The sequence below is a fragment of the Hakea prostrata genome, chromosome 4 (assembly GCF_041222555.1).
Source record: "Hakea prostrata isolate BN-2017 chromosome 4, UWA_Hpros_2, whole genome shotgun sequence".
Lineage (NCBI taxonomy): Eukaryota > Viridiplantae > Streptophyta > Magnoliopsida > Proteales > Proteaceae > Hakea > Hakea prostrata.
In genome coordinates, this window is record NC_142603.1 from 29698001 (window position 1) to 29770089 (window position 72089).

Here is a 72089-nt window from a genome sequence, read left to right on the forward strand (position 1 = left end):
GCCAAAGATTGGTTTGGGTTGTGTACTCGATGCAACATGGCAAGGTCGTAGCCTATGCTTCTCGGCAATTGAAGGATTATGAGCGGAATTACCCCACTCACGATCTAGAACTTGCCGCCGTTGTCTTTGCTTTGAAGATTTGGAGACATTATCTTTACGGTGAGAAGATTGCCATTTTCACGGATCATAAGAGTTTGAAATACTTCTTTACCCAAAAGGAGTTGAACATGAGGCAAAGGAGATGGTTGGAACTAGTCTCCGATTATGATTGTGATATTCAGATCATCCCTGGGAAAGCAAATGTTGTTGCTTGATGCTCTTAGTAGGAAGAACCGAAGAAGACTTTGGATTTGAATGCTTTGAGTTTACCATTGTGGTCTTCTATTGAGAGTTTTGATTTGGAAATCGTCCCCGAGAATTCTGATTTTATTCTTTTTCGCCATGACGGCAAGATCTGGTCTTAGAGATAAGATTGTTGCTCACAGAGTTCGATCAAGAGCTTTTGATCAAAGTTGAGAAGATTTCTTCGAATCTCGAGTCGGACCCCGACTTTGGTATATCCATGGATGGTGCTTTGTTGTTTAGAGGAAGACCGTGTGTGCCTGCAAATGAAGAAGTTAGGAAAGAAATATTGAAGGAAGCACACCAGTCGGTCTTTACTATACACCCGGGAAGCACCAAGATGTACAAGGACTTGAAGGAACATTTTTGGTGGATTGGTCTCAAGGCGGATGTTGATGATTTTGTTGCCAAGTGTGAGACTTGCCAATGTGTGAAAGCCGTTCGACAACCTCCATCTGGATTACTTCAGCCTCTTCCTATTCCTAGTTGGAAGTGGGAGGATATCTCCATGGACTTTGTGACTAGCTTGCCTCGGACAAGTAAAGGCAATGACACCGTGTGGGTGATTGTTGATAGGTTGACCAAATCAGCCCATTTCATTCCTATGAAGATCACTCATACCTGGATAAGCTAGCAAGGCTTTATGTGGATAATGTGGTTCGCCCTGCATGGTGTGCCATTGAGTATTGTTTCGGATCGTGACCCCAGGTTCACCTCAAGGTTTTGGAATAGTTTGCGGAAGGCCTTGGGAACCCAATTGAACTTGAGTACAGCTCATCATCCACAAGCCGATGGACAATCCGAGCGGACAATTCAGACATTGGAAGACATGCTCAGATCTTGTGTGGTGGATATGGGTGGTAATTGGGATGAACACCTAGCTTTGGTTGAGTTTGCCTATAACAACAGCTTATCAAGCAACAATAGGCATGGCTCCATTCAAGGCTTTGTATGGCAGTACTTGTAGGACACCTTTGTACTGGACTGAGACAGGTGAAAGAAAAGTCTTAGGTCCTGAGATGATTGAAGCTACGAGTGCTATGGTAGATATGATAAGAGAAAGGATTAAGTCTGCCCAGCCAAGACAGAAATCTTATGCTGATAAGAGAAGGACCGATTTGGAATTTCAAGTTGGAGAGAAAGTCTTTCTGAAGGTTTCACCAATGAAGGGTGTGATGAGATTCAATGTTAAGGGAAAGCTTAGCCCTCGTTACATTGGACCTTTCGAGATTTTGGAAAAGGTTGGACCTGTTGCGTATCGATTAGCATTACCTCCGTCTCTTGCTGGTGTTCACAATGTGTTTCATATTTCGAATGTCCGAAAATACATAGAGAATCCGGAACACATTTTGCAGCAAGCACCTGAAGGACTTAGTGCTGATTTGACCTATGATGAAGAACCGGCCGAAATCTTGGATAGGAAGGACAAGCAGCTGCGGAATCGCACCATTCCTTTGGTGAAGATTCGGTGGAAGAACCATACCCCTGAAGAAGCTTCTTGGGAGAAGGAAGAAGATATGAAGGAGAAGTTTCCTTACCTCTTTGGAAGCACAGGTACGCTTTCAATTTCGAGGACGAAATTTCTTTAAGGGGGGGAGAATGTAAAACCGGGGCTAACCCTTCCCCCCACCCTACGAATCCTGATGAAGATCTGATTAGTTGATGGACTTGGAGTGCTCTCTATCTTGGTTTGAAGGCATTTCTACCTATTAGGTAAGTCACTTGACTTGTGTGCAAAACCCCTTTAGGATTGGATTTGATCTGGGCCTTCAATTCCCTGTTTTGGTCTTGCTGTCAGCATTGGTCGACGTGGCGATCGCCACCGACCAATCCACTCGACCAATGAGTGCTGTCTTTGGCAATTAGGTTGTTCTTGCTCTATTTAAGTCCAATCTCGAGTCCACTTCGTATTTGCTGCCTCCAAACTCTCTGGAACGAACCAAAGACCTCTGCAAGTCATCTCCCTTGCATCCTTGGTGTTTTCTTGACGGATCTTCGTCGAAACTCTTCTTTTTGCATCAAAAGGTATGTCTACTCTCTCTTCTTCTCCTCCATCTTTGTTTTTCTTTCCTTTTTGAGTTGAGACAGTAGAAGAGATGCTGCATTCTCTGTTGCAAACATCTCTGAACATGTTCTCATGATCATCCTAAGGACTTGAGGCTAGAACAATGATCTTAACCATGATCATTGCAAGCTTTTGAAGGAATCATGATCAAACCATGATCTAATCTTTGTTAAACTTCTGATTTGAATTCTGATCTCTTTGGATCTTCTATATTGATCATATTAGTAGTTAATTACTATGTTTTCCTTCCATGATCCATAATCTATCAATTCCTAGTTGTTCTCTTCTACCATACTATGTGTTCTTCATGAAGCATGGTAGTTACATATATGGTAGGTTTTATTTCCTTATTTAGATTTATGCTTCTAAGCCTTGTTCCTTGAAGATCTAAGTATGTTTTCATGATACCATTACCTGAAGCAATGATCCATCCTCCTTTTGTTCTTGTCTTTGTTTTCTATTTCAAATTCATCAAGATCCATGGTTGATCTAATTATGGTAACTTTTTGTTTCCTAATTTGGATCTTGATATCTTGATTTGATTGGTGTTTTGAGGTCCCCTATATGTTAGAATACTACTGATGTAGTTTACCCCTTGATTAGTACCCTTTTGAACCACCAAATTCGGATTTCATATCTTAAAACTCTGTTTTTTTAGGCTACTGTCTGCATTGGTCGACTGATTGGTCGACTGGACCAGTCGACCAATCCACTCGACCAATGAGTACAGCAACTCCATAATTGGTCTGTGTTGGATGTTTTGGTATCTTTTCTATTAGGGATCTTTCCTAATATGTTGTATATACTTGTTTAGGACCTTCTTCTCAAGTTTGCCAAGATCTTACTTGATTTCTTAGGATTCCTTTGCGAGTTATAAAAGGTAAGGATGGTTATTTCCTTAATTACATAGATAGCATGAATCTAGTTTCTATATTTGAATATCATAAATATGATTCCTAAATTAGATTCTTACAATGATATACTACTGTTGCATAACTTTGATTACAGTAGCATTACTTATTCATATTGAATTGATTCATGTATGATTTACTTACCAATGTTATACAAGTGATTGTAATTATTGATTTCTTTCCATATATGAAGTTACCATATATGTGATGATATGAATTGATGCATGTGTATGCTTAAGTATGGTTTGGAAAGGAGAGGTGTCCTTTTGACACTTCTGTCCTTGGACTACTACGGGAATATTATGGGATGTTTCCGGAGATGCCCTCTGGACACCTTCCTAAACCTGTTGGATGACATATCTAGGATTGTCTAGTAGTGTTTGGCTAGGATGTCCCTGTTATGTCGGACCCTAATCGGAGGGGTATTGAGACCGAACGACCCGTGGTAGCAATGGGGATTCATGGGCGCTCAAGACCGGTAACCAACCCGTGAGAGGACAGGAATCACATTGTGGGGGCCATTTATTGGTAGGGTTGCATATGGTTAGACTTGGGCTCACGGGCGCTTAAGACCGGTAACCAACCCGTGAGAGGACGTGAGAGCTTCCCGTTTACCATATGTGGATAACCAATAGGGTTGATGAGTCCGTAGTCAGGGACTATGAGGACTCTAGTGTGAAGGATACCTGAAAGGATTGTCAGGGACGAGGAATGGAAGTATCTCGGATCTCGACTTGATGTAACTAAGTAGAAGACTTGCATTTGGCTAGGTTTTACCCCGACATGCGCCAGTACTTATACCAAATGGTTGTGAGAGAGTGTGTTGACTTAACCCCCGCCATGGTTTGTCCCGAGGGATGAAGGACCCATTACCAATCGGCTGCTCAAGACCGGTGAAATGATCCGTGAGAGAATCCAAGATATCTTAAATGGTTGAGGATGTGAGTGGACTTTCCTAAAGAAGTACGGTCTATGACTTAAAGCATGTCTGCCAATAGAGACCAGCATACATAGAGTTAGATTCATTCATTCATTGCTTGTCTCATATCATATTGCATTTATGATTGTTCGGAATCCGCCATTTATGTTATTATGGATTTTAATCTGCCTTACCGAGTTTCTTTGAAACTCATTCCTTTATTGTACAATGTTTGTTAGACTATCCTGCAGGTACTGAGTACTATGACGGTCCCTATGAAGAAGCGCAAGGCGAGGAGACATATATCCAGGAAGGTGATTGCGGTTACCACAATTACTCTGAAGATCCCGCGAGTGGTTATGCTCCGTACGATGCTTAGTCCGACCATCGAGTGGAAGCGTCCTTGTGCCATTTATAAGATTTACACTTATAAGGATGTTGTCTATAAAGTGGAGAACAATTTAGTTACCCAATGTACTAGCTACTGGGATTAGATTTTGTCTAGTTTATTCTTTTAGAGCTACTTTTCCGCTGGTTGTAAAGTGGGATTTTTGCCTCACTTTACTTATCTGTTTGATACTCTGATTATATCTATTATTCTGATTCATTTATGATTCATTCTTTCTTTATTGGATCTATGGTTTATCTTCCGCACTTTTGTTATGATTGTTCATGATTATGTTATTGTTTATGTGGGAGGTTGATCACTCGATACCTGATCTTCGGGCTGTGGATCACACTCTCGGGTATGCCAGATAGGGTACCGGCTGGGAGGGCGTGACAATTGTGCTTCTTCACCATTACGACACTCGCCAGCCATTTGGTCTATTCAATCTGCTCAATAAATTTAGGGCCTGTTTGGTTACATGAATCCAGAGATTTCAAATCTCTGGATTCATGAATCTGAGAAATATACCTGTTTGGTTGTAAAAATCTCTAGATTCATGAAATCTAGAGATTCACATTTTTACACTAAAAACGTGAATCTGTAGATTTATGGGTAAGGGGTGAAATCCAGAGATTTCAAAAAAGCTATACATTTGCACATTTACAAAAATCACGTCGATCAAATAGTTTTTTAGGATGAATCCACAGATTTCATTCCACAACCAAACATCTAATTTTATAAATTATAACTTCACAGATTTGAAATCTATAGATTTGAAATCTCTAGATATTTGAAATCTATAGATTTGAAATCTCTAGATATTTGAAATCTCTAGACTCATGTAACCAAACAGGCCCTTAGATTTTCTGAGCTTTTCTACTTCGACCTTAATCGCATCATGCTTTTTTGATGAGAAAGTCCTTCGTCTTTGCTTTACTAGTTAATGGATTTATCTATCCAGAGACAGTGTTCTGCTACCTCCCTGCTTAAACCTGGCATATCTTGTGCCGACCAGGCAAAGACATCTACGTTTAGTCGAAGGAATTCTTTCAACAGGTCCTTGTCCTGATTGGTCTGATTAGCCCCAATCATGGTTCCCCTGTCTGAATTTTCGAGATCAAAACAATTTTTTTTCAGCTTTTCCACTGGTTCTCCTCTTTGAATTTTTTCTTCATCCCTGTTATCCATGACCTACACAAGAAGAGAAAGACCTTTACCTTGTGATTTTGAATCTTTCAGGAAAGTTGTATAGCTTTGTCTCGAGGTTCTGTGATCAGATTTGCATTCTCCAATACCTCCTTCAGTTGGGAATTTTACATTTAAATGCCTTGTTGAAACCATAGCTCCAATAGCATTCAGAGTTGGCCTTCCCAAAATTATATTGTAAGCTGACAGATTCTTTATCAATAAAAATTTAGTAACCGTAGTTATTGTTTGTGGATGTGTTCCCAATGTAATTGCTAACTCCACAGTTCCTTCCACCGAAGTAGATTCTCCAGAAAACCCAAATAGTCTTGTTCCGCAAGATTTTATTTTGACTGCATCCATCTTCAACCGTTGAAAGGTTTCATAAGACATAATATCCATAGAAGATCCCGTATCAATTAAAACCCTGTGGATATCCCTGTTTGCCACCTCAATGACCACAACAATGGCACATCATGTGGCTCCTATATTCCTTCCATCTCCTCCTCTGTGAAGATTATTTCTTTCATCTTCTAAATTCTTTTAGAAATAATATGAGATTTGACAACATTGACATACCTGACAAGAGCCTTAGACTTCGAAATTGAGTTTAAATCTAAACTCCCCAAGATGGTCATGACAGGAGACAGCTTCTGCTGAACCCACTGGTTTTCTTGATGTTTAGCATTTTCATCTGGAGAACTAGATTGAAAATATCTTTTCGCCTGGTCCTCCCTTATTGGTACCTGGTTATCCCATCTTCTCGGCTGATCAGCAACATTTCTCCGATTACCTCCATTTCTCTTTTGAACATAATGATCTAGTCTCCTTTGAGTGATTAATCATTCAATTTCATTTTTCAGGATTCTACAATCATCAATATCATGACCATGATCTTTGTGATATCTGCAAAATCTATTTGGATTCTGTTCATTTGCCTTTGCTATCATCGGTGCTGGCCATTTTACAAATCCTTGATGTTGAATTCGCATTAGAATTTCTGACCTTCTAGTATTAAGAGGAGTATAGTTTTCCAGGAATGGTCTCGGAATATCCCTTCTAATTTGACGATCAGGACCATTTCTTGGATAATTTCTGTTGTTCCTTCGATCCCTCTTATCAGACCTCATAACTCCATCTTCCCTCTTTTTGCTCCCATCGCCATCAGTCTCTTTCCTCGCCTGAAGGATATCTTTCATGTTAGCATATTGATTACAACGAGTTGTCAATTCTGCTATGTTTGCTAGTTTGTTCATGATCAGAATCTAACAAATGAGTATCTGTCAGACCTCTGAACATAGCATCATATGCTATTGCTTCATTCAAATTCTTTATCTGAATTGATTCTTGATTGAATCTTTTCATATAACTTCAAACTGATTCTCCTGACTTCTAACGGATTGCAGCTAGATTATCCACTGTTTTGCTACTCTTCACACTACTTTGGAATCTCGACAAGAATATTTTTGTCAAATCTCTAAAATCTCTAATGGAATCCGGTAATAAACTGAAGAACCAAGTTGTTGCAAGACCTTTCAACGATGATGGGAAGGATCGACACTTTAAAACATCAGAATTACCTGCCAACATCATAACGGAATTGAATTGAGCCAGGTTTTCCATCGGATCTGTGCTTCCATCGTACATTGTGAACACTGGAAGCTTAAAATTGTGCGGCAATGGTGCTGACATGATATCCTTAGAAAATGGATTTTGATTCATCGCTTCTTCCACTTTTTCTCCGTTATCCTTGTTCGTCAATCGTTGAATTTGATCGTCCAGGATACGAAATCTTTTACTGATTTCAGATCCGTGAACTTTAGATCTGCTACCTTCTGATCTCCTTGTTTCTCTCTCCGATTTCCAAGACTTCTACTCTTTTTACTTTGAATGTAGCTTAATCGATCGTCCTTGGATGATCCTTGATCTTCAGATTCCAGAGGAAAATAATTTGGATCTGCACTTTCTCCTGATCCTTCCCTGAGAATTGATCTTCTTTGACTTTCTCTTGACCTTTGAATATGAGGATTTGGAACAGAAATCGCCTCATCTCGAGAAAGAGTTCAAGATCTTCTAGCTGGTAAGATCAGAACTCTTCCTTCTAGTTGAATTCCGACTTGCTTGATGAATTTTCTCATTAGATTTTGCGTTTCAAGTATTTGATGTTGCATACTTTCAAATCATTCAGTGATTTGATTCAGATCTAGTTCAAATGAGAAGCAGCCAGCGTATCTGCAAGTAGTTTCAAATATCCCATTCTATTCCCACGTCTCGAGCCCCCGTGAGCCCATGTCTAGCTGTCTGCAACCCTACCAATAAATGGCCTCTCATGAGTATCCGCAATGTGATCTATGTCCTCTCATGGGTTGGTTACCGATCTTGAGCACCCACAAATCCACATTGCTACCACGGGTCGTTCGGTCTTAATACCCTTCCGAATTGGGCCTGATACAACAAGGACATCCAAGGCAAACACCACTAGACAAGCCCTATGCATGACATCCAATAATCTAGGAAAGTGCCTAAGGGCACCATCGAAAATATCCCATTCTATTCCCACTGATGTCCAAGGACAGAAATGTCAAAAGGACATTGCCCAATCCCATATCATACTTAATCAATCACATTTTCGATTCAATTGTATCATACTCAAATGATATTTCATCATATAGAAAGATATATAATAACATGATCAATTGCACATGTAATTAACATAATGAATATTTATGAAATCCAGCCCTGACCTTGACCCAGAAACCCTGTTGTTTGTATGTCCAACAACCCGAAGTAAAGGAAGAAGTCAACTATGGGCCATCTTAGTGGAAGACTTGGTTTTTGGTTTAGAATCCATGGAAGTTGATGACAGTGTTCCAATTATGGAAACTTGTTCAGGACTTAAAAGGAAACTGCACCCTGAGGAAGATAGGATTAGTTGATGGACTTGGAGTATTTTCTGATTTGGTTCGAATGCATTTCTACATGCTAGGTAAGCCACATGGTGTGTGTGCAAAATCCCATTAAGTTTGGATTTGATCTGGACCTTCAATTTCCTACCCTGGCCTTGCTGTCCTGATTGGTCGACTACTTGGTTGACTGGGCCAGTCGACCAATCAATCGACCAATGAGATCTGTTTTGCTGAATTAGGTCTTGGCTGCTCTATTTAAGCCCAACTTCGAGTCTAATTCGTCTTTTGTGCCTCCAAACTTTTTGGAAGGAACTAGAGCTCTCCCCAAATCATCTCCATTGCACCTTGGTGGTTTCCTTGTTGGATCTTCATCATTTCTCTTTCTTTTGCATCACAAGGTATATGATCACCCTCTCTTCTCCATTTTTAGTTTTCTTTTGTTTTTCTTTTCTTTCTGACTGAGAACAGTGGGGTTGATGTTGCATCCCTGTTGCAACCATCACTCCATTCATTCCTCTAATTTTCCTAAGGATTTAAGGCTTGATGGATGATCTTAATCAAGATCATCACTTGCTTTTGAAGGAAACCATGTCTTCATCTTCTTTCTTATTTTGATTCAAAGTTCTTCAAGCTTAGATATGTTTTTCTAGAAGTTCTATACATGCTTTCCATGATTTCTTTATTAGATTAGTAATCTTTCATTCTTTAGTTTCCCCTCCATGAATTTGCTATGATTTCTCCAGGAACCCTGACTGTCCTATTTATGGTAAGTTTTATTTCCTAATCTGTGACTTTAGGACTTGATGATTGTTAGGGTCTTGAGTTTCTCTTTAGACCAATACACTGTCATAGCATTCCCTTCTTGTTTGGTAGCAATTCGAATCACAAAATTCGGATTTCGGATCAGAAATCTTTGATTTTGTCTGTCACTGACTCTGTTAGTCGACTGATTGGTCGACTAAGTCAGTAGACCAATCAATCGACCAATGAAGACAGTAGCCTCTGTTTTGGTTTATTTTTAGTTGATTTGATTCCTATCTTCTGGATATCTTTCCTAATAAGGTATGTACATTGTCTAGGATCCCCTTCCAAGTTTAGAAAAGATCTTCCTTGATTCTCGAGATTCTTTGCGAATTATTTAAGGTAAGGAAAGTTTACATAGGTTGCATGATTTAGTTTCCATAATTGAATATTTCTGATTTATTTCCATAAATAGATTTTTATATTGATGTACTACTGATGCAACTACTCTAATTACAGTAGCATTACTTATTTATATTATTTAGTTTACGTATGACTTTGCTTGCCAATTATATATGAGTTGGATCATGTTCTTGATTACTTTCCATATGGGGAGTTACTATACTTGTGATGTGACTGATTGATGATAGTGACTGATTAGGTATGGTTTGGAAAGGAGAGGTGTCCTTTTGACACTTTTGTCCTTGGACATCAACGAGAATATCATGGGATGTTTCCGGAGATGCCCTTTGACACCATCCTGAACTATTGGTTGTCATACTTAGGATTGTCTAGCAGTGTTTGGCTAGGATGTCCCCGTTAGATTAGACCCTAGTCGGAGGGGTATTGTGACCGAACAACCCGTGGTAGCAATGGGGATTCATGGGTGCTCAAGACCGGTAACCAACCCGTGAGAGGACAGGAATCACATTGTGGGGGCCATTCATTGGTAGGGTTGCATATGGATAGACTTGGGCTCATGTGCGCTCAAGACCGGTAACCAACCCGTGAGGGGACTTGAGAACTTCCCGTTTACCATATGTGGATAACCAATAGGGTTGATGAGTCTGTAGTCAAGGACTATGAGGATTCTAGCGTGAAGGATACCGGAAAGGATCGCCAGGGGCGAGGAATGGACGTATCTGGAACTGAGTTGATATAACTAAGTAGAAGACTCACATTTGGCTAGGCTTTAACCTTGACATGCGCCAGTACTTAGACCAACGGTGATGTGAGAGAGCGGTGACCTATACCCCCAGCCATGGATTGTCCCGAGGGATGAAGGCTACCAACCGGCGTTGTGAGATGAGGCCCTCTTAAAGAAGTACGATGCTATGACTTAAAGCATGTCTGCCAATAGAGACCAGCATACATAGATATAGTTAGAATCATAATGCATCATATGTTTCATATCATATTGCATCTTACTTTGCTTTGAAATCTTACTATTTATGTTATTATGGATTAATTGCCTTATTGGGTTTCTTTTGAAACTCACTCCTTTTGTACTATGTCTTGTTAGATTTCTCTACAGGCTCAGAGTATTATGACTGCTCATACGAAGAAGCGTAGGGAGAGGAGGCATATTTCCAAGAAGGTGATTGTAGTTATGACGATTACCTTGAAGATTCCTCGGGTGGTCACGCTGCGTACAATGCTTAGCCCGTCGATAGAATGGAAGCGTCCTTGTGCTATTTTTGAGATTTACAATTATAGAGATGTTCTCTATAAAATTGAAAACGATTTAGTTACTCATTGCACTTCTTTTTGGGATTAGTTGTAATCTCTTTCCTTTCTTTTTGAGCTACTATTTCGCTGTTGAGTAGAGTGAGTTTTCCGCCTCACTTTACTTTATGACTTGACTTTATTATTACCTTTCGCACTCTGATATGATTTAGTTTATTTCCTTCCTTATTTGGATCTCTAATTGGTACTTTATATATTGATTATTTATGTTCTTGATTATGTTATTGCTTATGTGGCAGGATGATTTCCTCGATACTTGATCTTTGGGGTTGTGGATCACACACTCAGGTATGCCAGGTAGGGTACCAGCTGGGTGGATATGACAATATTCATGATCGCAAAAGAATACATAAGTATGGCATTAATGTACTTGAAGTACTTACAGCAGTCATACAATGCTAAGAAATACAATATTGAAGTGAATCTAAGGAGTTCCCAAAATAGAAACAATATTCAAGTAGTCTATGTAATTATGGTAACAACCGTCCTTAACTCGAATCGAAGAAGGTTCGGAGATCAAGGAGAATGGTCCCAAGGTTAGTACTTGAATCCTAGACAATCATCATATGTGCAAAATCAGAAGAAGAAACAAGCAAATCGGAGGTCAAATGGATCAAAACAGCCGTATACACAAAGTTGTATTCACTTGGCTGACTGGCTTGGTGACTGACTCAGTCGACCAAGCAGTTGACCAGGTGAACAGTAACGGGGCAGATTTTGGATTTTTGATCCAAAACCTAGCTTTCGGGACTTGGATCACTCTGAAATTAGGAACAGTATACTAAGACTATCTAATGAAGAATTAACATTTAACAATGATCAAATCAAGAATCCCCAATTTGAAACCCTAACTTCTAAATGCTAAAATTATGTTCTTCAATGAAATCAATTGCAAATGCAAAAGGGAAATCAAGGATTTCAATCAATAGAATGATGAGCAATAAATTAGCTACTAACATGTAATCAAACTTAGTATGCTATAGAAATCAGTTGAGGAGATGAAGTCATGTTGATATGAAGAAAATCATAGAAATGCAAGGTTAAGAATCATGTATAGGGAACATAGCATTGATAGAATAAAGATGGGGGTTCATACTAATCAAGAGACAATAATAGAAGAGGTGGTTGCAAGGTTGCAGCACCTTCTTCATAGTCCCAACAGCAAGAAGAAGATGAGGTAGGAGTAGATTAGAGAGAGAATGAGAGATTACATACCTTGGAGATGATCTTGGGAAAGGGAAATGAGGAATATTGCAAGAACACTCACCACTTCCAAGGAGAGGCCTAAGAGGAGTCTTCCCACGTTCTCAGGAGGTTCTAGCAATAGAATAGGGTCCTAACTACGAAGTCCACTTAAGTAGGGCATAAAATAACTTAAAAATCAGCTTTTCTCGGATTTAATAATCACTTGGCTGACTGGGCTTGGTTGATGGGCCAGTCGACCAAGCTAGGACAACAACTTAGAATAGGGAAATGAAAGACCAGATCAACTCAAAAAATGGGCTTCTTCCTACATCTCAAATGAATAGTCTAGGTCAGAGAATTACCTTCGAATCAAGTTTGGAAGTGCATTAGGTCCATCAACTAAACTGCACCTTGACTCCCCTTCTTCAAGGTGCAGTTTCTTATCAAACACTGACAATGCTTCCAAGTTTGGAGCACCATCATCAATATCCATGGGTTCGGAATCGAACACCATGTCTTCTACTGAGAGGGCCCACAGTTGGCTTCTTCCTCCACTTTGGATCTTCGAACCTACAAACATTAAGGTTACCGAGTCAAGGTCAGGGTTAGGCTAGGGTTGGATTTCACACCTGCCCTTGCTAAAAGATGATAGGTTGCAGAAGAACAACCCCACTAACTCCGGATATACTGGTAGATCTGCAGTGAATAGATGTGTCCAATGCATGATATCGAAACTTTTTCGGATCCAAAATGTCCTGAGTTGTCGTATCATAGTAGCCGACCATACTCAATACGTCAATGTTCAAAGTAGGCCTCGTACAAGAACTCTACCTATGGAGTGACAAAGCGATCCCGATGGATGACCACATTCCGTGGCTCTAGGAGTGGTACTCTACCTCTACCTCTCCTACCACCTATCTGTCGTCCTCGTGATGGCATGATGTGTATATCTATTAACAAGACAAAATAAGTTTGTTGTTAGTGTTTTTGTAGAAAATTCAGCAAGAAGGGAGTTTTCATCATTTTTCGGAAATTTTTTATTTGGCAAAATTGTGATTCGAACATACTAGCATGTGCATGGTCTAAAGGTGAAAATTCAGCAAAAAGGAAAAGCAGATTTTTGCTTTTTAGTTCAAAATTGGATTTTTGAAATTGTTTCAATCAAATTGCATGCACACCTCTGCCATATCATATCAAGCATGGAATCGGTTGTAATCTTCTTTAGTTTTGATCTACATTTCTGCTGCTATTGTGGAGTGATTTTCCGCTACACTCTACATTTGATTTATTCTATTGGAATCATTTTCCGCACTCTGATTATATTGTATATTCTCTTTGAATCTTATCTTGATTATTCCATTTATAATAGATAAACATTGATTTTGTCTTGTTCTTGATTATATTATTGTAAACGTGGGAGGTTGATTTCCTCGATACTGATCTTTGGGGCTGTGGATCACGCACTCGGGTATGCTAGATAGGGTATTGGCTGGGTGGATGTGACACTTTGAATCACTAGCTTGGGGTTTGCATATACTGGCTTGGGGGCTTGAGCATTTCCCATTGGTCGAATATCGCTATTCTGACCATATTGTCTAATCTGAGTATTTCCAAAAGATTGCCCCACATATCTAGGTTGAAATGTCAAGGTAGGGTAAGGTGTAGGTCTAGTGATCTTTCTGTCAGTTCTTTCCACATAACCAGAATTCCTACCCTGCATGGATCTCTGGAGATGGTAATTCTCCTTCTCAGACTCTTCAACTTCTTCGAATTCTGTACAATCTGTGGATAACTCTCAATAGGTAAGATGGTTAGATATGTCTTAATTGAGGGTCTCAAACCTTTGAAGAACTTCTTTGCTTTCTCACAATCTATTTTCACTGACTCAGGAACAAAGAAAAATAGGTCCTTGAACTTCTGCTAATACTCCAACACAGAAAGAGGTCCTTGCACAAGAGCCATGAACTCTGACTCTTTTGCATCCTTCACTGCCTTAGGGAAATCATTCTTACAAAATACATATTTGAATATCTCCCAAGTAATACCCATTCACATGCAAAGCTTCTAGGATAGGGCAAGTAGGCCTGTAAACGGACCGGATTCGGCTCGGATACACCAGTATCCGAATCCGATTAGCAAATCTGTTATCCGAATCCGAATCCGGCAAAAATTTAGAGAAGGCATCCGAATCCGAAACTTTATCGGATATCCGATAATAATCCGATCCGATAAAATATCCGATTATTGATTGATAATTGTCAATTTTTTACATTTTTTATTATAAATTTCTAATTTCCGATTACCGAATACCGCTATCCGAATCCGATTACTGCTATCCGAATCCGATTATCATCTATTTTTAAAGAAAAAATGTTAAATACTTTACTCTATCCGGATAAAAATTTATCAGGATATTATCCGATATCCGATAATAATCCGATCCGATAAAATATCCGATTATTGATTGATAATTGTCAAATTTTTACATTTTTTATTATAAATTTCTAATTTCCGATTACCGAATACCGCTATCCGAATCCGATTATCATCTATTTTTAAAGAAAAAATGTTAAATACTTTACTTTATCTAGATAAAAATTTATCAGGATATTATCCGATCCGATAAGCAATTATCCGAATCCGAATCCGGTTGCTTAACGGACGGATACGGATATTTTCCGGTAAGAAAATTTTCGGATACGAATACCCTTAAACGGATACGAATGCGAATTCGGAGGCGGATTTCGGCTATCCATTTACAGGTCTAAGGGCAAGTGACATTCCACCATGCATTTGCTTCATTCTGAAGCTTCTACTCAGCGAACAAGGTCTCTTGTGCTTTAGAGCATTGTAAGTTCCTGAAGGCATTCTCTAATTCCCTCAGCCACATATTAGGGAAGAGAGTATCCTTCATCATACTAGTAAAGTTTGGCACATGAAGTTTTAGAAAACTTTCCATCAGCTTGGAATGAGGTAAGCCCGCATTCCTTCCAACAAAAGGCACACCTGCAGTATTAGGGTTTGCCTGGGCAGCACATGTCTCGTTGTGCATAGCCATAAACCCAGTCATTATTTGGTTGAATTGGGTGCTTTGCTGTTGCATGATGTTTCCCATAATATTCGCAACATCCTACAGATTAACAACCTGGGGGCACCAGGCAGATTTCCAACAGTCTGACCATTCAAAGATACCTTGTCACCAGCACCACTAGGAGGTACTACACCATTGGGTTCACTCCCCCTCAAATTTTGACTGGTAGAGGCATTGTGGTTCCTTATGTTAACCATCCTGTCATTTCAACATCAAGGCAACCAGTTGAATTTTTTTGTCAGAACTCATTCCCACACTCCAAGCATGCATATCATACTTATCTTAGTAATATAGGCCACTAAAAATCCAATGATATGCATCAAAATCAAAATTTCCATGCAGCTGGAAAAAATCCAACATTTTGACTCTGTTGGTCACTTGGGGCGACCAACGCAAGCGACCAAAGGTCCCTACGTGTGAAAATTGAATAAAAGGGCCCACTTATGTTCATTCCTCTCATTTCTAATCTTCACACTCACGATTAAGGGCTATTTGAAATAGTTTTCTAGGCTTCCCTAAGGGTTCTAGGGCTTCAAAGGGCTTCAACAACTCCATCTAACAACACTTTGATCATCAACCCAAGGTGAGTTATGATCAAACTCTCATATGGTTCAACCACTTTGTGGTTTTTTTTCAAATCCAAGAAATATGTGGTTATCTAGGTTAGAAACATGTCTAGGAACATTATTCAACACATTCCATGCATTTTCCACTCAATGCCATGCTCCAACACTAAAATCTAACACACTTTGCTCTCATTTTCACTATTCATCACCTATTATGCTCAAAATTTGAAATTTCTCTACAAATCACAAATGCAATCAAATTTTTTACATGAACCACAACACACATATCTGATTCACTATGATTGAAGTGCACAAACCTTCCGTTCAACCAAATTTTGAGTTTTCAAATTTTCAAAACTTCACCCAAAAGAGGGTTTTCCCCCAATTTTCCCCTTGCTGAAATTTCTTGTAAACACTAGGTTTTTGATGGATTTTTCTCAAATAAACCATCTTAGCATCTTAATCAAACTAGTATACACATGCCAACATGTCCAAAATCACAATTTTCACCAAAATCAAAATTTTCTGAAAAATTACCAAAATACTCTTCTTTGAGAAAAATAACACTGATGAACTTTCTTTACTAGTAATACGCAAATTTATCTTGTCTTTTTAGATTTACACCATGCCATGCCGAGGGAGACATGTAGACAGGGGTCAGGTACATGTTCCTTGCCAAGAGGTCATCCGAAGGGATCTCTTTGACACTCGAAAGGCCGAGTTCCTCTACGAGTATTACTTTGAGGACTTACCTATCGAGTACGGCCGTCTACTAGTGATGAGGGATCTTGTAGTCTTTCACATTCAGTAGAGATTACAGGCTCTATAGTGGGCACACCTTTTCACTGCTGATCTCTCAATCTACCCCGAGCTCATTAGGTACTTCTACAGCAACCTGGCTCACTGCATAGAGAGTGATGGCAGTGGTGAAACCAGACTGGTCATCGAGACACGGATCTTGGAGACTGATATCCGGTTCTCTACACGAGCGCTAGCTCATATTCTCAACGTACCCAAGATCCAAGTTCTTGTTATGGATCTCAACGTACCCAAGATCACAGAGGTTCTACTTTCGTTAGCATCACGAGATCTGTTCCACACTTTGGAGGGTCACAGTGATTGAGGCGCTCGTGACGACTTGTCATACATTATCCAAAACGTCATGATTGATCGAGTTGAGTATCTTGGGGTCAGGAAACTCGCCTTCGGTCGACTTCTCACACTCGTCTTCTGTCACTTTGATGTTAGACTAGACAATAATGAGGAGCTTCATCAGGATTTAGGAGAGGTCATTGGGTCTCTGTGTTACCCCACACAGCTGGATCCGGTCATACCTAAATACCCGTGGGCTTGATACACTGCAAGACCTACGTTCAATGACAATTCCATACAACATGTGATATAGTAAAATCAAACGGACAAGAATAAATCAAGTTTCTCATATAAAGTTATCAAATCTTAAATAATGATTACAATCATCCATTACTTCAAATCAAAAGGTATAACATTAGAGTTTTGATAAGAAAGGAGGGTAGTTTTCTTCGTAGTGGAAAATAAACTAGACTAATTCTCTAATGGAATCTAACTCCATAATAAAAGTCTTAACACTGGCACGAAGCTTCATGCGCGTCCACTTCTTCAGTCAGTCCTTCAAGAAGATGGGTCAGCAACGAATCCTAAAGAAGTTGTCATAGCCTGCAGTATAATCTAATATAAAAAGGAATGAGTTCTGTGAGGTCAACTCAATATCATATCATGCATTCATTAACAAGATTTCACACCACACATATAACATGAATATCGATGATGTAATTAATGGCAATGATATGATATTATGTTCATAATTCTATCATGAAGTCTCTATCGTAGACATGCATTAAGTCATACATCAGTCTTCTTTGGGCAGTTTCAGTCACTCTTCCCTCACAGCACTCAAGCACGTCTATTGGGTTCTCCGCAATTGTTGGGTAAAGTTTTGCTAAGCCATGGTTGGGGATTAGGTCACCATTCTCTTACATCACCATTGGTATAAGATCTGGCATGTGTCAAGAATAATCCTAGGCCCAATGCAAAGTCATACAGTCTCGTACTACATATGGTCCGGATACTTCCCCATGGCACCAACCAACTCGGTTCAGTATCTTTTTCCACATGAATGGAATCCTCAATGGGAGGCATTTGTTGGGTCCCATTCCTTAACCTAGCGGTCATCCACATATAATGGACATGATGCTCTCCATGTCCTCTCATGGGTTGGTTACCGGTCTTGAGCGCCCAAGAGCCCTTATCTATTATATGCAATCCTACCTCTCTATGATGATAGTGGGCCTGTTTGGCACACAGGACCCAGCCACTAACATCATGAGTTAATCAGCTTCAATACCTATGCCGAAAGGGTAGTTGTACTCATGAGGTCACCTAACCAAACATTTCTAAACATGTCCTAGTTATGTCAATCAGTAATCAAAGAAGGTGCCAAGGGCACCATAGGAATGCGTCTCATACCACATCCATTGGTGTCCAATGACAGAAATGCCAAAAGGGCATTCCCCATTCCCCAATCACAACCTAAGCAATCATATAAGGTCACTAGGGCAATGGGTGAACCCACAACCCTAGTAAGCAACATAAAATAGTAATTTAATTCAACATCATCCATATATTTTCTTATCAATAATTTAAGATAAAAGAAAAACTCAATCCATCCTATCTCATCCATCTCATACATTTTCATATCACCATTCAAAGAATATTGAAAATTAGAAGCAAACATATTTTCTTACCTTTCAATAATCACACAAATAACCACAAGATAAAAATAAAGCAATTCAAGATATCAATAATGAAAATTAACTATCATTATACATGAAATATAAGGTTAAATATATTCCTCACTTTTTACTTTGATTCTTTCTCCAAAGTTCCAAAATTCACTCCCACAAGTTGGTGACTAAAGATATATAAACCTATTCATGCAAGAGAATTAATAATAAAAAATTAGAGTCTGTTTGGGTTTCAAAGGATATCCCAAAATCTTCCCACGAAAATAGAATCCTGAACACTAGTTTAAAAAAGGTATTCTCAACCTCATTAGTGAATGGTCTCAAATTCGCCAGCGGTTTGAAGTCTAATCGAAAGGAAACTTTGGAAAATTCTAATCGGCAGCAAAAGGATCCTACGAGTACCTTCAATTTGATCCAATTTCATATAGATCAAAAAGCCCCAAATTGGCTCTCTTAAATCACCCGTGGGTGATTCAGAGAATCAAAATGCAAAATCTTTTCCAAGGGGACAAACCATTACTCTTATACTAGAAAGGAAATACAAAAACAAGAGAATAAGGGTAACAAAAATCCTAAAATGCTCCCACAACCACAATTCCATGAATAAGGAAAAGAGAGTTTTCCACATAACTGTGTCTAAGAGAAGGATTAAAAAAACCTCACCTTTCCTAATGTTTTCGCGAAGATTCAAATCACAAAACACCTTCGAAAGGATGGGAACCGGTCTTCTCCTTGGTTTCTCCTCTTCCCGCAGCGTCAACCTCGTTCTAGCATAAAGAAATGCGGTTACAGGTGAGTTATAACTTAAAATAGGGCTTAAAAACCCATAATTCCGTTTTTGCCCCGAAACAGAAAATGGGGTGGGGGGACCGACTGGTCCATGTTTGGACCCGCATCCAAACTCTGATTTCGGTGACTTTTGGCTTGTTGTAAATGTTTTTCGACGATCTTCAATTTGATACCTTATTTGCGTCAATCGGATTCTCCATCGCCGATCTATGGACGTTCCAAAATTACCCTTTTTACATCAATGTGATTAATCTTCTCTCTTAACTTAAACTCTAGGAGAGTTGTTGAGTCATCCCAAGGGTCATCCACAAACATTGGTTCCATTTCCAATCCTTTGGGCTCAACTTGAATGGCCCATAGTTGTCGCCCACTCGAGGCCCGGGTTATCGGTCTTGAAACCATGGGTTAAAGGGGTAGAAATCCAAGGGATTTCACATTCTCGACTGATTGGGAAGATGCATCTTCAGAGATATGAGGGATCCAAGGATGAGGGTGGTGATGAGGTGGCACATGCAACAGTCCCAGCTTTAGATGAGGATTGGGTGCATGAGGGGGATCATGCAGATGAGGAGGATACTATACCGCCTCGATAGTTTGAGCTAAGAGGTACTTTGCATCTGACTTCTAAGGCACCGGGTGTCACATCTTCCCAGCCAATACCATATCTGGAATACTTGAAGGTGTGATCCATAGCCTGAAGATCAAGTTCAGGGCAGTCATATACCCACATAGCACAATAATATAATAAAGAGCAAGAACAAATCATTGTATTAATGTAATTTAAGAAATATTCAAGGATTGGATCACAGAAGGATCATAAAAGAATATCAGAGTGTGGAATAAAACAAAATCAGAGTATAGAGTATAGTGGAAATAAACTCTAAAATCAATGCGGAAGGTAGATTGAACTAATGTACTACAATTGAATAAACTAAAGAAAAGATTAAGGCTATTCTAATTCTTCCATTGGTTCTTTGTCTTCCTCTTATTCTTTAACCTTCGTCTTATTCACCTTGGGCTTATGCACTTGTATCTTTGGATTAACATCTAACTCACATTCCCAATGACAAATAAGATGGTGTATATTGCTATCAATAGGAGCTATCAAAGTGGTCTAGACCGGTGTACGGGTTGTACCACTAGTCACCATGCTTCTCCTACTAAATCCACAACTGTATCACATAAGGAAGGGTCCTCTGCACTGGTGCACGAGATCTTTCCGAACTTGCAAAATCATCTATAAACATCCCCGAAGGGTGAGCTCAAAAGAACTCAACAAGTAGTTCAATCACAATAAACATCTACAAGTAGTTCAGAACAAGCATGATGCCATGATATGAGACAAGGATGCAAATACATGCTAGTCTCTAGTGGCATACATGCATTAAGATATAGCACCATACTCCTCTGCACAATCTTAGTCACTCTCCCTCAACAATCTCTATCTATTGGGTTTTCCACGATAGTTGGGTCAGGGCATCCTCTAGGACTTTTCATCGTTGGGGTTTAGGTCAAAACTCTCTCACTCCACCATTGGTATGAGTATTGGCACATGTTAGGATTAAACCTAGCCCAATGCAAATCATCTACTGAGTCATATCTACTTTAGAGTCGAATACTTCCATTCCTCGCCTCTTGCGATCCTTAGGGTATTCCCCCTAGAGTCACCATCTCCCTCTCAGCTACGTAGACTCTTAACCTTATTGGTCATCCACATATAATAAATGGGAAGCTCTCATGTTCCCTCATGCTTCTCGCACTCTTGGATGCCCACAATTGCAGGTTTATTATGGTTGACATTGCCAATGAATGGCCCCCACAATATGATTGTGTCCTCTCACGGGTTGGCTACCGGTCTTGAGCGCCCACAAATCCCCATTGCTGCCATGGGTCACTCAGCCTCAATACCCGTTTCTATAGGGTCAGATATGACAGGGTTTCCTAGCTAAACGCTTCTAGACAAAACATAGGTATGTCATTAAGTAGTTATGGAAAGCGCCAAGGGGCACCATAGGAATGCGTCTCATACCACCTCCACTGGTGTCCAATGACAAAAAAGCCAAAAGGGCATTCCTCATTCCACAACCACAACCTAGGAAATCACATCATAATATGATTCCACAATCATCATAAATCACATCATGAACAACATACTGTAATTATACAATTATAACAATGATGATAAAGTCCTACACAATAGTTTTTTTTTTTTGGGGGGTACACTTCCTACACAGTAGTTACATCATTCATATAGGTTCCATCAAAACATTAAGTGTAATTATGTAAATTGTGAGTGAATGTACTCACCTTATATTCGATTCGTAAATTCCAAAGAAAGAGATCAGAGGGTAAGTTCAAAATCACCAAAGAAAGCCTAAACAAAACAGTATTGAACATAAGGAACAAACCCTAATGATTGGAGACGAAACGGAGACAAAACAGGGAAAGTTGCTGCCACAAACACCCCTTTGGTCGCTTGGCTTGGTCGCCCCAAGCTACCAAGGCAAGCAACCAAGCCTGCTGTGTACGAATAGTAAACTCTAGTTTTGATTGGAAACTCCTCGTTTGGGTTCCAAGCACTCCAAAATTAAAAGGAAAATTCTAAAATAATATATGGAGACTATCTATCATGATCTAAGCATCAAACATGGTCATTGGAAAGAAGATCTAACAATTCACATAGTAGGCCTAATCCGCAAATTCTCACGAATAGACTAGAGTGAGTGGGGATTCACTCTAAGACTATGAGGATCAGAGATTAGGTCATTATAGTTGTATAAGACTTTCCTCACAATCACAACAATTGGTTGGAACAGTAGAGAGAATAGATCAAGAGAGAAAGAGATCAATTACTAACCTTGTAGAAGAAGATTTGACGGAGGAATCTCTCACGGATGCTTGGGGATCTTCTTGGCCTTGAAGAGAGAGCTCTTGGGTTCTTCTCACGTTCTCCAATAGTTTAGAGGCGAAGTGGTACGAATTAGATCGAAGTTTGTTTATATAGGGCTCGAAAAACCTAAGTTTCCAAAATACCCAAATCTGTCTTGATGGAAGGCTTGGTCACTTGGGGAGACCAAGGCAGTCGACCAAGCAATGCCAGATGGTCCAGAACAAGCTTTTGGTCTCCAAAAGCCTTAAGCTAAACTTGGGTCCTTCACCAACTTAAGAAAGGGTCTACCTGACTTTATTGGACCTTCCAAAGGTGTCAACACTACACTCATGGTCCATCTACCAAGTCCATCATCATTCAATTTTCATCTCCTTCCAAAGTCAGTCAGGGTTTCCACACTAGGATCTTCATGATCAACCTCCATTGGTTCTAGGTTTATATCCCATAGGTTCCAAAGGGATGGCCCACAACTGTCTTCTACCTTGACTTCGAGTCTTTAGATTAAGGTTTGTGAGGGATTTCACATCGGGTTTGGTTTCTCTAATGTCCGCGATGGCTTCTACACTCGAGAGGATGGAGGCTCATATGCACATGATAGATGGCAGATTATCAGGGGTAGAGTATGAGATGCATGCTTTTAGGGATCAGTACAACTCAGGATCATAGAGACGATCTCCTAGATAGATTGTTGCTAGGATTTTTCTTTTTACGTTGACATAGATGTAGTTATTTCTTTTACATCTTGTCAAAATTTTCTAAAGAATTAATGAAGTTCAATTTGTTTCACTTGTGGTATTGTACATTATGCATTTATTTTATTGCATTATACTGTATATTTGTTTAACCTTGGTTATTGTGCATTATTCAACACTTGATGTATTATGCTTCATTAATACAAGTTTATATTCTAATATTTTATATTATTCACTTCTAAGAAGATTGAGTCACTTTTGGATTTATGACTCAATGATGCTCCATAACTGTGTTCTGTGGTTGTGATTATCTGAGAATTTTAGGCTCTGATACCACTCTGTCACCTTCCCCTAGTCAGTACCCTATCTGGAATACCCGAAGGTGTGATCCACAGCCCCAAATATCAGTTCAAGGCGATCGTATTCCCACATAGCCCAATAATATAATAAAAAACATGGATTAATCATTGTATAACTATTATTAAGGAAACGATCAAAGAAAGATTTCAAGATAGATCACAACGAATATCAAAGTGCAGAATAAATGATACCATAATAAAATAAGAGTTTGGAGTATTGCAGAAATCAACTCTAAATCACTGTGGAAGGTAGATCGAATCTAATGTACTACAACTGAATAAAATAAAGAAGTAAAGAAGTCTATAACTAATCTAAATCTTCCATTAGTTCTTCCTCTTCTTCCTTCTTTGTCTTTGCCTTTATCACCTTAGGCTTATAAACTTGCATCTTAGGATCTGCATCCAGCTCACGTTCCCAATGATGAGCAAGACAATGCCTACTACTATCAATAGCCGATGTCATAGTGGTCCAGACCGATGTTCAGGTCTTGCCACTGGTCGCCAACTTCTCCCATTGCGTCCGCAGCTGCATCATATAAGGAAGGGTCCTCTTCACAAAAGCTCGGGATCTCTTCCGTACCTGCAAGGTCATCTAACAAACGTTGTCCCCGAAGGGTGAGCTCAAAAGAACTCAGCAAGCAGTTTCATCACAATTAACAATTTATGTACAGTTCAGAACAAACATAATACAATATGATATGAGATAGTAATGCAAGTATGCTTCTAACTTTATGTATGCTAGTCTTTAGTGGCAGACACACATTAAGATAGAACACCATACTCCTTTAGATAGTCTCAGTCGCTCTCCCTCATGACTCTTAAGCACAACTTTTGGGTTCTCTCCATAGTAATTGGGTCCTAGCATCCTTCAAGAACTTTCCATGGCTGGGGTTTAGGTAACCACTCTCTCACTCCACCATTGGTATGAGTACTGGCATGTGTCAGGGTTATACCTAGCCCAATGCATGTCATCTACTGAGTCACATCTATTTTAGAGTCAAATACTTCAATTCCTTGCCTCTCGTGATCCTTTCTAATATCTTTCCCCCCTAGAGTCACTGTCTCCTTCTCGGCTACGTAGACTCTTAATCCTATTAGTCATCCACATATAATAAATGGGAAGATCTCGTGTCCCCTTATGCTTCTTGTACTCTTTGGGAGCCCACGAGCTCAAGTTTATTATGTGTGACCCTACTAATGAATGGCCCCCACAATTTGATTTTGTCCTCCCACAGGTGTGCTACCGGTCTTGAGTGCCCACAAATCCCCACTGCTTCCATATGTCGCTTGGCCTCAATTCTCCTGCTGATAGGGTGTGATATGACAGGGTTTCCTAGCCAGACACTTTTAGACAAAACCTAGGTATGTCATACAGTAGTTATGGAAAGTGCGAAGGGGCAACATAGGAATGCGTCCCATACCACCTACATTGGTGTCCAATGAAAGAAATACCAAAAGGGCATTCCCCATTCCACAACCACAACCTAGGCAATCACATCACAATATGAAACACAAGTATGCAAGTTAACATAATGAAACATATTATGGAATTACAGAAGTATAAGAATATAGAAAAAGTCCTAAAACAATGACTAACATGTGCATACAAGTTCTACAATATAAGTAACGTAATCATGTCAATCTTGAGTGAATGTACTCAACTTAAACTCAATTCGTAAACTCCGAAGAAAGAGATCAGAGAGTATGTCCAAAATCAGCAAAGAAACCCTAAACAAACAAGTAGATTTCTGTTGTAGGTACTTATGACTATGAGAGCCAGGACTACGAGGCTACAACGAGTGACTCGTATTACATGCAAGATCTTGGCTATGACGAACATAACGGTGACGATGGAGCGTACCAGGATTAGTCCTATTTTGGAGCTAGTGCATCCGTATTTGGATATGGAAGTGTTTGAGTTTAGACATACATTATTTGAGTTTACGGAGTTGTATGACTAGACATAGTCTTATTCTTTTCCTTAGTTCATTCGGTTGTAATAACTTAGAATTTTGACCTAACTTCTGAACCTATGGAGTTACTTTTCTGCTATACTCTGTAGTTACTTTCTTTGATTGATTGTTTTATTCCGCACTCTGATATACTTTGAGCTTTATTCTGATATCTTTCTTTGATTGTTTCTTAATATAATTATACAAAGATTATTCTTTGCTCTTGATTATATTATTGTGCAATGGGGATATATGATCGCCCTAAACTTGACCATGGGATTGTGGATCACACTTTCGGGTATCGCAGTTAGGGTACTAGCTGGGGGATGTGACAATAACAGTGAAGATTTTCAGTGTGACGATGGTGCGTACCAGGATTAGTCCTATTTTTGAGTTGGAGCGCCCGTATTTGGATACTGAAGTCTTTGATCTTAAACATACTTTATTTGAGTTTAAGGAGATGTACGATTAGACTTAGATTGATTCTTAGACTTCTTCATTTCTTTATTTTATTAAGTTGTAGTACATTAGATTGATCTACCCTTCCGCTTTGACTCTAGAGTTTATTTATGCTATACTTTATACTTTGATTCTTTGATTGTTATCTTTTATTTCGCACTCTGATAATTATTTGTAATCTTTCTAAGTTACAACTTTGATTATTTACTTAAATAATAGTAGACAGTGATTGTTCTTTGCTCTTGATTATATTATTGTGCTATGTGGGTATATGATCGCCTGAACTTATCTTTGGGACTCTGGATCACTCATCCGGGTATCGTAGTTAGGGTACTGGCAGGCAAAAAAAAAAGTTAAGGTATTGGCTGGGTGGATGTGACACTCGCATTCTAAGAGTGCCGCATATTCTGACCCAGTGCTAGTGGACTCTGCCTGGTACAGAGGGCAATGTGTTACATCCCCCAGCCCAGTACCCTAACAGAAATACCCGGAGGTGTGATCCACAGCCCCAAAGATCAAGTCTCAGATAATCATCCTCCCACATAACACAATAGTACAATCATAAATAATTGTATTAATGTAACTAAAGAATAAAATCAAAAGTGAGGATCTCAGATGGATCTCAAAACAACTATCAGAGTGCGGAAGTGATGTCAAATAATTAGAGTAAAAGTGTGTGGAAGTAATCTCAAATAATCAAAGTGCAGAGGAATAGTCAAATTTAGTGTATACAACACGAAAGACCGAAATTGTTCTAAGTGTTACAAATATTATGTTTCCTTATCAAAAAGGTAATGTCTAAACTCTAAAATATTTGTATCAAGTATGGGGTAGACCAGCTACCGAGTCGGGCTAATCATAGTACCCGCAATCGACACACAAACATTCTTCACCGTGATATTCGTGATCGCCACCACCTTGTACACCGTATGGATCGCTCGTCGGGGTCTCGTATCCCTGGGTCTCGATGTTATCAATACCTGCAACAAAGTCTAAAGCAAACATTGTTCCTGAAGGGTGAGCTAAAAATTACTCAGGGAGTAGTTTACATACAAATAACAATTACAATTCAATTCAAGAATGTAACATGTTGCAATATGATGAGACAATATGCAAGAATGCAATTAACTCTATGGATGCTAGTATCTAATGGCGGACACGCATTAAGATGAAACACCAGCCTCGTCTAGGAAGGTATCACCACTCTGATCCCTCACTGATTGGCTACCTCTTTAGGATACCGGGTAAGGGGTTAAGGCATCCCTCTTGGACTGTCACCATGGCTGGGGTTTAGGTCACCACTTTCTCACCACACCATTGGCATGAGTACTGGCACGTGTCACCGTTATATCTAGCCCAGTGCAAGACATCTACAGAGTCACATCAACCTAGGGTCAAATACTTCCCCTCATGCCTCTCACAATTTGTTCATTATCCTTTCCCACTGGAGTCATCGTATCCTATGGCACCAACCAACTCGAACTACAGACTCTTAACTCTATTGGTCATCCACATATAATAAATGGGAAGTGCTTATGTCCTCTCACGGGTTGTTTACCAGTCTTGAGCGCCCATGAGCCCAGGCTTATTATGAATGCGACCCTACAAATGAATGGCCCCCCACAGTGTGATTGTGTCCTCTCACGAGTTGGCTATCAGTCTTGAGTGCTCACAATCCCCATTGCTGCCACGGGTCACTTAGCCTCAATACCCACGCCGATAGGGTGTGATATGATGGGGTTTCAAATCAAACACCTCTAGACATCCAAGGTATGACATCCAGTGATCATGAAAAGTGCCAAAGGGCATCATAGGATTGTGTCCCATACCACCTCCATTGATGTCCCAAGATAGAAACACCCAAATGGCATTCTTCAATTCACAATCACAACCTAAGCATTTACATTACAATATGATTCCAATCACATCATCATATCATAATTCATTCTCAATCCAAACATTCACATATCTAACAAATATGCAAAACATCATTACTAACTATATTTTGAAATTACAAAGGCATAGTAATCATGTTTAAATCATATAACAATATAGAACATGCAGTCAAGTACTATTACAAATAAGAATGTAAATAGGGTTATACGTAAGTGAACTCACCCTGTTGTCAATTCGAAACCTTCATAAAATAGATCAAAGGATGAGTTCAAACTGGTCAAAGAATTCTAACAATATAATGATTCAATATTAGAAACAAACCCTAAAGGTTTGGAGATGAAAAGAGGGCAAAATCTAGGCAATTTGTTGTAAGCACTAGGCTTGGTTGCCTGGGACTTCCAAGGCAGGCGACCAAGTCTAGAATGCTTTAAGCATTAATCATGGAAAAGTAATGAAAACCTAACGAATCCTATATTAAGTTTTTGCCGAAATCAAACCGCAGATTCACAGATAGACTAGAATGAATGGAGATTCACTCTAGAGTAAAGAGAGTAGTAGAATTAGGTCTAAAATCATCATAAAATATGATCTAACATGCTTTGAAGATCAGACTAATCAAAGAGAATAAAAATCCAATAGATTTATAGTGAAATCCCTCACAACCCTAACCTAAAAATCTATGTTGTAGGTCCGAAAACCCGAGGTGAAGGTAGAAGACAGTTGTGGGTCATCTCATTTGAACCCATTGGGTCTGACCTAGAACCAATTGATGTTGATGATGAAGATCCTATTATGGAAACCCTGATTGACTTTGGAAGATGATGGACTTGGAAGATGGACAATGAGTACAGTGTTGACATGATTGGAAGGTCCTACAAATCCAGGTAAGACTCTTTCATAAGCTCGAAAAGAACACAAGAGGAGCTTGTGGCTTTCGGGGACCAAAATTCACTTTTTGACCAAAAGGTGTTGTCTGGTTGATTGCCTTGGTCGCCCTAAGCAACCAAACCTCCACGAGACAGATTTGGTAATTTTTGGAAATTAGGTTTTTGAAGCCCTATATATTCAAATTTCGATCTAATTTGAACCACTTTGTCATTAAGCTTTTGGAGAATATGAGAAGAACCCTAGAGTACTCTTTCCAAGGCCAAGGAAGGTCCCCAAGCATCTGTGAGAGTTTTCACTCGACGAATCTTTTTCTTCAAGGTTAGCAAACACTCTTATTCCTTCTAGATCTATATTCTCCATTGAATCTGCCCATGGTTGAGATCTTGAGGAAGGGCTTACGCTACTATAATGGCTTACTCCTTCATTCTCTAAGTCTTATAGTGAATGTAGATTCACTATATTCTTTCCATGAATATCATGGCGTGATTTCGGTAAAAGCCTAGCATGACTATCATGATTGTTTTCCCTTTTGATCTTATTGATTTCTAATCCATGCTAGATCTATTCCTAGGTTATTTTTTGACCATGATCTAATGCTTTCTTACTCCCATTCACTCTAGTGTGAAATCTCTCACAAACCCTAACCCAGAAATCTATGTTGTAGGTCCGAAAATCAGAAGTCAAGGAAGAAGACAACTGTGGGCCATTCCATTGGAACCCATTGGATCTGATCTAGAACCACTGGAGGTTGATGATGAAGATCCTATTATGGAAAACCCTATCTAACTTTGGAGGAAGATGTAACTTGAATGATGACGGACTTAGAAGATGGACTATGAGTACAGTGATGACACCATTAGAAGGTCCTACAAAGTCAGGTAAGACCCTTTCTTAAGTTGGAAAAGGACCCAAGAAGAGTGGGAGGCATTCAGAGACCAAAAACCCTGGTTTTCAAAGGGGCCATAGCTTGGTCGATTGTCCTGGTTGCCTCAAGCAACCAGCCCAAGCTACAAAAAGTTCCCTGAGAAGATTGGGGTATTTTTGAAAAATTAGGTTTCCGAAGTTCTATATATTCAAACTTTGGTCTAATTTGTGTCATACTGTCATTAAGCTTTTGGAGAACGTGAGAAGAACCCTAGAGCTCTCTCTTCAAGGCCAAGGAAGATCCCCAAGCATCCATGAGCGTTTCCGCCAACGAATCTTCTTCTACAAGGTTAGCAATCGCTTTCATTCTCTCTAGATCTATTCTTTCTTATGTTTCTACCCATTATTGTGATTGTGAGGAAGGTCTTATGCTACTATAATGACCTATTCTTCTATCCTCACAGTCTTAGATTCAATTTACTCTATTCTTTCCGGGAAAACAACGGTGTGATTTTGGTTTAAACCTAGCATGATTTTCATGATCTTATTCTTACTTGAATTATTTGATTTCTAATCCATGCTAGATCTGTTCTTAGGTTATTCTTTGACCATGATCTACTGTTTTCTTATCTCTAGAGTGAATTCCCAATCACTCTAGTCTATCAGTGAAATCTATGGATGGATTTTGGATTAAACCTATTATATGATCCGTTGGACTTTTTACTCCATTGACCTTGTTAGATGCTTAGAACATGATAGATAATCTCCTTATACTATTTTGGAATTTTCCTATTAATTTCTATGAAACCCAGCCCTAACCTTGACTCAGAAACCCTATTGTTTGTGGGTCCGAAGACCCGAAGTAAGGGAAGTAGATGATGGTGTTCCATACTTGGAAGCTTTGGAAGAATTGGAAATGAAACTGCAACTTGATGAGGATGAGACTAGTTGTTGGACTTAAAGTGTAGTTGGACATGATTTGAAGGCATTCCTCCATAATAGGTAAGTCATATGTTGTGTTGGGAGAAGCTCATTGGATTTGGATTTGATTTAGTCCTTCATTTCCCTGTTTTGGCCTTGCTGTCTTGCTTGGTCGACTGGGTGGTTGATTGGGCAAATCGACCAACAGGGACAGAATCTACCAAAGATCCTCTGTTAGGTCTGTTGGTGCTCTATATAATAGAAGTATGTGTTTCTTAGCCTCTTTTGTTTCTAGAACCCTTAGAGAACGTGGGAAGCCTCTCTCAAAGCCTCTCCTTGGTGTTTGTGAAGAACTCTTGCAAGATCTCAAGTTCTTCATCTCTTGTTCTTCAATCAAAGGTTAGTAATCTCTTTTGTATGATATTGATCTACACTTACTATGATCTAGTCTCTGTATTGAGATTATGAAGAAGATGCTGCATCCTTGCAATCATTTCTTCTACAATCTCCATTTATTCTTATGGTATTATGATCTTCATATTGATCTTAACCATGATCCTTGTGATTTCGTCATGAAGCCATGATCATTCTTTCGATTTGATTTCTCTAGCATGTAAGATCTGTTTTGCATGTTAATTTCATGAATGATCTACTGTTATGTTTCTACTAGAATGAGATCTTATCATCTTTAATTTTCTCTTGAGTTCATAGCATGTTTTCATCGAAAACTATGATTTTTACGGAATTAGAAAGTTTTTCAAATTAGTAAGTATTGTTTTTTTTTAATCATTGCTAGTGTCTAATCTATGCTATTTTAGTATTAGATTATTGTTTTAGAGGTTTCCTCCAAGTTTCGTAGTGTTTCGGATCTTGTAGGATGAGTTTCAGATAAAGAATCAGATTTCTGCTGCATACTGTTCAGGTGGTCGATTGCTTGGTCGACTGGGCCAAGCTACCACCCAATCGACCAAGGCTGACAGTAGCTGCGTTCTTCGTCCGATTTGATTCATTTGACCTCTGATCTTCTAGGCTTCTTTCCTAATGTTGTATCTATGCTTGTTTAGGGTTTATTTGCTAAGTTTGGAATCATTCCCTTTAATCTTTGGATATTCATCGAAACTATTTAAGGTAAGGATCGTTGTTTCCATATTAATATAGATTGTGTGAATCTTAGTTTTCTATATTTTGGGAATTTCATAGATTCACTGCCATTCTTATACTTTCTTAGTATGATGCTACCGCTGTAAGTACTTCAAGTACAATAGTACCTCGTTCATGTATTTCTTCATTACTTGAATCATGTATGATTACTTATCCTAGTCATTTACATATGCAATTGATCATGTTTATATGTATCTTTCTATATGATGAGATATCGGTTGTGTATGCTGTGACTGAATTGGGACTGTCATTGATTAGGCATGATTTGGGATTGGGGAGTGTCCTTTTGACATTTTTGTCCTTGGACATCAGTGGGAATAGTATGGGATAATTTTTATGGTGCCCTTTGACGCTTTCCTAGATTATTGTATGTTATACCTAGGGCTTGTCTAGCAGTGTTTGGCTAGGATGTTCCCGTTATATCAGACCGATTCGGAAGGGTATTGAGACCTAGTAACCCGTGGTAGCAATGGGGATTCATGGGCACCCAACAGCTGTGAGTTATATCTGTGAGGGGACATAAATCACATCGTGGGGACCATTCATTGGTAGGGTTGCAAATAGTAGACATGGGCTCATGGGCGCTCGAGAGCTGTGAGTTATATCCATGAGGGGACATGAGTGTTTCTCGTCTATTATTTTTTGATGACCAATAGGGTTGATGAGTCCGTAGTCCGGGATTACACTGACTCTAGTGAGAAGGATACCAAAAAGGATCGCTCGGGGTGAGGAATGGACATATCTAACTTTGACTTGATATAACCAAGTAGATGACTTGCATTTGGCTAGGCTTTACTTTGACATGCGCCAATACTTAGACCAATGGTGATGTGAGAGAGAGGTGACCTAAACCCCAGCCATGGATTGTTTGAGAGGGATGCATAACCCATTACCAACCGATGATGAGTGATTTGAGACCTTCCCAAAGGAATATGGTGCTATGAATTAAAGCATGTCTACCTATAGAGACAAGCATACATAGAGTTAGATTCATACATGCATTGTCTGTTTCATATCATATTGCATCATGCTATGTTTTGCTATCATGTTATTTATGTTGTTATGGAATAACATGCCTTGCTGAGTTCTTTCGAACTCTCTCCTTTTTGTGCAAATATCTTTGTTAGATTATCCTATAGGTATTGAAGAATATGAAGGCCAGTACTACAAGGAGCAAACCGATGAAGCACACTTCACTCAAGGTGCTAGCGGTTACGAAGATTACATTGAAGATTGCTCAAGTGATTATGCTGCGTACCAAGATTAGCCCTACTTTGGAATGGAAGCAACCTTGTTTAGTTTCTTTTGTTTATGTTTATGAAGACATACTTTATAAGACCGAAGAGACCTTAGCTTAGTTTGATTACTTCTTTTCTTTCCTTTCTTTTGAGAATCAGTTGTAATCTTTCCTTTCTAGATTTTGAACTACATTTCCATTGTATTATGTGGAGTGATTTTCCGCGCACTCTACATTTTGATTATTATATATTGGTATCATTAATTCCACACTCTGATTATATTGTCATTCTCTCTTCTTATCTTGATCTCTTGTTTATATTATTACATATTGATTATATCTTGTTCATGATTATGTTATTGTGTATGTGGGAGGATGATTTCCTCGATACTTGTTCTTCTGGGCTGTGGATCACATACTCGGGTATGCTAGGTAGGGTACCGGCTGAGTGGATGTGACAATTTTGGAGTGTTTCGAACCCCCAACAATGAGTTTCCAATCAAAACTAGGGTTTTTTGTTTGTACACAAAAGGCCTGGTCGATTGGCTTGGTTGGTTGGAGCGACCAGAGGGCACAGAGACAACAACTGTCCCTATTTTGGTCGCTTTTTGTCTTCGATCCTTTAGGGTTTGTTCCTTATGTTCAATACTTGTTTGTTTAGGTTTTCTTTGGTGCCTTTGGACCTACCCTTTGATCTCTTTTCTTCGGAGTTTATGAATTGAGTTTAAGGTAAGTACGTTCACTTACAATTAACATGACTATATTCTTCATGATGTTAGAACTTGTATGCATGATTTAACAATTGTCTTAGGATTTATTCATTATTTATATATCTTTGTAATTTCATAATGTGATTCGTATGTTGTTTGCATATCCATCCTTCTTCTCCTCGGAACAACACTGGAGCTCCCCAAGGAGATACACTAGGTTGAATGAAACCTCTCCCTAGTAACTCCAATCAGTTCCTTGACTTGAAGTGCTGCCACTATAGTCTTCTCACATTTCTTTTCCAAATCACCTTGGAACTAAAAAACAAGGCCACCAACTACTTCATCAAGTTTCACTAGAGACCGAGTAGGTGTATTAACCACTAATTCATGACACAATTTACTAGATGGTAAAGAAGTACACCTCACAAATGATGATGCAATGAATGAGTGTGAGGCTCCAGTGTCAAATAATACAAATGCAAGAACTGAAGCAATAAGAAGAGTACTGAGATGATTGACAGGTACTCTAAATCCAACATTCACAATTGCACAAGCTCCAAAACATACATCTCTTGTGTTAAACTCCAGCAAACAAATGAGCTAAAAGCAAGCATGCAAACTAACTGAAGCACTTCAAGGATTTCCAATTTTTTTTTTTTTTTTTTTTTTTTGACCATGGGAGGAGGGGGGGTTGGGCTGGTCGCTTCACCCGACAGGTGGGTCTTTGGAATTAGAGTCCCCCTTCAATTTTTTTTTTCTTTTTTTGGAATCCTTCCCTGTGCACGGTGCGCCTGCGGGGCACTACGACACGCCTAGCCTCTACGTTGCGCCCGCCAAACGAGTGTATGCTGGTCTCTATTGGTAGACATGCTTTAAGTCATAGCAACATACTTCTTTAGGAATGTCTCAAATCACTCATCATCGGTTGGTAATGGGTCCGGCATCCCTTGGGACATTCCATGGCTGGGAGTTAGGTCATCGCTCTCTCACATCCATTGGTCTAAGTATTGGCTCATGTCAGGGTTAAGCCTAGCCAAATGCAAGTCATCTACTCAGTTCCAGATACCTTCCATTCCTCGCCCCTGGCGATCCTTTCCGGTATCCTTCACACTAGAGTCCTCGTAGTCTCACGGCTTCGGACTCATCAACCCTATTGGTTACAAAAGGAACGGGGGGCGCCCCCCCCCCCCCCCGGGGGGGGGTCGGCCGGGGGGGGCCGCGGCCCCCCTCTATCCATATCAACCCTCCCGGTAAATGGCCACCACAATGTGATTCCTGTCCCCTCACGGGTTGGTTACCGGTCTTGAGCGCCCATGAATTCCCATTGCTACCACAGGTCGTTTGGTCTCAATACCCTTCCGACTAGGGTCTGATATAACGGGGACATCTTAGCCAAACACTGCTAGACAGCCCTAGGTATGACAACCAATGGTTCAGGAAGGTGTCAACGGGCAACCTCGGAAATATCCCATATTATTTCCGTTGATGTCCAAGGATAGAAGTGTCAGAAGGACACCTCTCAATCCCAAACCATTTTTAATCAAACACATTTTCAGATTAGTCATGACATACAAAATCAACACCTCATCATACAAAGAGAATGTAAAAGCATAATCCAATCATTAAACAATATGCAATAATAAGCATTTCATATAAGCTTGAATAATGAAAAAGAAAACATAAGTAAAGTGCTACTGTACTTACAGTAGTATATCATAAGTATAAAATACAATAACAGTAGTTAAACTCAGAGTTTCTTAAATTAGAAACCAAAGTATACGCGATCTATGTTATTATGAAATAATTGTCCTTACCTTAATTATCGTCGAAGATAATCCAAAGATCAAAGAGAGAGGTTCCAAACTTAGCAATTAAACCCCTAACAAATCATAGATACAACATTATGAAAGAAGCCTAAAAGATAAGAGAGAAAACGAATCAAACAGAGCGAAAAATAGAGCTTCTGACTTCATTGGTCAATTGATTGGTCTACTGACCCAGTTGACCAATCACTCGACCAACAATGTAAAATCCAGCCCTATCCTAACCCTAACCCTAACCCTAACCCGGATCCATTGTTGTTTATAGGTCCGAAGAAGAGGCCACCCCCCCAGAGCCTAAGAAGAGACTCCGCGTGGACCCTTTTGGTTGATAATTTTGAGTCGGAGCCGAAGCCCATGGACATTGACGATGATACCCCTTACTTGAGTACATTGTCGGTGTTTAGTGAGAATTTGGGCATCGAAGAAGAGTGAATTAGTTGAAGTACCTAATGGACTCCCGTGCACAATCCGAAGGTATTTTCCAAAACTAGACTTCTTGATTGAATTGTAGAAGAAAACCCCCACTCAATTTGACCTTGTATAGGCCTCCGAATCCCTATCCGAAGTTGCTGAACTATTTATGGATTTTTTGCTGAAACATGTTTTGGTCGATCCTCCTTGGTTGATGCCATCGACCAAGACCATCGACCAAAGTTTCCCAGACTCGAAGTTAATGATTCTTTGGAATATTCCCTATCCTATTTAGGCTAGCCTCGTGTTTTGAACCCTATTCTAATCATTATCACTCCTGAGAACGTGGAGAGCTTCCCAAAGCACCTCCTTGGCATTGGTGAAGAAAATTCCACCCAAATGATTGTCAATCATTGTTCCTTGTCTCCATCAACAACTACAAGGTATAATTCATCACTCTTACTCTCTATTCTATTCTTTTCTATTCCTCTTCTTACGGTTGAAGCCTTGGAGTTGATGCTGCAACATTGCAACCATCATTCCAAGTGTTCACTCTTGCTTAACCTATGATCCTCTCCCTTGTCTATTAATGCTATGATCTCATTTCAAGCCTTGCATATGCATTCTTGATTTTCTTCTTAACTTCATGCTTCCTTATCCAAAACTGAGGTATATAGTGTGCTATGTATATGTTATCACTAGCATATGATCCTAATCAAATTCCTATAAGTTTCCCTAGCTGATGCATGCCTTTCCAATGCAAATGCAATTGATTTCAATCCATGCTATGATTCTTGTCTATTGAACTTAGTAGCTCAATTTGGGGCTTTCTATTTAGACCATTAGATTGTGTTAATTTCTTGATTTGTAGTGTTCTTATATTGTTCTTAAGCATCCCTCCAAGTTCCGAATCGATCTAAGCCCTGGAAGACCAATTTCGAACCAAAATCCCCAAAATCCCCTAGACTGTCTTGGTCGATCCTCCTTGGTCGATGCCATCGACCAAGAGCATCAACCAAACTTGTTGCTGACTGCAACTTCAACCAGTTTTGACCCGTTCGACCTCCAATTTTCCCGATCTCTTCTCTAAAATCTTATTTATGTTTGTTTAGGGTCTTAACACTATTATTGGATTATTCCTTTGTGACTCTTGAATCGTCATCAACTCAACTTTAGGTAAGGATGGTTATCGCCATAAATACATAGGCTATGTACTTATGTCTTGATGCTCATAACTTAGTGAACATAACCTCTTAATTGCTTTTGAATATCATAGGACTACTATACATGCTTTAGAATAGTAGTATTGTGATTTCATATAGTCTTGTTATAATGATTTATTATTCTTGTTACTTATATATATGACGGATCATTTCAATGTAATGATTTAACTTCTATCATGATGATGTATCAAATGTATGCGATATGATGGACTTGTGTATGTGATTGCTTAGGTATAACTTGGGATTGGGGAGTGTCCTATTGACACTTCTGTCCTTGGGCATCGGATGGAATAGTATGGGGATGTTCTCCGAAGGTGCCTATTGACACTTTCCCGGGTTATTGGATGACATACATAGGATTGTCTAGTTGTGTGGCTAGGATGTCCTTGTCGTGTCAGACCTGAATCGGAAGGGCATTGAGACCAAACGATCCGTGGTAATGTATGATTTGATGGGCGCTCAAGACTAGTAACCAACCCGGGAGAGGACATAAACCATGCTATGGATACCCGAGAGGGGCCAAATATATTGGTAGGGTTGCAAATAGCTAGACTTGGCCTCACGGGCGCTAGAAGAGTCGGTGGGTCATCTCCGTGAGAGGACGTGAGAGCTTCCCATCTACTATTTGTGGATGACCAATAGGGTTGATGAGTCCGGTGGGTAATATCCACAACTCTAGTGTGAAGGATACCGGAAAGAATCCCTAGATGGGAGGAATCCAGATCTGACTTGATACGACTGAGTAGATGACATGCATTTGGGCTAGGCTTTACCTTGACATGCACAAATACTTAGACCAAAAGGTGATGTGAGAGAGCGATGACCGAAACCCCAACCATGGATTTGTCCGAGAGGGATGCAGGACCCAATTCCCCCCAATATTGAGTGACTGAGACTTACCTAAAGAAGTATGGTGGTATGACTTAAAGCATGTCTACCATAGAGACTGGCATTCATAGTGTTAGAATCATACTTGCATTACGTGTTTCATATCATATTGCATCATGTTATGATTTGTATTTATATGATTATGAATTATGGAATAACTGCCTTGCTTAGTTCTTTTGAACTCATTCCTTTTGTGCAAATGTTGTTAGATTTTCCCGCAGGTGTTGAAGACTCCGATGGCACACCCTACGAGATGGACTTTGATCCCACATACTACCCTCCGGGTGGTAGCTACAGTGAAGATCAGAGTTATGGTGCCGAGGAGGATTACATTACGTACTAGGGTTAGCCCCACTGTGGTGAGGGAGCGGCCGTGCTGGGCTTTCTTTGTCCACACTTATGAAGATATAATTATTAAGATAGATGAAACCTTTGCTTAGTGCCCCATTCCTTTGGATTTTTGTTAAACTTTGGGATACGTAATTAACTTTCATTGAGTTACTCTTTAGATATGGGATTGTAACTTAACTTGATTTTACTACTTTTCCGCTGCTACTGAGAGAGTGACTTCCGCTCATTTTCTCTTTCTTATAATCATACTTATACACTTGGTATTATTTATTTCCACACTCTGATGATTATCTGTTCATATCTTATTCATGATATCTATTATTTATTGCTTTTACCTTGATTATCATTGTTCATGATTGTGTTATCGCGTATGTGGGAGGCATGGTCCCTCAATGCTTGATCCTTGGACTGTGGATCACATTCTCGGGTATGCCAGATAGGGTACCGGCTGGGTGGATGTGACAAACAGAGTCAATACAAAGCAAATACGGGAAATTTGATCCAAAACTCAATCTACAGGGTTCAGAACTTCACGAAACTTGGAGGAAAACTTTAGGATAGTATTCTAACACTAAGGGATCAAAGATTGGGAACTAATAATGATTAAAAACACTACCTTCTAATTTAAAATCATGGTTTCCCCAGTTGGGTGAAAACCCTAAAATTCGATGAAAATATACTATGAAAATCACATAAAAGACAAGTGATGATTTAGATCTCATCCAAGAAAAAGGTAATCAGAATCAAATACAAGAATGTTATGCAAAATTAGATTTAGTCGGCTAAGAAATCAGATCCATAAGAAGAACTAGGGTTTCAAAAGGATCTTACAAGGATTAGGGTTGATCATAAACCCTAAAGAAAAGAATGAGATCATGGAAGAGATGGTTGCAAGAATGCAGCAACTTCTTCCCAATCTCAAACAAGAACAACATTAAAGAAGAATAAATCATGACACCGAAGAGATTACTAACCTTGAATTGGCAAATCAGAGATGAGAGACTTCAGATCTTGTAGAGAATTCTTCGAATTAGAGTGTTTTGGAGGCAGAGGACACTAAGAAACATAAAGTGTGTTTAAATAGAGAGTGAAAAACCCTAAAATTGGATTTCCTCAGATTTAACACACAGTTGATAGAGTGCTTGGTCGACTAGGCCCCAGTCGACCAATTAATCGACCAATCAATCGACCAATCAGGTTAGCAAAGTCCAAACAAGGAATTGGAGGGTCAAATGAACACCAAACCTAAAGAGCTTTTACACACACATCAAGTGACATACCTAGTGTGTAGAAATGCCTTCAAACCAAGTCAGATAGTACTCCAAGTCTTTCAACTAATCTCATCTTCAGTCAAGTGCAAGTTTCTTCCCAGATTTGCACAAACTTCCGAATATGGAACTCCATCATCAATCTCCGTGGGTTCTGGGTCAAACACCATGTCTTCTACTGAGATGGCCCATAGTTGACTTCTTCCTTTACTCCAGGTCATCGGACCTACAACCAACAAGGTTTCTGGGTCAAGGTTAGGGCTGGGTTTCACACTGACTATGCTGGCCCGCATGAGTGATGCCTGAACTCTATCCAACACTCCTTGGCTGAAAGGTAGGAGTGGGATATGGTGCAGGTCTCATGAAATGACGATCGAGGCAGCCAACATAACTAGGGTTCCTCGGCTGCCAAGGCCTCTGGGCCCGAACATTTTCTCTTTCTGTCTCTTCCAACTTCTTAGAATTCTGTTCTAGCTAGGCATAGCTCTCGAGAGGGAGAATAGTGAGATATGCCTTTATCGACAGCCGTAGTTGTTTGAAAAACTTCTTCGCCTTATAGCATTGTCAGGCTTGATCAAATCAGGGGCGAAAAAGAAAAGCTCTTCAAATTTCTGCTGGTAGTCCAGCACAGACAAAAAACCTTGAACCAATGCCATAAACTCTACTTCCTTGGCATCCTTTACCACTTCAGGAAAGTAATTCTTACAGAAAACTTCCTTGAACACTTCCCACAAAACAACACCTGCATGGAGGTCTTCAAGAATAGAGCGAGACGAAGTCCACCATGCATCCGCTTCATGCTGAAGCTTTTGCTCGGCGAAAAGAACTTTCTAGGCATCTGAACACTGCAAGTGCCGGAAGGCCTTCTCTAATTCCCTCATCCATTTGTTAGGGAATAGAGCGTCCTTGGTTCCACCGGTGAATGACGATACCTGCAGTTTTAGAAAACTCTCCATCAACCTAGTATGCGGGGTTCCGGTGAACCTCTCCCCATACGAGGCTACAACACCTAGGTTCCCTTGCTCGCCAACACGATTCTCTTCACAAAGAGCCATGAAGCCCGTCATCGTTTGATTAAACTGGGCTGCCTGCTGCTGCATCATATTAGTCATAACACTAGCAATATCCTTGAAACTTCTAATCTCAGGGGCATTAGGAACGCCATTTGTGGTATGGCTATCCTCTTGGGTGCTGGTCATAACCCCCAGCAGGCACTTCTTCGTTATCGGTGCTACAGGAACCGACAAGGCAATTTCTCAAGAGGATCATTCTGCACAACCAAATATAACAACATTGAAAATCGAAGATCCATCAATAACCACATGACCATATGATTAGAATGCTTAAATCATACATAGACTCATTAATAAAGTAAGCGAACAATCAAACATTGGTCAAGAATCCTAAATTTCCACCAAAAACCAACATTTGACATTTAGTGTTCAGCTGGTCAACTGACTAGTCAACTTGACCAAGCTAACATAGCATACGAAAATGGCTTTAAAACTTCATTTTTCACTTCAAACTTCACTTCTAACTCATTTCTCTTGTGGGAGGGCTCTGAAGAACATTCTTGCAAGTGTTTCCAAAGAGATTCCAAATGATTACAAGCTTCAACAACATCAAGACAACACACATTGCACATCAAAGTAAGGTAATCACTATTCATCATCTTCTCAAGTAGGTTTCTTCACTTAGATTTCTTGAAATACCATGTTTAACTTGTTGTTCTAGGTTAGAAACATGTTCATGCATGCTTAGTAACATAGTCCCAAAGTTTCCATGCAAAAACAAACCTTGAACATCAAGCAAACACAAAAACACCAACTTGCTTTCGCTAACGCAACCGAAATCCCCAAATTTAGCAAAATTTCGATTACTCCCAAACCGCTTGGAATTTTGACATCAAATCAGTTGCTACATGCTCCAAATGATATGCTAGAGGTACTCAAGCAATTTGTTTCAATCAATTCTGACGTTTTCAAAAATCCCTAGTTTTGACCTAGAAGCCAAAATCCGTCTTTCTAGCTTGCTGAATTTTTCGCTTTAGGTCACGATTTCGAGGGGTTTCCTTCAACTAAACTTCATAAGCATGAAATTCAAGGTATTACGCACATGCTAGTATGTTCAATTTGAATTTTCCCCAAAATCAAAAATTTCCAAAAAATTACAAAAATGCCCTTCTTGTCTAATCTTTTGGTAATTTTCTAACATTGACTTGTTGATCTTTTTCTACAGGTATAGATATCATGCAGGCATGGGGACGAGGAGGCCGTGGTCGAGGTAGATTAGTAGGAGCCAGGAGAGTTGGTGGTCAAGTACCCATGCAGCCACGAGCGCAGGTGATAGATCGACACCGCTTCGTTACTCCATTGGCAGAGTATCTCTACGAGGTGTACTTCGAACATTGCCGTATAGAGTACGGAGGGCTATTATAGATACGAGAGTTGAGGACATTTCGGATCGGACGAAGATTCGACACTATGAGATGGACACACCTATTCACAGAGGATCTACCGGTGTACCTAGAGTTAGTTCGGTTGTTTTACAGCAATCTGACGTCATTTGAGGAGGGTCAAGGTGGTCAGTTGGAGTTGGTGATAGCGAGTCAGGTTAGAGGGAGTCGGATCAGATTTTCTACAAGCACACTAGCAGAGATCTTTGGGGTACCTCATTACCCGCATGCATGTGTGTGGATATTAGGAGGTGAGGAGTTCAATGGACACTTACTTCCTCACGAGTTGCATGAGATATGTACTACACTATGGATGATCGTCGGTGTTATCGTCCTAGGATCAGTGGTGAGATGATTCCATCGGCTAGGGTCATTGGACAGATCATAGGGAGGAACATCATACCGAGAGCAGGACATCATCATGTGGTCTCTGTGATGGATGCCTTAGCTCATTTATCGGATCTATATAGGATTCGAGATCGATTTGGCATACATTGTACAGAATGTTATGATTGAGATTGTCGAGCACCCGAGTACTAGGAATCTTTGTTTTGGGCGCCTATTGACACGTATCTTTAGGAACTTTGAGGTGGGATTAGATGATGAGGAGAGGGTGACTCGAGGTATGGGATATTCCATCAGTGTGTGGTCCATTGCACTAATGCAGTTAGATCAGGTGGAGAGGTCTCTAGGTCCAGAGGAAGAGTCTGAGTCTGAGGATGAGGATGGGGTGGCACCAGTAGATGAGGGATAGGATGCTGCAGATTTTGATGATCAGGATGGAGAGGATGCAGAGATGCATGATGCTGGTCAGGATGATCAGGGGATTCTTGCACCACACTTCGAGGTGGGGAGCCCATCACATGCCGCTCCAGAGACACCAAACTTATATGCATGGATGCTTTCCATGACTTCCATGCTGGAGAGGATGGAGGTGAGGCAGGAGCAGATGTATGAGACGATGGAGGTGAGGCATGCACAGATAGAGTCCAAACAGGAGTATATGCAGTCTTAGCTCAGACAGATTTTCGAGGATGTCAGAGCATTTCTCTATTAGAGGTGGTCTCCTAGATAGACATATTGTACTAGGATTTCAGTTATGCTTTTCATATGTAACTTGATGTAAAACTTTTTAAGTTAATGAAATTCGCTTTTGTTTCACTTTATTATTGTGCATTATTCACTTTCTTTTTATTTCATTAAGTGATGCTTGTTATAAATTATAACTATGGTAATTATTCAACAAATCACTTATGCTTCATTAATTAAGTTTCTAGTCCGAGTTATTTATTACTCACCATAAGAATACAGGAGTCACTTCTGGATCTGTGACTCGGAAATGTTCCGTTATCGTTTCTGTGGTTGGGGTTTCACTTGAACTTGGGCTCTGATACCACTCCGTCACATCCACCCATCCGGTACCCTACCAAGCATACCCGGGTATGTGATCCACAGTCTCAAGGATCAAGTATCGAACAACCATGCCTCCCACATACGCGATAACACAATCATGAACAATAATAATCAAGGTAAAAGCATATAATAAAAGTAATCATGAACAAGATAAAAGTGAGATAATCAGAGCGCGGAATAAAAGATACCAAAGTATATATATAATCCAAAAAAGAGAGAGAGTGAGCGGAAGTCACTCCCTCAATGGCAGCGGAAAGTAGATCAATCAAAGTTAAGTTACAGATCCAAGAATTTAAAAGAGTATATCAGTGAAAGTTAAAGTTACAGATCTAGGTTCCAAAATAACAGTATAAAGGCCTAAGCTCAGGTCTCCTCGGTCTTATACAAGATATCCTCATAGGTATACACATAGGAAACTAAGCATGGCCTTTCCCACACTAAGGTTGGGCTAATCTTGTTATAGAGGGTAACCACCCTTGGTATCTTCATCGTAACGTTCATAGTGGCTAGGACCTTCAGAGTAGTATTAGGGATCCTAGTCCATCTCGAGGTAGGAGCCATCAACTTCTTCAATACCTGCAGAGAAATCTAACAAAACAATTGCACAGAAAGGAATGAGTTCAAAAGAACTCAGCAAGGTAGTTATTCCATAATACATAAGCCATATGATACAAATCATAACATGATGCAAAATGATATGAAACACATGATGCAAATATGATTCTAACTCTACATATGCTAGTCTCTCTATGGTAGATATGCTTTAAGTCATAGCACCATACTTCTTTAGGTAAGTCTCAATCACTTAGCACCGGTGGGAATTGGGTCCTGCATCCCTCGGGACAATCCATGGTTGGGGTTTAAGTCACTGCTCTCCCACACCTCCATTTGGTCTAAGTATTGGCATATGTCAAGGTAAAGCCTAGCCCAATGCAAGTCATCTACTCAGTCATATCATGTCAGATCCAGATACGTCCATTCCTCCCATCCCGGGATCCTTGCTGGTATCCTTCACACTAGAGTCATGGATATTACTCACCAGACTCACCAACCCTATTGGTCATCCACAAATAGTTGACCAAGCAGTCGACCAAGTGAACAGTGATGGGCTGAATAGTGATTTTTTGTCCGAAACCTAACTTCCGGGGCTCGGATCGATACGAAACTTGGAGGGATTGATTGCAACAGTATAAGAACACTATCTACCAAGTATTTAACATAATCTAATGGTATAATTAGGAATACCCAAATTTGAACTCTATGTTCTTTATGCTAAACATCAAGAATTGAAATGAAATTAGTTGCAATGGCAAGGAACAATGGAGAATCAGCTGAGGGAATGATAAGAAGTAGATTAGAATCCTAAACCAACAACGAATCAGACCTAGCATACATATACATATCAGTTTAAATCAAAGAACAAGTTGGAATGAAGAAAATTATGGAAATACAATGCTAGTGATTGAAATGGAAGCATAGCATAGCAAAAATGGAAGGAAACTAATGGAAATGAAAGGGGAAACACGTGACTAGGTGTTTGCAAGGTTGCAGCACCTTAGTCATGGTCTCAACAGCAAGAAAGAAGAGAGGAATGAGTAGAATAGAGGATGAGAGAGAGAAAACATACCTTAGAGAAGAAGTTGGAGATGAAATGCAATGATTGGAGCAGTGATTCTTCAGAACACCAAGAAATGGCTTTGGAAATGTTGGTGCTAAAATTGCCGGAGGCTTTGAACCGTAATCTTCGCACCAAACCACTCAGATCTGGATCGATCTGGTTTGCTCCACAGTGAATCAATCTCTCGTTCCTGAAAAATAGAACACCAGTGAGAAACGGAGCCGATCGTCTTGATCAGCCCGTCTCCGACGATCTAGCCGTAGTTGATCAGAAGTAGTGTTTTCAGAGTTCTCAGAGAGCTTTAATGGAAAATAAGCGAGAAGAGTGTGAATATTCGAATGACCTTACCTCTCATGAGCATCTTGGCCCTATTTATAGACTTTAATACGTTGTCTCTTATCACTGATGACCATCGGATGGAAAGTATAGATCGGATGGCTATGATTAAGCCTTTGTTTAACCTTTTGGTGGAACCTTAAATTCATTCATCTCATCAGCTGAATCCGGTTGAACCTGGTTAGACTTGTATGAACCGGAAGTGGATATTTTAGTCACAACACGAGCCCCCAAGCCTGCTGATCAGGTCGAACTTGTATGAGACTCTGGTCAGGAGGTTTGAATCTTTCTGATAGATGACTTTGAATTATTCCGTATCTTGTATTGGCTGTGAGAATTCTTCAGTACTTGAGCTCATCTCCAGTTATGAGGGATTATTTGAACGCTAGGTTTATCCTTCAATTGAGAAAATTGCTTTTTCATCCAATCTTGATCTTCTCTTGCATTTTGAAAATGTTCAACCCCCAAATCATTTTAGAAAGGAAAAAATGGGCAACATAAGAGAATCTTGAGGATGAAAGGAAAATAGAGGGGGCAACAATCTTTGACCTACAGCACATCTAACCACATACTATACTTCTGACCACTTGTTGTATTTCTGATCACTTGTTGTATCTTTGATCAGTTGCTGATGAAGTATTCTTAAAAAAGAGTGGCTGATGAAGCTTTTTGAGAAAATAGCTGATGAAAGCCTTAATAACTGATCAAATGCCTTTAGAGAAAATGGCTGATGAGAGCCTCAATAGCTGATCAGATGCCTTTAGAGAAAATGGTTGATGAGAGCCTCAATAGCTGATCAGAAACTTTCTGTCCTTAGAAAATAGTTGAAGAGAGTCTTAGCAACTTTGATTAGAATCTTCAATATAATCTATCTTGTAAGAAATCTTCTTGATCAGCTTTGGAAAATGTGATCAGACCTCGGAAGGCTGGCTACTTGAGCTTGACTTACGGAAAGTCGGGACCACCCTCGAAAGGAATGATCCGTGGTCAGCTTCGGAAAGCATGACTAGGCCTCAGAAGGCTACCTCGGAAGGCTGGCTACTTGAGCCTGACTTCGGAAAGTCGGGACCACCCTCGAAAGGAATGATCCGTGGTCAGGTTCGAAAATCATGACCAGGCCTCGGAAGGTTGCCTCGTCAGGCTGGCTTACAAGAGCCTCAGTTCGGAAAGTCGGGATCACCCTCGGAAGGAATGATCCTGGATCAGCTTTAAAAAGAATGATGAGAAGGCTGGTTTGATGAAGAAGACCTTTTGTATGATTGAAGAAGAATCTTTAAGTGATAACAACTGATTGAAATAATAATAATATTAACAGGAACCTTCTATTGATAGAAATAAATCTTCAAGAATAATAGGAACCTCTGCTCTTGCTACTGATAATATCAATCTTTAAGAATAAAAGGAACCTCTGCTCTTGCTATTAATAATATAAATCTTCAAGAATAAAAGGAACCTCTGCTCTTGCTATTGATAATATCTTTTGAGATTGATTATATTTCATGGTTGGCTTAAACAACTTCTATGCAAATCTTTGGTGGCCCTCCTCTATATAGAAAATTGCTAGTCAGAAGCCTTCATAGCCAAGATAAACCTTTTATGTGGCTGAGAGAAGCCTTTAGAGAATGGCTGATGAAAACCTTCAGGGCTGATGAAGAACCACTTTGGTTGACGAGAAAAAAGGTGTGCAGAAGAAGAGAATCCTGGGGGTGAAAGGAATACAGAGGGGTCAGCTGAGTTAGTCCAGCCCTCTGGACATAATGTCTCACATTTGCATTCCCCAGTTCATCTGAATTCATTCTAAGCATTCAAGTTCTTCAATGCTTTAAAGAAAATTGCACAATGATCAATGCTTTAATGTTCAGCCTGTTAAAATTGAGCAGAGTGAAAGATCAAATGATAATATGAAGTTTGCCACAAAGTGCAAGATCAAATAATAAAATGATAATATGAAGTTTGCAATAATTGCAACTCCTCAAGAAAAAATTAATTTATGTAGTTCTGGACTGATGAACTACCTTGTCCAAGAATTTTCTGACTTGTTTTTTTAATCTTTGAAGCCACTGCATTCTATGCCATAACCATGGTAGTAGAAAACCAGGGCCCTTGGTGAAGATGAAGTGAGTAACCATTTGCAAGCAAAGTGCTGCACTCATCTGGAATTTTTGATATATTCCTTTAGATATTCCAAATTGATCTTTGGGTTATATGTGGCGAACACTCTTGATCAATTATCAAATGTAGAAAGAATCTTTGTAAATCGAAGATTTCAAATATTGTTAGAAAAAGAGATGATGACCAGGAAACTCTAATATACTTATCTTTTTATTGCAGTAGATTCCTTGCTCCATGATCTCTTTCTGTACTCGAATTCTTCAAGAATCTTTGAAATGCTTCTTTGAGGAGTTGATACTTGAATAGAAGAGCTTTCGGAAAGTAAGAATATTGGGGATGTAGCATGATTGCTGCTGTTGCTGTTTCTCAAGCTCCCATCATCTATGGCTGTTATGCTTTCATCTCCAATTTCAAAGATATAAGAAGTTAACCTTGAGGAAGAAAGTGACTCAGAAGAGAAAGTTATTTAGTTCTTCAATATGCTTCTTGTTTGGAGTTGTTTCTTCATTAGCAGCATTTCCTGCTCTGAAATTCCCCATTCCTCGCACTAAGACGCAGTTGGAAAATATTGGGTGAGAAGAAAAACCAGCAGGAGAACTGCTATGCCTGATAAGATTGGAGTTATCCATGGCAGCTGAACTCTGACTAGACAGGCAAGAGGATAAAAAAGATTGGTAAAGTAGCCGTAAAACTGGTCTCCTTCACCAAATAAGTAGCTTGATAATTTATTCACAACACCATGTAAGTCATCACTTCATAATTGTAAATAGGTGTGAACAAGCCCTCATCTAGTACTTGGTAATGAATCCATGTTGGCATCCTCAGGGCAAGGTTCTGAGCCCAAGGAGAGGAGACCTTTTGCATGAGAACGGATGTAAGATACAGCTGATGTGGTGATTTCATAAGCTATCAAAGGATGGACTGATTGCCAATGTTGTGCTCGACAGTTGAACCACAAAAAGAACCGCAGCCCTAAAATTATTATGTTCATTCCAAGCTTTAGCTAATGCCTCTGCAAACCCACTGACTGCATGCATCATTTTTGGGGACCTTGGAGGGATCTAAACCAAATTTCTTTCCATGGTGGTTGAGCAAATTCCTGTGAAGCTCACTGACAACAGAACCAAGGCCAGCAAAAGGAGCTGAAATTGTATTGAGCTCTATTTGGAGAAGTGCATTAGTCTGAACATCAAGCATATAGTCTGAACGATGAATCCCAAGATGTATTTCCTCCTTTTTCTGTTTCCACCTGCAAACTCTTCAATTCTAAACCTGACAATCATAAAAGGAGAATAATATATCATAACACTATAGGGAAACCCACGGTTAGAAACTTAATAAAAAGCCTGATTAATGAATGGTTAGAAACTAAGCATTTCATATCAGTTCATTATAGAATATATGGATTCTTTCCTCATTAAAGATAAGACAATATCTCATCCTTCCTATATGCACCCAGAAGGATAACTAGACTTCCTTTTATGATTAATAATAAAAACAAATAAGACACTTCACAATATTTGTTTAGGGTACTGATATCTATATGCAATTAAAAGAAACATACAAAACAAAATAAAAACTTCTATGAATCCTCTAAACTTATATTCTATTTACTCAAACTCCCGTCATAAGTTCACCATATAATGTACTAACAGAATGCATATTTCACCAATGCCTAATCTTTCTCTCTTTTTTTTTTTTTTTGGTAATCTATTTCACTAATATCTAATAGTAAACTATTAGGCAAGAAAACAAAATTGGCAAGATATTGAATACCCCAATCCTTCAACTATTTTGCAGTTTGCATCTCAGCCATATTTAGTCATGCTATAATCAAAATTTCTTTAGACACTTTGGAGGGGAGAAGCAAGGACCAATTTCTCTTTCCATCCATGGTTAGAGAATCTCGAAAGGTTCTTCTCATTTGATTCTCTGGATTGTAGACAATGAGCCAGGTGTATGTGGTGGCATCCCCTGCATCTAAACATGAGAAGATTTTGTTTTCTTGGTTCTCTGCAGTTATGCAAATGTTTCATCTCCATTTACAAGAATATATAAGATTATCCCAGCACTTCATACATCCATACCTTCCCACTGCTCTACACTTCAGACTTCCATACCTGCAGAAGCAGCAATGCAAAGAAATTAAAACAATGTGACTGTCAGACAAGAATCTCCAATGAGTTAAGGAAGACATCTAGCAGTTTAAAAAAAAATCTTTACTGAACACAAGCATATAAGGATGCCACACAAAAGCTCAATCGAATGATGACCTGCAACAGCAAGTGCAATGTAAACCATACTCTCACAGGCTGTGTTGGGTATCGGGTCTTCTTGGTGGAATAGTGAAATCATTTCCAAGGATCAGAAAAATAAGGACTTTGTTTAAGAATGGACAGATATTAGACCATGGGTCCTGAATGAGATATGGTTTTGGGTTGAATTTTGATTCAAATATGCTTATGGATATTAAGTGCATAGGACACAATTGGTCTCTCAGAATCAGTCCCTTGTTGAAAAGAAAAAACTATTAGAGAACATATAAATTGGATTATCATGGCTACGCAACTTAAAATGAATGCCAAGCCCAATACTTATGGCTGTTATAAATATATCAATGTATTTCCACTGCCCAAAAGTGATAAAGGAAAGCAACCAAAGAACAATTGTTCGATATCAGAAAGAAGCAAAGAGATATTTACTTTCGGCAACAACACCAAAGAACAGTATAAAGACATGATCACATCAAACATAAAAGTAAATTACTTTTTTCTGAAATGCAACTACCATTAATTCATCCCCAATATTAATGTTAAGCACCATACACTTGTAACCTATGGATAAAAATCCTCACTGCTGCTGCTGACTTCAGTTATTTTTCTATGTTGATATTTGCCAATTAAACAGATGTTGACCCAGTTCGAGAAGAATAACAGATTCAAAAATAATTCAATGAATACAACTTGCAAAAAACAGTGAAAAGTGATACTTAAGTCTGAGAAAATACTGATAGAGATCTGAGAGAACAGCCATAGGGATCTAATAACCGAGAGAATAATAACACTTATAACGGCAACACATGAAAGAACAAGAAAGATTGATGATGAGCTGAAGGACTGAAGAACCAAATCAAAAGATTGAATAGGTCAAAAGCCGGGAGAATAACATATTATTAGACAATATTCCCTTGTTCATATCGATCCACGACTCTTCTCTTCGAAGTGTAGGAGAATCCAATCTCACAATTTCTATATTCAGAATTTGTCTTTTACCAGTAGATAGAGAAGGCAGAGCTTGAGTCATTGCCAACACTTGTCCTATTTTTGTCCAACTTGGTCACAAGAGTCAAGCTCGCAATTTCCTCTCACTTGCTTTCTCATTTAAATTCTCATTTTTCAGTCGTCTAGAATTGACTCCAGTGGAAACAAACGATAAAATCACAATCAGAGAAATGGGAAAAGAAATATAAAATTGCAGCATCAAAAGTCGTCCAAGGAAGGCATGTAGCAACAAGTATTTTGCTCAAACAAAAGCGAAGATCAAGCCCAAACAGATGTTTCAGATAAATATATAAATAAGAACTACAAGATATGTAAGAAATATGGCTACTGCAGACCAGACAATACTAGGTGTCATAATCCAGAAAACAGTTTATACCATGGATTATATGGTTATCTGTTACTGCAGATCAATTAGGGAGTAATCAGACCATAATTATCCACAAATACTATAGTTAATTGTTATTTTTAATGGGAAAATATTTGAACTAAATTGAAACATGAATGAACCTAGAAATCTCGCAAACTTAGAAGAATCGAAGCATTAATTAAGATAAAGAAGAATGCTCCTTTTAATGGATTCAATCGTAACAGAATGCACAGATTGTTCAAACCGTTCAAATCGGCCATTTGCTTGAAGAATCATTTCAAGAGAAACCATTGTCCGAAGCTGATGTGGTGTAATCGCTGCAACAAGAAAGCTTTTCTGTGGTGGCTTTACAACAGGTTTACCTTCATGCTTCTCAGAAAAGAGTGATAAAGAAATTAGAAAATAGAGATACTTAGATGTGAGAGAACAGCGACAGATATCAAAAATCTGAGAAGACGGAGATACTTAGATCTGGAAGGACGGTGACTGAGATCTCAGATCTGAAAACAGAGATACTTAGATCTAGAAGAACGGAGGAAGATGATGGATTTCTTTGACGAGAAGCTCTCGATTTCTTCTTCAAATTCACATAATCGAATCAGATCTAGCTTGTACATGAAACTTCGTCGGGAAAAGTGCGTAGAGGTTCTGATGCTTCTCCAAGACCTGACAAGACTATAAGATTTTTATTAGAAAACAACAAATACAAAGATCTAATGAAGACTTAGAGATTTCAGGAAACCGCTTTCGACAAGGAACAATGTCTCTTCTCTTCTTTTTCTTTAGCGAATCACCACAAGAAATTGTAGATTTCAACAAAGCTTCACAGTAACTGTTCAAGAATCCAGAAAATGAAACAGATCTTAGAAGAAAAACTTGATCGCTGAGCCAAAGATCTCCAAACAAAAAGATTGCAGAAGAATGATCAGTGAATCATCATGCTCTTCTGGTAGTTGAGCCATAGCTTATTTGTCACATCCACCCAGCCGGTACCCTATCTAGCATACCCGAGTGTGTGATCCACAGTCCACAAGATTCAGTATCGAGAAAATCAACCTCCCACATTCACAATAATATAATCAAGAACAAAACTAAATCAAGGTTAACAATATTATTTAAATGAATCAAAGCAAAGTAACGAAATAATCATCAGAGTGCAGAAATGATACCAATAGATATATATAATCAAAAATGTAGAGTGAGGCGGAATCTCACTCCACGAGTACAGCGGAATGTAGATAAAAAATCAAAGGAGATTACAACTGGTTCTAAAGACAAGAAAGAAAGATATAATCAAACTAAGCTAGAGTCTATTCTACTTTATAAATAACGTATTCATAAACATAAACTTCATCAATCACGCTCAGACATGTAGGGCTAATCATTGTACGAAGTATGATCACTCGAGGGATCATCAACGTAATCTTCATAGTTGCCAACACCTTGCGTGAAGTACGCTTCTTCAGTTTGCGCTTCCTCGTATGACCTTCATAGTCATCAATGCCTGTAGAGTAATCTAACAAAAGATATTGTACAAAAGGAGTATGTTTCAAAAGAAATCCAGTAAGGCAAGTTATTTCATAATAGGATAAATAACATGATAACATAAACAAAGCATAATGTGATATGATATGAGACAGATGATGCATGTATGAGTCTAACTCTATGTATGTTGGTCTCTATAGGCAGACATGCTTTAAGTCATAGCACCATACTTCTTTGGGTAGGTCTCAATTCACTCATCCTAGGTTGGCAAAGGGTCCTTCATCCCTCTCGGACAATCCATGGCTGGGGGTTAAGTCACCTATCTCTCACATCACCGTTTGGTCTAAGTACTGGCGCATGTCAGGGTATAACCTAACCAAATGTAAGTCATCTACTTAATTACATCAACTCAGATCCAGATACGTCCATTCATCCCCTCTTGGGATCCTTTCCGGTATCCTTCACACTAGAGTCAGCGTATCCGACTCTCTCAAATATGGACTCATCAACCCTATAGGTCATCCACATATAGTAAACGGGAAGCTCTCAAGTCCTCTCACGAGTTGGTTACCGGTCTTGAGCGCCCATGAGCCCAAGTCTATCCATATGCAACTCTACCCATAAATGGCCCCCACAATGTGATTCATGTCCCCTCACGGGTTGGTTACCGGTCTTGAGCACCCATGAATCCCCATTGCTACCACGGGTCGTTCGGTCTCAATACCCTTCCGAATCGGGTCTGATATAACAGGGAATATCCTAGCCAAACACTGCTAGACAAGTCATAGGTATGTCAACCAATAATCCGGGAAAGTGTCAAAGGGCAACATTGGAAATATCCCATACTATCCCCATTGATGTCCAAGGACAGAAATGTCAAAATGACATTCTCCAGTCCCAAATCATACCTAAACAATCACAATCATAATTCAGTCATATCATCCACGACAAATATCTCATCAAATAGAAGAGTATAATAAGACAAGATTAAATGAATAAGAAACATACATGAATAAGTATTCATACATGATCAAGTACATAAAGTAAATAAAGAAATAAGATCCTACTGTACTTACAGCATTCATATCATAATAGAAACTATCATAATACTAACAAATCTAAGTAGTTCCCAAATTAGAAACTAAATCTATGCAATCAATGTTAATATGGTAACAACTGTCCTTACCTTAAATAGATTCGAATATAATCCGGATGGACAAGAGGATAAATCCAAAGTTAGCAAACAAACCCTAGAATAACATCATACAGTCATTAGGAAGTAGTCCTAAAAGAATGAGCATCAATCGAATCGAAACGAACAAACAAATCCAATTCTGTCACTGTGGGTTGATTGGCTGGATTGATTGATTCAGTCGACCCAGTCAATCTGCCCAAGAGTAATCCGAATCCAAAAATAGTATTTTGATTCGAAACCTATGCTATACAATCCGGAATGCTACGAAACTTGGAGAGAATGTCTAACACAGTAGTCTAAGACTAAAAAGCATAATTTAGACATCAAACAACGATTAAAACCATTACTTACTAATTTGAAATCATACTTTCTATTTTAGAAAAATCATGGTTTTCATTGAAAACATGCTATGAATGAAAGAGATGAACTAGAGATGATGAGATCTCATTCTAGTACAAGAACACAGTAAATCAGAGGTATGAATAATCATGGAGAGGCATCTATAATGCTAGAAGAAATCAAAATAAGAATATGATCATAGATGCATGTAGAAAACATAATAATCATGGTAAGAATGGATTATGATGATCATAGTATAAGAATGAATGGAGATTGTAGAAGATACAAATGCAGAGATTCAACATCTTCTTCATAATCTCAGATCAAAGAAGAGAAAGATCATGGAAAGAATAAATCAATATCATAGAAGTAAGATTACTAACCTTTGATTGAAGAACAAGAGAGAGAACTTGCAAGTTTACAAGATTAGTTCTTCTTCAACACTTTTGGAGGCTTGGAGATGAGTTCCCTTCGTTCTCTAAGTGTTTTGGAGGCTAGGGATACTAAAATCACGAAGTCATGAGGTATATATAGAAAAATATCCTACATAGCAGATTCTGCTCGAGTTCAGCATCTTTGGGTCGATTGGCTGGGTAGACTGGCCCAGTCAACCCAGTCAGTCGACCCAGGCTAACAGAAAAGCCTAAGTCAGGGATTTGAGGGCTTTCCACTACTCGAAATCAAACAAAACTTTAAACACATATACTATAACTTACCTAGCATGGAAAAATGGCTTTAAATCATATCCCACCAAGCTCTAAGGTCATCAACCAATCTTCTCTTCATCAAGGCGTAGTCTCTTTTCTATATCCAACCCTGTCTTCAAATATGGGGCATCATCGCCAATCTCCTTAGGTTCGGAGTTGAACACTATATCTTCTACTGATATGGCCCATAGTTGACTTTCACTTCTACTTCGGGTCTTCGGACCTACAGACAATAGAGTATCTGGGTTAAGGTTAGGCCGGGTTTCACATTATTGCTCAGGTTCCCACAGACGGCGCTAAATGTTGGTGCTAAAATTGCCGGAGGCTTTGAACCGTAATCTTCGCACCAAAATACTCAGATCTGGATCGATCTGGTTTGATCCACAGTGAATCAATCTCTCATTTCTGAAAAATAGAACACTAGTGAGAAATGGAGCCGATCGTCTTGATCGGCCCCGTCTCTGACGATCTAGTCAGTAGTTGATCAGAAGTAGTGTTTTCAGAGCTCTCAGAGAGCTTTAATGGAAAATAAGCGAGAAGAGTGTGAGTGAATATTCGAATGACCTTACCTCTCATGAGCATCTTGGCCCTATTTATAGACTAATATGTTGATTCTTATCACTGATGACCATCAGATGGAAAGTATAGATTGGATGGCTATGATTAAGCCTTTGTTTAACCTTTGGGCGGACCCTTAAATTCATTCATCTCATCAGCTGAATTTGGTTGAACTTGGTTAGACTGGTATAAATCGGAAGTGGATATTTTAGTCACAACAGGAAGGCTCTCTCCTCGTTCTCTGGAGTCCAAATGATTAGGGTAGGGTTCTATTCACGAGGTCCCAATAAGTAGGCTTAAAATATTCAAGAAAATTGGAACTTCAACGTAGCCATGACAACAACTTCAAATAGGGAAATGGAAGGCCAGACTGGTTCAAATTGAGTTGGGTTTCTCCTACAAGTCAATCAACAAGTCTAGATTAGAGAAATACCTTCGAAACAAGATCGGAAGCACATCAAGTACTTCAACTAAGCTTTCCCTTGTCTAAGTGTAGTTTTTCACCGAACACTGACAGTGTATCCAAGTAAGGGGCATCACTGTTAATGTCCATAAGCTCTGAGTCATACACCAATTCTTCAACTACGAGGGCCCAACAAGTCTCCTCTTCCACCACTCCGGGTCTTCGGACCTACAACATCAAAGGTTCCGGGTCAGGGTCAGGGTTAGGATAGGGCTGGATTTCACAATATTAGTGCATGTCTGCCACTAGAAACCAGCATTATAGACTTAGAAGCATAGTTGCATTACTATCTCATATCATATTGCATTATGTTTGTTTTTGAACTGTTTCTATTGGTTAATTGTGATTGAACTACTTGTTGAGTTCTTTTGAACTCCCCCTTCGGGAAACATGTTTTCTTTAGATAGTGTTGTAGGAATAGATGACTGCGAGATCTAGGACTACGAGGCCACGGTGTGTGACTCGTATGGTTTTCAAGATACTGGCGATTAAGAACATCACAGTGAAGCATACCCTTGTGATGCAGAGTGTACTAGGATTAGTCGGATCTTGGAGCTAGAGTGTCCCGTGTTGGAGACGGAGATATCTAAGTCTAGACACTGTTTGATGGACATAGATACTCATTATGTTTAGCTTGTAAACCTCTTTAACTCTTCAAGTTGTAATACTTTAGAGATTCGATCTACCTTCTGCATTGATTTTAGAGTTTATTTTCGCTATACTCTTTACTCTCATTTTGTTTTATTCCACACTCTAATATTCTTTTGTGATCCTTCGATGATCCTGTCCTTGATTGTTTCTTAAATTTCTTTAATACAATGATTTGTTCTTGCTCTTGATTATATTATTGTGCCATGCGGGTATATGATCGCCCTGAACTTGATCTTCGGGATGTGGATCATACCTCCGAGTATTCCAAATAGGGTACCGGCTGGGAGGATATGACAATTCTAATAGGTCTAAGGGATACATTATGTATATTGAACACCCTAGTGTAGGTATGACTGAGATTGAGTCATGAGATGTTGAATTTTTAGAGGCAGATTACCCTAGTTTATCTAATGTGCTTAGAGAGCTTGACCTCTATGAGATGGAGGAGGATCACGGCATACCAAATCCTCTTGGTGAGGGTGGGGATCGAACACATCCCTATAGTCACTAGAGAAGATACTAATCATAGTGCACCAAGTGGGAGCACGAATGTAGACTGTGAACCTAGTGGGAGTGTACCTGGTTGGGACACACCCATAAACTGTTGTGATCTCAATACACGCAGAAGCACAAGAAGACATATTCTCCTCGTCGATTTGAGATTTAAGGGGATGACCTTTTGTGTACCTTAGCTGATAAGGAGGAGCCTACATCCCTAAAGGAAGCGCTATCATCACATGCTAAGGACAAATGGTTGGCTGCTATAGAAGATGAAATGAGTTCTATTGAAAAGAAGCAAGTTTGGGAATTAGTTGACCCTCCACCTAATTGCAAAACTATTGGGAACAAATGCGTTCTTAAGGATAAGCATAAGAACGGATCAATTGACAAATGTAAGGCACGACTTGTGGCAAAGGCTACACCCAAAGAGAGGGTGCGGACTATGATGAGACATTCTCTCCTATCGTGAGGATAGCATCCATTCGCCTTATATTGTTGTGGCAAGACTATATCTAAAACTCTTTCAAATGGACGTTAAAACAACATTTCTGAACGGAAACTAGATGAAGAGATCTATATGGATCAACCAGTGGGTTTTGAGTCCAAGTGGCATGAGCACAAAGTTTACCGCCTTAAACGTTCCATATATGTGGCCTCAAACAAGCGTCCAGACAATGGTTAGATTTCATCATGCCGTAACTTCGAATGGCTTTTATGTGATTGAAGAAGACCATTGTGTGTATATAAAGTGGTCCAAGAAAGGATTCTTAGTTCTCTCTTTGTATGTCGATGATATCCTTTTAGCAGGGAATGACATTGACATGATTGTTGCCACTAAAGAGTGGTTGTCCTCCACATTTGAGATGAAAGGTCATGGGCGAAGCCAACTTTGTGTTAGGCCTCAAGATGGTGAGGAATCACTCAATGAATTTTCTTGGTTTGTCTCAACAAAATTACTTAGAGAAAGTCCTTGAATGATTCCACATGCAAAAACTCTAAGCCCATTGACACACCAATGGACAAAACGTGCAAACCGAGCCTAGATAAATGCCCTAAGAATGAAGGAGAGAAAAATCAAATGTCAAGAGTTCCCTATGCTTCTGCGATTGGTAGTCTGATGTATGTGATGATGTGCACGCGCCCAGATATCTGCTATGTTGTTGGGACGGTCAGTCGTTACCAAAGTAACCCAGGACTTACCCACTGGCAGACAGTAAAAAGGATTTTCTGTTACCTTCGTAGGACTACAAATCTCATGCTCACATTTAGTGGTTCATATTTGAGGTTGAGAGGTTACCATGACGCTGACTGGGGTAGCGATTAGGATGAGCGAAAGTCTACCTCAAGTTACGTTTTTGTCTTTGGAGGAACAAACATGCATTGGCATGCTCAGTGGCTGTTAAAGAGGTAGTTTGGCTTAGAAGATTCTTAAGAAGTCTCAGCCTATTCTCATATGTAGATGATGTGGTGCTCCTACACATTGATCGTACGATAGCTTTGGCTTTTTCTAAGGATGCTAAGTTCCATGGAAATGCCAAACACATAGAGATCCGCTACCATTTTGTTCGAGATATGATGGCGAAGGGAGAAGTTGTCTTAAAGCGCATCTCCACATCCAACATGGTGGCTGACCATTGACTAAGGCTATATACCAAGGGATGGGTTTCTGTCATATGTTAGGAGTCTGGGTCTTGGACGTGGATGATGTTTTCTCCTATTTTTTCATTTCTTTAAGACATCTTCTTTTGGACATAATGAAATCTTTTTTGGAAAATGAGCATATTTGACACATGTTTATGATGAGTGAGTTCGTATATTTTTATAAAGATGTCACCAAGCTTTGAATTAACCCACTCTTACATTTTATTCATTCATTGCATCTTCATTTGTGAGTTGTATTCCTGTTACACTTGCGAAGTTGGAAAGAGCACTTGTTATTAGTACTCTTACCCAATCTGTTGTTAGATTAGATGAAGTGGTTGAGTCTTGTCTAGTAGCTATTGTTGGTAGAATTTCAGAAGCTCGGGTAGTGAAGCTGGATATGAAAGACTTTGATGTGATACTCAGAATGGATTGGTTGTCAAAGTATGGAGCAGTCATCCTTTGTTCTGAAAGGAAAGTATTGTTTCATCCTAAAGATGCTAGTCCATTTGAATATCAAGGGAATCAAGGGAAGTTGAGTAAGAAGATTGTGGTTGTGACTGTGAAAGTCAGACAATGGATCAAAGATGTTGGACTTGTCTCCTCATCTGTAGATGTCTCAGAAGGTGCAAAGCAGTTGTTTGATATTGGGGTAGTCAGGGATTCTCCCGATGTTTTCCCTGATGATTTGTCTGGTTTGCCTCCAGAGAGGGAATTAGAGTTCTCTATTGATCTAATTCCAGGAGCAGCCCCTGCTTCGAAAGCTTTGTACTAGATGGCTCCAACTAAGTTGAAAGAACTTCAGACCCAGTTGATGGAATTGTTAGACAAAGGATTTATCAAACCTAGTGTTTCACCTTGGGGAGCCTCGGTGTTGTTCCTGAAGAAGGACTGTAGCATGTGGATGTGCATAGATAGGGGTGTCAACGGTGCGGTTTGGAGCGGTTTCGGGCCGGGCCTAACGGTTTCAGGCTGAAAAACCCCCAGCCCAAACCAGCCCATTTAAAAGATAACGGTTTCGGTGCGGTTTGGGTTTGGTGCGGTTTGGGTTCGGGTTGACTAACGGTTTGGAAATGAAACGGTGAAAATGAAATTTGAAACCCTGATGCCTGATTTCACAAAAGCGAAAATGTTATAGACTGAAAGTCTGAAACTGAAACAACGTTAACGATTAAGATTAAGACTTAAGAGTTAAGAGTTATCAATTAAGACTTTTAAATTTTAAAATAATAAAACTAAATGAAATTTGAAAATTAAAAAGTTAACAATTAATATTAAGACTTAAGAGTTAAGAGTTATCAATTAAGACTTTTAAATTTTAAAATAATAAAACTAAATGAAATTTGAAAATTAAAAAGTTAACGATTAAGATTAAGACTTAAGAGTTAAGAGTTATCAATTAAGACTTTTAAATTTTAAAATAATAAAACTAAATGAAATTTGAAAATTAAAAAGTTAAAATTTAAAACTTAAGCAACTCTCAACTACTCAAACTCGAGTCTCAACGTCTCAAACATCGAAATTCATGGATCATTAATTACATTTAAACAATTCCAAACAAAATTTAATTACATTTAATATTTTAATTTTATTTATGTAAAGACTAACGGGCTGCCGGGCCAGCCCGAAACCGTTCGGGCTGAGGACCCTCAGCCCAATTACAGCCCATTAAGGATCGGTTCGGGCCGGTTCGGGCTATAACAGGCTGGTTCGGTCCGGTTTTAACGGTTTGGGTTGAAAATTGACACCCCTATGCATAGACTACGGGAATTGAACAAGTTGACGATCATGAATAAGTATCATTTTTGTAGGATCGATGACTTGTTTGATCAGTTAAAAGGTGCCGCTGTTTTCTTGAAGATCGATCTAAGATCTGGATATCATCAGTTGAGAGTAAAGTCTAGTGATGTCTGCAAGACTACATTTAGGACTAGATATGGGCACTATGTGTGAAACATAGCCCTATCCTAACCCTGACCTTGACCCGGATCCATGTTGTTTGTAGGTCCGAAGACCCGAAGTGGTGGGAGAAGAGACTTGTGGGCCCTCATAGTTGAAGACTCGGTGTATGATTCGGAGCCCATGGATATTGACAATGAAGCCCCTAACTTGAATACACTGTCAGTGTTCGGTGAGAAACTACACCTAGAAGAGGGAAAGCTTTGTTGAAGTGCTTGTTGCGCTTCCGGTCTTGTTTCGAAGGTATTTCTCTACTCTAGACTTTTTTATTGAATTGTAGGAGAAAACCCAACTCAATTCGGACCCGTATAGCCTTCCAAATCCCTGATTCAAGCTTGTTGTACATGCTTGGTCGACTGATTAGTCGACTGACTCAGTCGACCAAAGCCAGTCGACCAATGGTTGTACAAATCCGAGAATAAGATGTTTTTTGGATATTCCTCTCTCTATTAAAGTGGTTCTCGTGTTTTGAACCCTATTATACTCATTTAGGCCACTGAGAACGAGAGTGGAGCTTCCCAAGGCACTCTCTTGGTGTTTGTAAAGGATTCTTGCCCCCAATCATTGCAATCATTGTCTCTTGTCTCCATTTGCACATTCAAGGTATGATTCATCACTCCCACTCTCTATTCTACTCCTTTTCTTTTCTTTTCTTGCTGTTACAACCTTGGAGCTGATGCTGCAACTTTGCAACCATCACTCCAAGTGCTAACTCTTAGCTAATCATTGATCTCCTTCTATTTCCACTGATGCTATGCTCTCATTTCAATCCTTGCATATGCATTACTTCATGTGTTCTTAGTCTAAAATGAGGTATATAGTGTGCAATGTCTATGTCCTAGGCTAGCATGTGTTTCTAATCCATTGCTCATCAGTTCCCCTAGCTAATTCATTCAATTCCAATGCAATTTCATTTGATTTCAAGTCATGCTATGATACTTGTCTTTACCAAAAAAAATTGGGCCTTTGGATTATGCTAATTCTTGGTATGTAGTGTTCTTATACTGTTACAACGAATTCCTCCAAGTTTCGGATCGATCCAAACCCTGGAAGATCGACTTTGAGCCAAAAATCACTATTTGGCTTTGGGCACTATTCATTTGGTCGACTGATTGGTCGGCTGACTGCCAATGAGTTGCTGAATTGTATGTTGGCCGATTTGATCCGTTCGACCTCTGATTTTCCTGATTTCTTTTCTAATATTTCATTTATGTTTGTCTAGGGTCTTAATACTATCCTTGGATCATTCCTTTGAGATTATTGGATTATCATCGCGGCTTCAGGTAAGGACGGTTATACCCATATGATATAGACTATGTAATTATTTCACTGATTTTGGCAACTTAGTAGGCTCAGCTTATTGGTTGTACTTAGACATCATATGACTATTGTAGTTACCTTATGACAGTAGCACCATGTTTAATTTCTTTATCTATCATGTCTATTTCATTATTGTCATTTAATTATATGCTTAATCATGTGATGTTATGACATATCTTTCAATATGATGATGATCATGTATGTATGATATGATGAACTGAGAATGTGATTGGATAAGTATGATGTGGGATTGGGGAATGTCCTTTTGACATTTCTATCCTTGGACATCGGAGGGAATAGTATGGGATGTTCTCCGAAGATGCTCATCAACGCTTTCCTGGATCATTGGATGACATACTTAGGACTTGTCTAGTTTTATGGCTAGAATGTCCCCGTTGTATCAGACCCGAACCAGAAGGGCATTGAGACCGAACGACCCGTGGTAGTAGTATGGTTTGATGGGCGCTCAAGACCGGTAACCACCCCGTGAGAGGACATAAATCATACTACGGATACCCGAAAGGGGCCATTTATTGGTAGGGTTGCAAATAGCTAGACTTGGGCTCACGGGCGCTCAAGACCAGTAACCAACCCGTGAGACGACGTGAGAGCTTTCTGTTTACTATTTGTGGATGACCAATAGGGTTGGTGAGTCCGTAGTCCAGGACTATGCTGACTCTAGTGTAAAGGATATCACAATGGATCGCCTGAGGTGAGGAATGGACGTATCTGGATCTGACATGATATGACTAAGTAGAAGACTTGCATTGGGCTACATTTCACCTTGACATGCGCCACTACTTAGACCAATGGTGATGTGAGAGAGCGGTGACTTAAACCATGGATTGTCCCAAGGGATGCTAGACCCATTTACCCGGTTTGAGTGATTGAGACCCACCTAAAGAAGTATGGTGCTATGACTTAAAGCATGTCTTCCATAGAGACTAGCATACATATAGTTAGTATCATACCTGTATCATGTGTTTCATATCATCTTGCATCATGTTATGATTTGTATTATATGGTTTATGTATCATGGATTAACTGCCTTGCTAAGTTCTTTCGAACTCATTCCTTTTTGTGTAATTTTTTTGTTAGACTTCTCCACAAGTACTGAAGAAGCCGATGGCACATACTTTGAGGCAGACTAGGATTTCGCATACTACGCTGAAGGTTCTGGCAATTATGAAAGTTACTGTGAAGGTGCCGAGGGTGATTACCCTCCGTACCAGGATTAGCCGGACTTTAGTGTGGGAAAGGCCTTGTTTAGTTTCCTTTGTATACACTTATGAGGACACCCTATACAAGACTGAAGAGACCTTAGCTTAGGACTTTTTATTGGTATTCCTTTGGAACTTGGATATGTAATTAACCTTCTTTTGATATACTCTTAGATTTTGGATATGTAACTTAATTTGATTTACTACTTTTCCGCTGCCACTGAGGGAGTGACTTCTGATCGCTCTCTCTCTCTCTCTCTCTCTCTCTCTCTCTCTCTCTCTCTCTCTCTCCTTTCGAGGTTATATTTATATTTATTGTATCATCTTTATTCCGCACTCTGATTGTATGTTTTTGTTTATTCACGATTCTTTTATTTTATGCTTTTACCTTGATTATTATTGTTCATGATTGTATTATCGCATATGTGGGAGGCATGGTTGCTCGATACTAGATCTTCGGGATTGTGGATCACATACCCGGTTATGCCTGGCATGGCACCGGCTAGGGGGATGTGACACTATGAATTAGAGTCATGCCATTTGGTCTTACTAATGCACCGGCAGCATTCATGGATCTGACGAATCAAGTATTTCAAGATGTCTTGGACAAAGTTGTGATAGTCTTCATTGATGACATTCTGATATATTCAAAGAGCGAGGAAAAGCATGTTGAGCATTTTAGTTTTTCCTTGTAGCGATTGAGAGAGAAGAAGTTGTATGCCAAATTCAGCAAATGTGACTTTTTGTTAACCAATGTTATCTTTTTGGGTCACATTGTTTCTGCTGATGGTATTAAAGTTGATCCTGCGAAGGTTAAAGCTATGGCAGATTGGGACCGACCCAAGTTAGTCACTGAGATTTCGAAGTTTTCTTGGTATGGCTGGTTATTATAGGCGCTTTATTGAGAATTTCTCTAGACTATCAGCCCCTATGACGAAGCTATGAAGAGAGTTTTCAAGAACTCAAGAAGAGGTTGACTAACGCTATGATGTTGACAATACCAGATGACTCTGGAGTTTTGACAGTATATACCGATGCCTCTAAAGTTGGTTTGGGTTGTGTGCTAATGCAGCATGCGAAGGTAGTAGCTTATGCTACTAGGCAGTTGAAGAACTACGAGCATAACTATCCTACTCATGATTTGGAACTTGTTGTTGTGGTTTTTGCTTTGAAGATCTGGTGTCACTATTTGTATGATGAGAAGATAGCAATTTTTACTGACCAGAAAAGTCTCAAGTATTTCTTTACTCAAAAGGAGTTGAATATGAGACAACAAAGATGGCTAGAACTGGTGAAGGATTATGATTGTGATATTCAATATCATCCAGGGAAAGCTAATGTGGTAGCTGATGCTTTGAGTAGAAAGAGCAATCGAGAAAGTGTGGTTCTGACATCTTTGAGTAAGCCTTTTATTGTTCTCTATTATCAAATTTGGGCTTGAGATTGTGTCAAAAGATTCCGATGTTGTTTTGTCAGCTGTATCAGTCAATGGACAATCGAAAAGGACCATATTGATTTTGGAAGATAGCTACGGGCGTGTGTCATTGATATGAGTGGTAACTGGGATGACCACCTAGCCATGGTGAAGTTTGCATATAATAATAGTTACCAGTCTACGATTGGAATGGCCCCGTTTAAAGCCTTGTATGAAAAGACTTGTAGAACTCCTCTGTATTGGGATGAAGTTGGGGAAAGGCGTGTTCTTGGCCCTGATCTAATTGAAACCACTGGTACTATGGTGGATATGATTAGAGAGAGGATCAAAATTGCCCAATCTCGACAGAAGTCTTATGCGGATAAAAGAAGGTCAAATCTGGAATTCCAAGTTGGTGAGCGTGCATTCTTGAAGGTCTCGCCAATGAAGGGTGTCATGTGGTTCAATATTAAGGGGAAGCTTAGCCCTAGGTATATTGGTCTCTTTGAGATTACTGAGAAGGTTGGACCAATAGCTTACAAGTTGGCTCTTACTCCATCTCTTGCTAGTGTGCATGATATATTCCATGCGTCTATGTTAAGGCAATGCTTAGCAAGCTCTGAGCAGTTGCTCCAGCATGAACCGGAAGGTTTGAGTGCGGATTTGATGTATGATGAAGAACCAGTGAAAATCTTGGACCAAAAGGATAAGCAATTGAGGAATCGGACCATACCTTTGGTAAAGATAAGATGAAAGAATCACTCATTTGAAGAAGCATCTTGGGAAAAAGAAGATGAGATGCGGACTAAATACCCCCATCCTTTCGGACTTATAGGTACGCTATAATTCGGGGACGAAATTTCTTTTAAGGGGGGAGGCATGTAACAACCCCCGTAATTTAACTCAAAATCCGTATTGCAAGTCCGATAACCCGAAGGTCAAGCCGAGTTAAGTTGTGGAGTGTCCGGATAGAAGTCCATGATCCATACCTTGAAACCATGGATCTGGATTCTTTTGATAAAGAACCTACCTTGCTGGGAAGTTGGATCTCTGGTAGGAAGGCAAGAGGTGTTTGGAGATGTCCCGAATGAAGGTAAGACCTCCCCCATGTGTTGTTTAGGGTTTGGTTGAGTTTGGGAGTCAATCCCTTGAGCAAAGCACCCTTGTAAAACAATGTACTAGGGGGTGGTTGCTTAAGGCGACTGATTGGACCAATCAACCGCCCCAAGTGACTGCCATGGTCTGCTTGCAGGAAGTTGACCTAATTTGCCCCCTGTCCTCTATAAATAGCAAGCCCCGTGTTCTTAACTCATTATTATATTCGGGATTGCGGTTTTGGATGTTTAGGAGGCAGTGAACACGTGTTGGAAGGTGAGGAAAGCTTAGTTTGTTATCTGGATCTATTCCCCTCGTCTGTTTGCTAATCTAGTTGAGGTAGGTGAAACCCTTGCACTCCTTTCTCTTCTTTCAACTTTGGTTTGGTGTTGGATCCATCTCCATCATGTTGGGGTGACCTAATTATGATTGGCTAGTTTGAGAAGATCCTGTCCAAAAACAAATCCCTGCATTCGAATAAAGGATGGATCTAATCAAGGGAGAGGATTTGGGTGATAGATTTATGGTAATTTTAGGTTTCTGTTTTGCTCCTTGGTTATAGACTTGTTAAGTTTGAAATTCGGATTGAGATCATCCCAAAACCAGATTGAAATCGGATTATAAAAAGTCAGAATTTCAGAGTTGAAAGCTATCTGGTTTTGGGGCGGTTACTTAAGGCGGTCACTTGAGCCAAGCGACCGGATAGGTCACAATAGCAATGTGACTTTTGGCTTTTATTCTGCTTTACTCATGTCTCTTATATAATCTAGTAACCCTATGTTTAGGTGTTCTCTGACTTTGCTGAAAGTCTTATAATTGTGATTGGATTACACTCTAGGAAGCTTTTACTTAATTACAGGTAAGGACACACTATCTTGCTTATATGCAATGACATGTATATGATGAATCAGTTGTTCTCTGTGTTATTCATTAATTATGCACATTGCTGCAGTTGTTTAATTTACTTTAATACTATTATATACTTGTTGTTTGTGTAATATTTGTATACTTTGTTATTTCATGATATTGATTGAATGGTCATGATATGATCTTGTTTGATGTAATGTAGATGTGATGGAAAGGGTATCTAATTGGGTATCTTTGTTTGAGATATTAGAGGGCTGTGGTATGGGACACATGCTCATTGATGCCTCTAACGCTATATGACTGCTGAATGACATACCTAGCGAGTGCATGGCTAGGTAGCCTACATGCTATTACCCTTTTGGTAGGTGAATTGAATCCGAATGACCCGTGACAATGGTGACATGACTCTATTTCATCCTACAGTGGTAACCAGTCCGTGTGGAGACTCAATGGTCTACTGTTGTTCATGCAATGGTAGGGTTGCATATGTTAGGGTTGGGCTCAGGACGTCCAAAGAGCGGCCCAAGTGCCGTGAGGAATCATGAGAGCTATCCGCCCCAATAATATGTGGATGACCATAGTGTGTTACCATTATAAAATCCAGCCCTATCCTAACCCTGACCCTGACCCGGAATCCTTGATGTTTGTAGGCCCGAAGACATGGAGTGGAGGAAGGAGAGAATTGTGGGCCCTCTTAGTTGAAGACTTGGTGTTTGATTCCGAGCCCATGGACATTGACGATGGTGCCCCTTACTTGGATGCTCTGTCAGTGTTTAGTGAGAAACTGCACCTAGAAGAGGGGAAGTTTAGTTGAAGTACTTAATGTGCTTCCGGACTTGATTTGAAGGTAATACTCTGATCTAGACTTGTTGATTGAGTTATAGGAGAAAGCCCAATTGAATTTGACTCAATCTGGCCTTCCAATTCCTTGACCAAAGCTTGTTGTACTAGGTTGGTCAACTGGGCCAGTCGACCAAAGAGGTATCAAATCCGAGAAACTGATGCTTTTTGAATATTTTATTGCTTACTTAAGTGAACCTCGAAGTTAGAACCCTATTCTACTGTTAGAGCCTCCTAAGAACATGGAGAGAGCTTCCCAAGACATTCCCTTGGTAATTGTGAAGGATTCTTGCATTAATCATTGTCCCTCATTCCCAAAATCATCTCCAAGGTATGTATTCTCTCTCTCTCTCACTCTCTATTCTACTCTAATCCCTTCTCTTACTTGTTGAAACCATGAAGATGGTGCTGCAACCTTGCAACCACCTCTTCATGTGTTCTCTCCTTGGTAATGCGTAAGCCCCTTTCATTTCTACCTATGCTATGCTCCCATTTTGATTCTTAGCTATACATTTCCATGATTCTCTTCATAGAAACTTGTTTCCTTGTCTTAAATTGACTTATAAAGTATACTAAGTCTGATTCTATGCTAGCATTTGATCCTAATCTATTACTTATCATTCCCCTAGTTGATTCCCTAATTTTCCTTGCAATTGCATTTGATTGTTTAGTATATAGAACCTAGGGTTTCAAATTGGGGATTCTTAATTAGACCATTGATTTATGTTAATTACTTGCTAGATAGTGTTCTTTTATTGTTCCTAGTAGTCCCACCAAATTTCGCAGTGATCCAAGCTCCAGAAGATAGGTTTCAGACCAAAATTCGCTATTCAGCCCCGCACTATTCACTTGGCTGACTGGCTTGGTCGTGCTTGGTCCACTGAGTCAGTTGACCAAGCCAGTCAACCAAAGGATTGCTGCATTGTGTATTTGTCCGATTTGATCCTTTCGACCTCCGATTTTCCCCATTTCTTTTCTAATCTTTCATATGTTTGTCTAGGGTCTAAGTACTATCTTTGGACCATTCTCTTTTGATCATTGGATTATCTTCATCTCGACTCAAGGTAAGGACAGTTATCACCATATTACATAGACTATGTGAATCTTACATTGATGTTGGCAACTTAGTAGGTTTATCTTCTTTGTTATATTTGAACATCATATGACTGTTGTATGTACTTTAAGACAATAGTACTATGTTTATATACTCTTTGGTTATCATGACTATTCATTCTTGTCAATTACATATATGATTGATCATGTGATGTTATGACTTATCTTTCAATATGATGAAGTATCATTTATGTATGATATGATGAAATTGAGAATGTGATTGGATAAGTATGATTCGGGATTGGGGAATGTCCTTTCGACATTTCTGTCCTTGGACATTGGAGGGAATAGTATGGGATGTTTCCGAAGATGCCCATCGACGCTCTCCCGGATTATTGGATGTCATATATAGGACTTGTCTAGTGGTGTTGGCTAGGATGTCCCTGTTGTATCAGACCCGAATCGGAAGGGTATTGAGACCTAACGACCCGTGGTAGTAATGTGGTTTGGTGGGCGCTCAAGACTGTTAACCAACCTATGAGAGGACATAAATCACATTGCGGATACTCATTAGAGACCATTTATTAGTAGGGTTGCAAATAGCTAGACTTGGGCTCACGGGCGCTCAAGACCGGTAACCAACCCGTGAGAGGACGTGAGAGCTTCCCATCTATTATTTGTGGATGACCAATAGGGTTGATGAGTCCGTAGTCAGGGACTATGCTGACTCTAGTGTGAAGGATACCGGAAAGAATCGCTAGGGGCGCGGAATGGAAGTATTTGGATCTAACTTGATACGATTGAGTAGATGACTTGCACTGAGCTAGGCTTTACCATGACATGCATCAATACTTATACCAAATGGTTATGTGAAAGAGCGGTGACTCAAACCCCAGCCATTGATTATCCCGAGGGATGCAGGACCCCCGGCCTATCGAAGCCGAGTGACCAGAACTCCCCAAGAAATGTATGGTGCTATGACTTAAAGCATGTCTACCATAGAGACTAGCATACATAGAGTTAGAATTATATTTGCATTATCTGTTTCATATCATTTTGCATCATGTTATGTTTTGGATCATGTGATTTATGTATTATGGAATAACTGCCTTGCCGAGTTCTTTTGAACTCACTCCTTTTGTGCAATGTTTTGTTAGACTATATTCTACAGGTGTTGAAGAACTTGATGGCCTCCATGTAAAATCTAGCCCAAACCTAGCCTGGACACCCTATATGTTTTGGGTGAAAAAGGGCTTATTTAATGTTTGACCTAGAGTTGGACCTTAAGTACCATGTTGTTATCCTTGGAAGGTCCTAAGAAGTCTTTGTGGGCCATCTCAATAGAAGACATGGTATTTGATCCCGAAACCCATGGATATTGATGATAGTGTTTCCTTATGGAAACCTTACTTGATTTGGAGTTAAAGTACCCATTAATGTAGAAGAACTTGGTTGATGGGCCTAAAGCCTAGTTGGACCTGGTTTGAAGACATCCCTCCATACCAAGTAAGTAGTATGATGTGTTGAAAGAAGCCCATCCAAAAATATTAATGTTAGGCCCATTAAAACCCTATTTTTGAGCAAGCTGCCTAGGCATCCATTCGAGTTTCTTCATCAGTTCTTCTTCTAAAAGGTTAGTAATCGATTCGTTTCTTCTTTGATTTGTTTTTTCTTCTATACTTCTGATCTCCTATCTATGAGAAAGGTATTATGCTACTGTAATGGCCTCTTCTCTAATTCTATTAGCCCTAGAGTGAATTGGGGGAATTCACTCTATGTTCTTGAAGCCATATGGCAATGATTCTTGAATTTGACTTTACCCATGATCTTGATCACTCCCTCATTATTATTCTACTGATTTTGGTGATTGTGGGAAAGGTCTCACGTCAGTGGTACAACCTTTCCTTCTATCCCCATGATTGTAAGGTTGATTCCCTCTTTCCCCATCCTTGGCAAGCAAAAGAAAGGGTTATTCTATGAGATCTGATTTTGGGTAACTCCCATGAGAGGTAACCAAATTAGGAAACCCTGATCATTTATTAATTGGTAGTTCCTTTCTAAAGCCATTCTTGATTTTGAAATACTAATGAGATGTTTCCCTTATCTTTCTTGGGTGATTTGTGAGAGTCCAAATTAGGTACTCTCATGAGCTACACCAAATAGGGAAACATAATTCTCCTCTAAATTATTGGTCCTCCCCAAGACTTTCATTTATTATGATTTATTTATGATTTATTCCCTAGGGTGAATCTTTATTCTCCCTAGTCTCCTCGTGGGATATTAGAATTTCTTCCCTTTGACTTTATTTACATTCCTTTCTTAGAGTGAATCCCCCATTCACTCTATATTCTTGAAACCATGCGGTCATGTTCTTGTTTCTTGATTTATATTCTTGTTTCTTGATTCTTGACTATTCTTTCTTTCTTAGAGTGAATTCCTCAATTCACTCTATGTACTTGAAGTTCTTGAAACCATATGGTGATGATCTTATTTCTTGATATTTTATATCTATGATCTTACCTGAGATCTTGATGACTCTTTCCATGATTTTCCTACCTATCTTTATGATTGTGGGGAAGGTCTCGTACCATTACCATGACCTTCCCTTGTGTCCCCATGATTATTGGAATTCACCTTTCTTTCCTAAATGAGAAACCTTAATAGTTGAATTTGGGAGGAAACCCTTGGGTAACCCTCATGAGAGAATATCCAATTGAGGACCCTATTATTTCTAATCCTCCCCAATTGCATTCTTTGTTTTGAATTACTAATTTTATGTTTTCCTTTCACTCTATGAACCTACCTTGGGTTATCTTGAGAACCAATCTAAGGGAACCTTCATGGGAGGATATTTATTTGAAAACCCTAACTTCCTTTATTAATTATTGGGTCATCCCCAAAGCTTTTCTTGACATGGTTAGTACTCTTTTATTCCCTAGGGTGAATAAAGATTCTTATTCACCCTAGCCTTTCCATGAGAGTCATGGACTATATGTTGAAACCCTGATCCTTAGTACTCAACCAAAAAGCTATCTTTTTACCTTTACATGATGCTTTGACCTTCTTGGATTGTCCTAATATGTTCTAGGAAGCTCCCTTTCAAATCTCGGACCAATCAGACTTCAAACGAAGAAGTTATGACCAAATTAGCATATTCTGTCCGTACTGAATCTGTTTGGTTGAGCCTCTTGGTCGATCCCATCAACCAAGGCATCGACCAAAGGGCTGCTGACAGCAGAGTTTGCCCTGTTTTGTCCCCATTTGACTCCTAATCTTCTAGGGCTTATTCCTAATGATTGTTATATGCTTGTTTAGGGTTTAATTGCTAGTCTTGGACCTCTTCCTCATTATTCTTCAGAATTTCTTCAATGTTTTTTAAGGTAAGGATGGTTGATTCGTATAACCTAATATGAATGTTTACTTGTATTTGATTTAGAATACATGATCATATTATTGCTGTAGTTAGTTTCTTATAACTATATTGCTGTTGTAGTTCTTTAATTGCAGTAGTACTTGTTCTTATTGTTCAATTGTTATTTCAGTTCCGAATGATTATATGTTGTATTATCTGCTATGCTTGTGAATGACT